This window comes from Diospyros lotus, chromosome 11 (genome assembly GCF_014633365.1).
Source record: "Diospyros lotus cultivar Yz01 chromosome 11, ASM1463336v1, whole genome shotgun sequence".
In the NCBI taxonomy this organism is placed as follows: domain Eukaryota; kingdom Viridiplantae; phylum Streptophyta; class Magnoliopsida; order Ericales; family Ebenaceae; genus Diospyros; species Diospyros lotus.
The window spans coordinates 21,736,639-21,799,871 of NC_068348.1; the positions used below are offsets into that span (position 1 = coordinate 21,736,639).

General features: G+C 35.9%; 1 protein-coding gene across 5 annotated transcripts; it reads left to right on the forward strand.

Moving 5' to 3' along the window:
- Window positions 1-16,272: 16,272 nt before the first annotated feature.
- Window positions 16,273-52,009, forward strand: LOC127813213 (uncharacterized). Of its 5 annotated transcripts, XM_052354062.1 has the most exons (11): window positions 16,276-16,435; window positions 16,539-16,702; window positions 18,041-18,132; window positions 31,453-31,555; window positions 32,076-32,326; window positions 32,613-32,753; window positions 32,989-33,111; window positions 47,624-47,752; window positions 48,659-48,876; window positions 49,577-49,733; window positions 51,721-52,009. In XM_052354062.1, the coding sequence occupies exons 2-11, from the start codon at window positions 16,600-16,602 to the stop codon at window positions 51,937-51,939; spliced, it is 1,536 nt and encodes a 511-aa protein (XP_052210022.1). In that variant the 5' UTR covers window positions 16,276-16,435; window positions 16,539-16,599; the 3' UTR covers window positions 51,940-52,009. The 5 variants fall into 5 exon arrangements, with proteins under 5 accessions (XP_052210021.1, XP_052210024.1, XP_052210025.1 ...); XM_052354061.1 differs by having other exon boundaries at window positions 16,273-16,702; XM_052354064.1 differs by having other exon boundaries at window positions 16,273-16,702; window positions 32,622-32,753.
- The last annotated feature ends 11,224 nt before the right edge of the window (window positions 52,010-63,233 follow it).

Sequence of the window (63,233 nt, forward strand, 5' to 3'; positions counted from 1 at the left end):
TAAAATAGTATTTTATATGGCACTTAATTGTTGTGCCTCATTAAAATTATTGTATTAGGGCACTTTTTTAGATTGTGCCTTAAAATGATATTTTAGAGGACACTTTCTAAAAAATGCCCTAAAAAAGATGCCTCAACAAATCATTTTTGTTGTAGTGTTTAGTTTCAGCACACATTTGACATTTATTCATGCTTGTATTATCAATTTTACTTATTAACCCAAGTTTGTTCATTTTCTCAATATAAGATATGCTCACATAACGTAGTCTATCGTGCCACCGTTCAATCACATTAGTGAAGTAAGCAGAACTAGAAACATTTTCATCATTAGCAACATTAAGTACAAAGAGGTCGTGATTGCAATATCATTTCCCAACAAATACATTGTTCTTAGTCATAACTATCTAGTCAGACTCAAAAGACACCTTTAGTCCAACTTTCCCAATGAGTGTTATAGAAACAAGGTTTGCTCTCATGTTTGGAACATGGAGCATATCACCAAGTGCTAATTAATGTCTTGCCAGAGGTAAGATTGAGAAGAACTTTGCCTTTCCTAAGAACCATTGTAGTCCTTATCTTCCAAATAAACTAATTCTTCACCATCCCCTATAGAAGTATAAGAGGTAAAAATATTTCTATTAGCATAGATATGCCTAGTAACACCTGAGTTTACCAATCATTCATTGACATTAAACACCATGAGAGTTTGGCAAACAACTATAGCAATAATGTCATCTCTCTCAACCAAATGGGCTTTGGCTTTGGGAGGATCATTATTCCTAACTCTCTTCCTACATTGGGGGGCATGATGCCTCGATTTTTCACATACAAAGCAATTCCCTTGCTTTTTGAAGTTATTGGGTTTAGAATTGTAACTAAGCTTGGGAAGCAATTCCCTTGCTTCCCAAGTAAGGTTGCTAAGCTCAATTCAACTCAGCAAATTTGACCTCAAGCTCGAGCTTGAGTTGAGCCTAGAAGTTGGGCTCTAGCTTGAGCTTAGTTAACATAATTCGATTCAAGCTTAGGGTCAGGATGGCCACCATGCTCAAGCTCAGTTTACAGTGAGAACGGAGGATGCAGCCGTCGGCGACGGCTAGAGTGGCGAGAAAGGCGAGGCGACAGGCTTCAATAGTAAGAGGCGACGGTGACAGGCTTCAATGGTGAGGGGCAGCGAGGAAAAGAAAAGAAAGAAGAAGAAAAAGAAAGGAGCAAGCAAGTGGTGAAAAGAATGAGAGAGGAGAGGAAAGCATGAGGGAGAAATAGGGTTTCTTAGAAACCTTTCCAGTATAGAAAATGGGTATCTTGAAACCTCCCTCACTAATTACATATGACATATATTATATATAGATACAATGATGATATGTATATATATAGTTATAGTTATGTTAAATAATATATTTATAAAATATATATCTAATATATACATATATTATTTAATCACGAACTTCTAAACAGGCTAAGGTTAACTTTACCTTGTCTACAAATCGAGCTTCAAAATTAGACTCAAATTTGGTTCATTTACCTTAATGAGCAAACTCAAACTATCTTTTATCAAGTCGATTACCGAATCGAATCCAAACAACTCAGTTAATTTACAACCCTATTCCCAAGCTCCGAGTTGTTATCTAGCTCATTGTCAAGCTCAAATCATTTACAGGTATTTTAGTGGCTCCTCACAAATGTCATCAAATTAATATATAATATAAAAATAATTTTACTTTTAAGACTAATTTTTTTTAAAAAAAACAAAGTAATCATCTTCTAGACGTATTAACTTTAAATACATAGCTAATTAGATACTCTCTTACTTTACTTAGTTTATGCGAAACTAATGGTAATATAATCAGTTTAGCATTCGCTTTATTCAAATAAAAAAGAAAAAGAAGACAACTCAATTGCTCTAAATTTCCAAACTTTTGGCTCCACCAAATCTGGAAGTTGATTTTGGAAAAAAAAAAAAATACTATTGAATTCGGACCAAATAATGAAATTAAAATAATATGTCACGTCGGTCAACTTGCATTCTATTGCTCGCCACCATCATCATCTTCAAATAATTATTAAGATTCATCAAATATAAAATTATATTTACATTTCTCTTGTCGTCGTTGTCCAAATCATATCAAAATTAACAGCCAAATGCCGTGATACAATAGTTACACTGAATATTTTAGGTAATGTGACGTTATAATTAAAAAAAATATTAAAAAATCTCATAAAAAATAATTTTATATAAATCATGTCACCATTAAGACCCTTTATCTGTTCTCATACACAAATCTCTAATTTTTTCCTTGTTTTGGCCCAAAACTTTTAGGGTATTTTATTTAATCGTGTATTTCTATACTCATAAAGTAATGGGTACCCAATGAATAAACTTATAATCTATATATTTATAGTTTAGATAATTTCATAATAATTTAATGATAAAATAATTTGAGATTAATGCAAACAAAAAGCAATAGCTACAATATTGTAGATTGTTTCGATACATTAAATGATATAAAATACTAATTTAATTTGGTGGTGAGGTGAGAGGCAGGAGAGACCATAACTATATTAGGTTTAAGTTTGTAAAAACATCTCTAATTTGAGCTTTAATTTTTTTAAATCTATGAATTATATATAACATACAATTAGATATATTAATATATATATTATTATATTAGGACCCTTCTATAATTGACGAATATTTTAAGTACCTTACTTATACCCTCTCCATATATTTTTTTTTAGTACCGAAACACTCCTCCTTAGGATAATATTTTGGCGACTAATCACAAAGTATGGTACCCATTGGTATGTCAAGTCTTGCTTTCATTCTGAATGTGACCCCCCCTATCTTTGTAAATTTGAAAGGAGATAAAAGAGTTTGAGGTTGTCATTAAATTCTAAGGGGTGGTATTGTTGGCTTTTTTAAGTGACAGTACTCTAAAAGCCAATTTGTGTAAATTAAAATTATTAAACCTAATCATGACACGACGTCTGCCCAATCTATCCATACTCGAGTGTCTCTCGTTTTCAAAGTTAAATCATTATGTTTACTAACCAAAAAGAAAAATATTTCAAGTGGCATTGTCGTAGTCAATATAATGGTATCTTAGATTTAGTATTTGTTTGGATCCCCATCTTACGTTGGCCAATATTTTTGGAAAATGAAAGGATGGATTTGGTTTGCGAACTGTATAGCAGTTCCAAGACGGCATTTTTCTATTGAAGTAAACAGTTTAGCTAAAGATATATCTCGACAGCCCAAAGAAAACCCAAAATTTTGGACCAATCAAGTTTGGTCAGCACCTTTGAGACTCTTATCAACGTCGTCATCTGCAATTAATCTGGCTTTTGTTTTAGTTGGGGGGTGGGTTTGTGATCTTAACATTTGCTAGCCAAAATATGAGCCGAATCCAATTTCATGGATTTGGCACTCTGGATGACGTTGGATAGAGATGTTGTCAAATCTTTACCGTTGGACGTCTCTTTCGTGATGGATTAATGTTATTTTCCTCGAAGAAATCACACAATCTTAGGCAAGTGAGCAAAAATGTCTTTTGTTTTGTTTTGAGATTTGGGACTTCCTGTATTTCTGTTCGCTCGCTCGCTACTTAAATCGTATTATAACTTTCATTTTAAAAAGGTTTTTATGATAATTTTGCTTTTTGGGACTAAAATTTAAAATTTTTAAATAGTGAGTGAGAATCCTTTAAAAATGGGATTGGAGTAATGGTTGAGAACTTGAGAAGTATGGATTTTGAAATGGGATTTGAGTAATGGTCGAGAACTTAACAAGTATGGGTCTTAATGTCCCAAATTTTAGACTAATCTTATAGAAGAAGAGATCATTGGGCCATATTTTGAAAAGGGTCTTTTTGTGAGAAAAAAAAAAAATAGAGAGACATTATTTAATACTTATTTAGTCTCATATTTAAGCGAGCAAGCTCGCTTCAAGATTTGGAGTGTTTTGTTATTTTTCAAGGCTTGAGGGTCTTAAAATGGGATTGGAGTAATGGTTGAGAACTTGACAAATATAGGTCTTGACGTACCAAATTTTAGAGTAATTTTATAGAAGAAGAGATCATTTGAGCCATATCTTAAAAAGAGTCCTTTTTTTTTTTTTTTGAGAAAAAAGATAAAAGAGATCCATCATTTGATACTTATCTAATCTTATATTTAAACAAGCAAGTTTAGGATGACCGTCTTTGTGTGGCTCTCGATATTCATGTATTCAATTACGTCAAGAGAGGTAAATCGCATGTTGGCATTTTGACTTTTGTGTAGAATAAAAATCGAACTCATAACCTATTGGATTGTAATCAATATATTGTTCATCCAATCGCTCGATCTATGTCTTGAGATCATTTAAACAAGCAAACTTGCTTGGATATTTGGAGTGTTTTGTTATTTTTCAAGGTTTGAGTTATGTATTAGGAGGATGTGAAGACAATCATCTAGGCTTAGATGGGTTTATTTTGATATGTAAAGAATTATAGAAGAGATCAAAAGTAGCTCAATTGTACCCCAAAAAGGATAATTATTAACTCATCATATAAGAGTAATTTTTTTATTCGAAAAGGCTGAATTTTCGTAAGAGTCAAATATGTGATATTTTGAGTATTATGTCACATTGAAGATCTTCTTGCAATCTTTGAAGTTATCATCCATCCACGCTTAGGATATTTCAAGACTCAAATCTGTCAACTTCATTAAGATTGTAAAAGATTAGTAAATAACATCATCATCTTCTCCATCTATTTTCCTTTCTTTGATTTTGTTGCTTGAATCTAGATATTAGAAATATCAAAAGTAAATTATTTGGATCAAATACTAAAAGTTTCTACTAAGCCTTCAACCTCTTAGAAAAGAATTCTAGTAAAAATAATGCCTCGATCTCAAGTCTCATAAATCTTCGTTGTTTTTTAACTAAATTTTGAGTGATAAATCTTACTTTCAAAACAAATAAAATTATTTATCTACTCAAATAAGTGTTATTAAAGGCGAGGCACGCGCTTAATAGAACTAGATGCATGCTAACTAAAATATATATATAGTTGAAGAATAAAATATAAAATAAGTCTTAACTCCTAGCATGTTATGAAAAAAATAAAAAAATTCAAAATATACTAATTAAGAAAAATATTAAAATAAGGTACAAACCTGTATATTTCAGAAAAACAAATCCCATCATATTTTAACAACCATCATATGAGCATTACAAAAGTTAAAAATTTTATAAGAAAAGTCTTTAAGTCAACTTAAATTAAATTTTAAACAATTTATAAGTTTTAAATCCTAATTAAGATTAACTAATTATGAATTTTAAATAATCTAAAAATTATCCTTATCTTTAAGATCAAACATTTTCATATTTTAATCATTAGAAGCATCATTCTCTTTGGTTTGAGAATCTCTTTTGATTTATTGTTTATTTAGTATTTAGTTATAATTGAAATTAAAATTTGAAAAGTTTCCTTTTCCTAGATTGGATTCTATTAAAAATCACAACAATAAACAAAATACTAATTTCAATAAGTAAATATCAATTTCAATTAGTATTTAGTTATAATTGAAATTAAAATTTGAAAAGTTTTTTTTTTTTTCCTATTAGCTTTGAATTTTGCTAAAAATCACAATAATAAATAAAATGTCAATTTCAATTAGTATTTAGTTATAATTAGATTGGAATATGAAAAGTTTTATTTTTCTAATAGAATTAGATTCTATTAAAAATCACAACAATAAACAAAATACTAATTCCAATAAGTAAATACTAATTCCAATTAGTATTTAGTTATAATTGAAATTGGAATCTAAAAAATTTTCTTTTCCTATTAGGAGGATTCTATTAAAAATCATAACAATAAATAAAATACCAATTTCAATATATAAATACCAATTTCAATTAGTATTTAGTTATAATTGGAAATAGAATTTGAAAAGTTTCATTTTTCTATTAGGATTCCATTAAGAATTACAGTAATAGATACTTAAATCATATTATAACTTTTATTTTAAAAAGATTTTTATGATAATTTTACTTTTTTGAGATTAAAATTTAAAATTTTTAAATAGTGAGTGAGAATCGTTAAGAAATGGGATTGGAGTAATGGTTGAAAACTTGACAAGTATGGGTCTTGAAATGGGATTGGAGTAATGGTTGAGAACTTGACAAGTATAAGTCTCGACGTCCCGAATTTTAGAGTAATCTTATATAAAAAGAGATATTCGAGCTATATCCTGAAAAGGGTTTTTGTTTTTTTTTTTTTTTTTGAAAAAAAAAGAGAAGAAAGACAACATTTAATACTTATGTAGTCTCATATTTAAGCAACCAATCTTGTTTGGATATTTGGAGTGCTTTGTTATTTTTCAAGGCTTGAGTTATGTATTAGGAGGATGTGAAGACAATCTTCTAGGCTTAGATGGGTTTATTTTGACATGTAAGGGATAATTATTAACTCATCAAATAAGAGTGATTTTTTTTATTAGAAAATGCTGAAATTTCGTAAGAGTCAAATGTGCGATATTTTGAGTATTATGTCACATTGAAGATCTTCTTGCAATCTTTGAAGTTATCGTCCATCCACGCTTAGGATATTTCATGATTCAAATCTGTCAACTTCATTAAGATTGTACAAGATTAGTAAATAACATCATCATCTTCTCCATCTATTTTCCTTTCTTTGATTTTGTTGCTTGAATCTAGATATTAGAAATATCAAAAGTAAATTATTTGGATCAAATACTAGAATCAACCAAGCCTTCAACCTCTTACAAAAGAATTTTAGTAAAAATAATACTTCGATCTCAAGTCTTATGAATTTTCGTTGTTTTTTAACTAAATTTTGAATAATAAATCTTACTTTCAAAATAAATTAATTTATTTATCTGTTAGAATCAGGGTTATTAAAAGCCCACCAAAAGCCCAGGTGAGACGAGCGCCTAGTGGAACGAGGCATATAGTAACTAATATATATATGTATATAAATATCCTAGTTAAAGAATAAAATATAAAATAAGTGCTAACTCCTAGCATGTTATGAAGAAAATAAAAAAAAATTAACATATACTAACTACGAAAAATATTAAAATAAATTACATACATGTATATTTCAGTAATGCAAATCCCATCATATATTTCAACAATCATCATATGAGCATTACAAAAGTTAAAAAAATCTATAAAAAAAGGTTTTAAATCAACTTAAATTAAATTTTAAATAATTTATAAGTCTTAAATCATAATTAAGATTAACTAATTATGAATTTAAAATAATCTAAAAATCATCCTTATTATTAAAATCAAACATTTTCATATTTTCATCATTAAAAATTTATGTCTCTTTGTTTTGAGAATCTCTTTTGATTTATTATTTATTTAGTATTTAGTTATAATTGAAAATAAATACATTTTTAATATTTTGAAAAACTGAAAACTAAAAATAGTGAAGAAAATAGGGCCTTAATTTCCTATTAAGATTGGATTATATTAAAAATTACAACAATAAACAAAATACCAATTTTAATAAGTAAATACCAATTTCAATTAGTATTCAGCTATAATTAAAATTAGAATCTAAAAAATTTTCTTCTCCAATTAAAATTAGATTCTATTAAAAAATACAACAATAAATAAAAATATTAATTCTAATTAGTATTTAGTTATAATTGAAATTGGAATTTGAAAAGTCTTATTTTTCTATTAGAATTTGATTAAAAATTACAGCAATAAACACTTAAAAAATTAAAATAGTAAAAATATTTATAAAAAAAGGTCAAGCGCGCCTTGCTTGCATGCGTCCACTTGGGACCATTTCAGGCTCAACAGGTACGCCTTGTGCCTAGACACGTCTTTATTAACATTGGTTCAAATAATTATTCTCATATTTTATCCAACAAAATAATCGATAAAATTAGATTTACTTCTAAACTACAAAATGAAAATAATTAAAACTATTTGAACAGGAGCTATAGTTCAAATGAAACTCAAGATGAAAGTGACAAAATTTTCTTATCTATTCTATTACAATACAAGGAAACACTTTATTTTGCTATTACAAGGTCTTGTTAATATACTGATTTATCAAAATACTTTTTATATATTTCACTTAAAAGAATTAAGATGTAAGGTATGAGCATTTTATATGTTTAATTGACATAAAAATACGTGAGTACATGGCATAGTGTTATATAGTATGTAATGAAATGTGAAAAATGGTCTTGTATGTGCTAGTCGCTATGTTTGAAAATTTCATGTGAGTACACTATTTGCGATATTTTTGACATTATTATTTTTATATTCATATCATGAATCTTATTGAAAAAAATATTTTTAAAATATAGAACTCACCTTAGGGTGTGTTTGATTGGAATTATTTTTTATAAAAAATGTCACATCAATAAAAAAAATTCCACCCTTGCATGTTTGATTACTTAACATTTTTCAAAGAAAATTTTCATAATACAACACATTGAAACATATTTTGACTTATTTTCCATAGAAAATTGTAACTAGGTGAGGTAGGAATTGTTTTGCATGGAATTGGAAAATATTTTCCTTTTCCATCTTTTTCCAATCAAACCATGAAATTTTCCATGGAAAATGTTAAACAATCAAACATGCAAACATGAAAAATTTTTCATTGACGTGACATTTTATGTGAAAAACAATTCCTAAAGGTGTTATTTTCATTGGAATTATTTTCCTTGGAAAATGTCATATCAAGGAAAAAAAATTTATGCTTGCATGTTTGATTACTTAATATTTTTCATAGAAAAATTTCATGGTATAATACATTGAAGTATATTTTGGCCTATTTTACATAGAAAATTGGAACTATGGGGAGAAGAGAATTGTTTTTCATGAAATTAGAAAATATTTTCCTTTTCCATCATTTTCCAATCAAACACAACCTTATTTCTTCTATAATATATATGTTGATGTGATGTGCAATTTTTTGAATAAGGTATTCGTAACAAACTAGGCATGAAGAGAAAGGACTTTATTTTGTAGAGTTTTGGACTCATGTGCATGTTTAAATTCAATGTTTTAGATTTATATTCTTATTTATTTTGCATATCGACCAAATTTAGACTCTTAGGTGCGTTTGATTATAAGTATGAAATTTGCATGGAAATAAAATATTTTTTTGGCAATTGAATTACCTATAATCAAATTCTAGGGAAAATGTTAATTGAGGGTATTTGATTACTTTAATTTTTTGTTTAAAAATTATTATAATTTTTTAACTTTTGATGTTTGATTGTCATTATTTTTCATAGAAATAATCATATACACATATATAGATAATCAATAATCAAATACATAAATTAATAATCAACTATACAAAATAATTAAAATATCAAAATAATCAAATATATATACACAAAATAATCAAAATAATCTACTTGCCCACAACTTCAGCCAAGGCAACCAACCAAGAAAATCAACCAAAAACCAAGACTTCAAGTACCTGAACGATATCAAAGACCAGAAATCGAAAATCGAAGGTGAATCCAACAAATGTGCAAGACGAAACAACTTTCAGGGGGCAAAAGAGAAGTAGAAAGAGAAATATATATACCGGAGAGCAATGAGCTTGCGAGAGTGTATGAATCGGTAAGAGTGGGAGTCTTTATAGGCGACGAAGAATCAGACCACAATGTCTATAAGGAAAATGATCTGGCTAGTCGCATCAAAGAGGAAAAGGTTCTCCGGTAGGCCTCTGAAGAAGCCAGACTCCAATGTGTGAAGAAAGAGTACACCACTCATAGCAGAATGAATTACATCCAATGCCTTTGCCCATTGCCATCGCCGATGGCCATTGCAACTGCCGATGGTGGAAGATGAATGCCAGCATGGTGAGCGATGGTGGCCAATGTGGGTTTTTCATTTCCATGGAAAATCAAATCTAACTTCCCCTAAGAAAATGAATTCTAGCAAAAGTAGGAAAAGATGGTCATGTGAGCCACAGTGGGGAAATGTTTTTCATGAAAAAATTGGCTAATCAAACACTATAAAAAGTTAGAATTTGGGTGAAAATTGACCATTTTTTATAGAAAAAATGTGCAATCAAACACACCCTTATCGATCAAATTTGTACCCTTATTTTTGTTGCATATTGATCAAATTTTATTCTTATTGAGATTGTTATGTTAAGCGAGTAAAAACGATAAATTTTGAAAAATCATTGGTGTTAAAGTGTAATTGTAAAAAAAAAAAAAAAAAACCTAATTTCCTGTATAACACACTTGAAAAGAAGGGTGTTACACAATACCCTAGAAATCATGAATACTAAATAAGTGAATCAAAAATTGACAAATTTATATAAAAAAATTAATCCTTAATAAATAATGTACACATAACCAACCCAACCAAACTTTAGGATAATCTTGTTTTGTTAGGTAGCGTTTGTTAAAATGAGTAAGATAAGAGAGTATTAAGATAAGATTGTAATATTTTTCAGATCAAGATATATAATAATTAAGATAAGGCTGTGAAGTATTTCAAGATTTATATCAGACTGTTTGTTAAATTTTTCAGAATCCATTAAAAATTATATATTTTTTTTCATATGTTTGTTAAATGTATATGATAAGTATCAAGATAAGGATTTTTTTTACCAAAATATCTCTATTACTAAATTCATTTAAAATTATATGTTAACATCAACAACAAATTTATGATTAAAATAGTGTTTTATGATTAATATGAATTGTCAAAAAAAAAAATTAAAAATAGTGTTTTATTTTCTAAATCCATGTTCAAAAATAGATTCTAAGAATACTAGCAAGTAGAAATAATTATTAGTGAAATTACAATAATTTCACATAGATAATTAAAAATTGTCAAAACATATTTTCATAATACATAATAAAATTTAAAATTAAATAAAATTATTTAAAAAATCAATGAAAGTAATAATTTCATTTAAATTTTAAAAATTATCAAAATATATGGTAATTTAAAAATATATTAAATGATATTAATTATAAGACTTAAATAAATATGTTCTTTTAAAACCAACCTTATTGTAAAAATAAGATTTAATAAATTTAAATTTTAAAAATATATTAAATGACATTAATTATCCTACAAGGGGCATATGAGTAATTTAGATTTATTTGTAAAATATTAGATAAATTTATTTGGAGGGAAGGACTAGATAATTTTTTTTGTAGAAAAATAAGTGAAGAAGTTACGTAAGAATTTTTTCGAAAAACTCAGATAAGTTTAATAAACATGTTAAAATGGATAAATATCCGAAATACTTCTCATATCTGACATTTTTCACGCCATATCTAAGACCGGTTCAAGGGGTTGAAGGGCTCTAGGCCATCATTAATTTAGGGGCTCCAACCCCTTAATAAAAAATAAAAATTTTATTAATTTAAATTTAATAATAAAATTAAAATAATTATTTATTAGGCTTAAGAAATTGGGAGCCCTAGACACATGCCTCACCAGCCTACCCATTGAGTCGGTTTTGTCCATATCTTGATTAACAAATGTTATTTTGACGAACAATATATGCACGAAGATACTCAAGTATTGATTGGTGATGGAATTGACAATTTTGTCTTAAAAATACATATTTCAAAATTAACACATCCTTTTTAGGGGTGTTTAAAAAAATCGGTGCACGGCAGAAACTGGCCAAACCGAACCGAACCAAATCGAACCGATCGATTTTTTTTTTTGCGCTCGAAAACGGTTTGAATTCTGTCCAAACCACGTGGTTTGCGGTTTGGACAGTTGGCAGTTCGGTTTTAAATCGAATCGCCCAAGAAAATTATAAAAAAAATTATTATTATAAAAATCTAATAATTGACATTCCTATCCTATTTATTTTTTACACTATTTTGTCTTTATTTTTTGCTCCTATTTATTTACATTTAATTGTCTTTATTTACCAATATTTGTATCTTTATTTACCATTTTTAAATATATTTTTTAGTGATTTTAAGTAGCATTTCAAACCGCGGTCTGGTTTGGTTGAAAAATCGCACTAACGGTTTGACGTGCTAAAAATGATTCAGACCGGCCAAACCGCACTGCAAACACCCCTAATCCTTCCCATGAAATAACTAGCAAATATGCATTATTATATATATTGTAACGGCCTGCCTCTCAGAGCTCCTACCGCGGATAGAGGATCCGTGAGAAGGTCATTATTTAAATGATATCGAACAATGACGCGTCTACAACTCACACACAATCCCTATTAAAATCATAATTTTTCTTTAATTATACATCTTATAATCGTCTTTACAAACCTTTCATCACTTGGGCCCACCTGGGCTTACATAACATGCCTCCATCTCACAAACATAAAGCATTACTTTCATCCAGACACACGACACCCAAGATCTAGATTTGGGAGAGCTCTGTACTTGCTATCATGACACGCCGGTCTGGACCCAAACCCCGATGAATGTACCTGGAATGATATAAAACAACATGAGTCGCGAGACTCAGCAAGCTCATGAAAGAAAGGCTGAGGGTTTAGGATAGGACTCTTCCCATAACACCCCATGCAATTCATGCCAATGCAATCACGCCATGTCATGAGCTATACGTACCTTACTTCTACATGCATAACATAAAATTAACTGCACATAAGGAACCAGGGGGCCCACATAAGTCAAACATTGGCACCCGAGTCCCACATACAAACCTATTGTAGCCTAACATAGGCTACCATATCATCATTCTCTTAGACTAGCCTTTTCCTGACATGGTCGGCTTTTCCTGACATTCAACATTTGTCTTTTCCTGATACTTGTTACATACTTTTCCTGATACCCATCATATTCTCATGTGTTCATCATGTCATACATCACATAATCATATACTTCCGCGATCTTGGTCTTCCCTCGGGCCAACCCCGAGCTAATATCTAAGCTGAGCCGAAGCTCACATGAGTCGGTACTCCCGACACCTGGCACGGTACTCCCGTCCAGAATAACAGTAACATTAGAACCATGCAATGCAACACATAAGAAATGCAAGGGTTTCTGTAACATAAACGTGACGACAAGACCCCCATAAACCAAGCATCAGGCCCTGCTACGCCCACACATAAGAATTCACACATGCGATATGCTCTAAATGCATATGCTCATCTAGGATACCCAAATTGGCTCTTAGACCAACCGGGTCATGCAAATGTTCACACATCCCGTCACACACAAAACATGATCCCAAGTGAATGCAACCCAGCCCCTTGTAGCACACACATCATGATATGCACAAACCAATGCGGGAATCTGGAGTACCAGCTCTTCTGGCTGTCTAGCGCTTATCGTAACAACCGATGACTGGTGCCCATACATCCAGCCATCAACTGTCACGACCCACGGTCGACAGTCAGTGGCTTTGTACCCATACCCTTAGACACACTTACTGACACTATTAACTTTATATTCTCTAAACTTCACATCACACAACATCTCTCCATAACTTTTCATGTACATAACCATATAGCATCATGATACCATTCTCATTTCCTTCTCATTCGCAGAAAACCATCTCAACTTACATAATAAACTTTTAACATCTTTCCACAATATCATATTATTTTCTAAGAACCTAGCCCCCGTGGGTTTGGCATCATTCCCAAGGAAAGTGGAGCGATACGAAACTTCGTGACGATCGAAATAAAATACGCCATGACATCCTTTACTTAGCTTATCCCATTAACAATAAACTCATTAATAATATAAAAGTCATAAAATGGTTACTACGCAGATTATTATTATTTATGCGTAGAACCGAGTCATGGTGAGGGAGGGTTTAGAGTACAAGAAACCTCAAAGACTTTCACGGGAAATAAATAGCGCGAGGAGAAGGTTAGGAGCTTGCCTGTAAGAGGTTGATTCTTGACTTTTCTACTCTCCCGATACGAAGTAAAACGTTTTGCTGCAATTAATAGAGTTGTGACTTAAATTAATTAAATCTAACTGCGTAATTCACATAATTTAGCTGTGAAAAATTCATGATTTAAATGTATAACACCTTTAGTAATTTAACTCACTTACCAAAATATTTTAAATACCGAATAATCTTAAAAACTCCTTAATTTTCTCACTTCTCTTCCATTTTGTAGCCGCCGTGTGCTTCCCCAATTCTTTTCTCCTTCCTTTCCCTTTGCTACTCGCGAACTCCCTCTTCTCCAAGTTTTCTTTAGCAAATTTGTATCCCTATTTATACTCCTCAGAGCACCTTCACCACTAAGCTTTTCCCCAACCCCAATGGCCATCATTTAAGCTATCAAATCTCATTTAATTCTCTCACAACCTCTTGACTTTTGAACCAATTTCAGCCACATTTAAGCCATTTTGATTGACCATTTTGCATAAAAATAAGGAAAACACAAGTTGGGAAAAGAATTAAAGGCAGCGCATGCTGCTAGCGCGCCACACGTCCCACACACACACACTATACTACATATATATATATATGCTATCTCAAGCATTCCATACTTATATATATTATGTAATATAATATATTAACTTAAGATTATATTTTACTTCACATATAATTACGTGTGCTTCCTTCCAAATTACTTTCATTCCTTTATTTAATTATTTAATTATTTTATATTATATACAAATATATTAATTGCTATAATATTTTATTTATCTTAATCACTTAATAATCTAAATCCTAAAATTCTACAAACTTCCGATCACTTCCCTATTTAAGAATACAATAAATTTAATATCCTCATTTAAATTTCTTTAACTCACAAATATTCCATAAGTCATCAATCACTCTGAAACGTCGAAATTAGTAATTATTATTTATTTCCAAAATTTCGGACGCTACATATATATAGTTTGTATTTACTAAATACTAAAGGAATAAATAAAATAAAATTGGCCAATTATTTCATGGTGACAAACAAGCATTTATTGTATTGTCAAACAAAATATATATATTTTAATTTTTCAAAAAAATTTCAAACGTTGAGCCCGAAAGACTAATCATGTGACCTAATCTACTTGATTGGCTTGAGCCCAACACAAACCCTTCAAGGGTTTGGGTTGACTGATAGTGATATGTAGTTAATAATGGTTGGTTTAAATGATATATTTTGCCAAATATATCAAATGAAAGAGAAAATAGAGTAGATAATAATTCATTACCACACTATGGTAGTAATATTTTAAGACCCCACTATCAATACCCATACCATTATTGGGATTATCGTATTTGTGCGGTCCCTTGCAGCTCGTATTCTTGATTTTGACAAAAAAGATAAATTATAAATAGTAGGTGGAGATTTTGTCTCATTGCGCAGAGTAAGAAATCGAACCCACAATCTACTGATGTGAATTCTAATTTATCACAAGCCAACCACTTGACATATGCCTTGGAGCAATACTCATACAATTCTTAATATTTATCTCAATCGTCAATGAACAACAAATATTTATTGAATGCTTATATCTATTTAATTTATGTTAAAAAATATTTTTATTTCAAATTTTCAAACAAAAGTTGAGATTGTTGTATTTGTATGTTAGGATTTGTTAATGGTACATGTTTTATTTGACTAAATTGAATCTCAATTGTAAGATATTCTATAAGGGTAAGCGTGAATTTAGCCAATAACTAGTAGTCCAAAACTTGGGATTAACCTTATAAGCATGATATGCCATAATTATGCTTAACAAATTAGAAAAAGGATAAATTGTTTCTAAATTTTTTATGATTTGAATAATTTGTTTCTAAAAATATTTGAAGAGATTGAATGCCTCGTTTAGAGATAATTTCAAATCATTATGGTTCAAAAAATATCTTTGAAGGTTACAACATGAGATAAAAAATATGATCCCTATTTATTTGAAACAAGTTGTGATTTTTTTTTTTCATTGTTCACTCATCTTATTTTTTCTTTATCAATTGTGACATATTTTATTTATTTATTCTCATTAATTGCAAATTGTTTGAGTTTTACTAATACACTCTCCTAAGACACTCATTAATATGCATTTAACATATTTTGTTTTTAATATTTAAATATTTTTATAATTAATACAAATATTTAAATAATAAATAAAATACACCTTAACAAGTACAGTCGGCAAAACCCATGACGTATTATAGTTATTTACTGCCAAAAAAAAAAAAAATTCACGGCTTAAATAGTCCAATAGAAGGGAACTTCACGCAGTTTTCAGAATATGAGGGGTGTTATATGGCTTTTTAGCAAATCTTGATACGTTGGAGTAATTTATCGAAAGTAACTGATTGAAGAGGGATTCTGGTTTTGAATTGGGAGAGAGAAACTTTCCTACCCTCCGCTTCCGATCATCAATCTCACATGAAAATTTTGAACTGGGAGAGAGAGACTCACTCTCATCAATAGATTCAGTACGCACACTGCCAGCAATTCTTAATACTTAAAGATTTTAGTCGTTGATTTCATCTTAACAGTGTGAGATTTGAGTTCAACTTCTATAATTCCTCGCATTGCTGCTCTTTCAGACGCTTTTCACTCCCGATTTGTTTCATTCATCTAACTCTCTGTGCTCGAGTAGGCACAGTACAGGCGCATTTCTTCTTCTTCGTCTTCATTCAGAGTCGTTTGGGTTGGAGCCTATGTCACCGGCCAAATCCTCCTCCGTTGTGTCCGAATTGGCGGTGGCTCCACCGGCCGGTCCCTTTTCCGGTCTTGTTATATGCGTTACCGGACTATCCAAAGGTATGAATACTTCCATCCGAACGAAATAGCATCCGCTTTGTTCCTTCATTAGGGTGCAATTTGGATAGGGTGATTTCACTCTTTTATTTAGTTATTTCAACTTTCAAATTCGTTGATTGGATATGTTAATGTTGGAAGAATTTGAATTTGGGTCCAAATCCACCCTAAATTTGGGCCAAAAAAATAGAAGAACTTGTAGATGTCATTTCAAATAACAGAATTTGAAATTCAAGCATTTTAAATGACATCATTTGAAATTTCTTTATCAAAAACAACCTTATAGTCATCTTCAGGACTTCAACTCTATGCTACCCGTTTTACGTATCCTTTTATTTATGGTCAGTCGTTCAAGGGAATATTGCAATACAAGAAACCTAATATCATAGTTCATTTTTGTTTTTGTGAGTTACATATGTTGATCCATAACAACATAGTCCAATTCTACATCTTGCCTTCTTGTTCTAAGAGCACCTAGCCACATCAATCTTGTATGGTTGTAAATTGGTTGATAAGAAGTCATGGGAGAGATTCAACTTCAAACCTGAAGAAAATAATGGAAAACCTTGTAGGTTTGAATAAAATGTCAGATGGGTCGAACACTAGACTCAATGAGACATAGAGAAGGAAAATAAGAATTTTCTTTCTTGTTTCCCCAATGGCTTTGTTCTACCTATATATGCTATATTCTTATGAAAGTAACTCTTCCATGGATCTAGGGTTTGGTTGGGATAAGAAAATATGAAGAAAATAATAGGCTTTTCTTAGTTGGATTATGTGAAATTGTTAACCATTATCCCATCTAAATGCTTAAATTGCTAGATACAGGGTTAACTTTATCTTTTATATTATCATTTTTACTCCCAACATGCCCCCTCATGTGTGGCCAAGGCACTAGGCTTTCACTACATAATTGGTCCAAACAAATGCAACAATTTTAAATATTGGATCAGCAAAGAGATTTGAAATCAGGAGTTTTGTTTGCTTTGATACCATATTAAATTGTTAATCACCATCTTATCTAAAAGCTTAAGCTATTTGATAGAGAGGTAATTTTATATTTTATATTACTATTTTTACTCTCAACAGATTAGCCATGGAATGGATAAACAAGTAGAAGCAATTCCTTTCCCCCCCTTCTTTTCCCTCAACAAATCTTAGATTAAAGTAGCATAGGATAACAACATAAGCTTTTATTGTGGAAAGTTGAGGATGGTGCGATTTAACTCCAATTTCTTGCTTCAACTACTTGTTCTCCTCGTACATATTAATTCTCATTTTTCTATTCAAGTAGTTAACTTTGCAGCTAGTCACACTTCTATTTCCTGCCTTTATTTACAGTGGTAAGGGAACAAATCAAGGATGCAACTGAGAGATTGGGCGGCCGGTACACTCCCAATTTGCATCCCAAATGTACACACTTGGTAGTTCAGATATCCTTTCTTTGTTTTTTGTTCTTGTTTAATAAATTATGATTTATAGTTCTAGGTTTTCACATCTATGGTAATCATAAATAGGATGCTATATATTTATCTCATTATTATTTTTATGTGCCAGGGCATGGCAATGGGGTCTTTTCAGGAATGCAAATGATTCTGAGATATTTAATGCTATCAACTAATATGTTCAGTTTCGTTTTTATTCTGCTATTTGTTTTTCTCTCTCTCTCATAGATCTAGATCTAACTACCATCATCATTCTCTTACCTATTTATCAATGGAAGAACTTCTACCATGTATTGGTTTTAAACTCTATCATGAGCTCATCGAGCAAGCCTGATTGTTGAAACCAAGTGATGGAAATCTGAATTATTTTAATCCTTTGGTATTAGAATTTAGGTTTTCTTTTAATCTTGTGACTTAGATTAAGTAGCTTTTATTTTTTTAATACTTCTGTTTGGATGTTGTAATTTTATCTTTTTGTTTGGACTTTAGCCTATAAATGGACATTGGTGATGTAAACAAGAGGGTTGATTTTGAATAAAAGTTGATTACTCTCTCTACTTCTTCTCCCCATATTTATTCTCTCTCCTCTCCTGATCTTCTTCTTAGATTTTCCTTTCTTTTCTATTCTCTGCAATTCTCTCTGTCCCGCATTAGTTTTGGTATCAAAACAAATTTCATTGAATCCATGTTGCCACTGCAACACTCATCAGCAATCTCAGTTCACAATCGATTTGCAGTAAATTGCATACTTTGATCTACCACAACTAACATAATACCACATCAACACAAAACCATCAAAGACTTATTCATCTCCTTCCAACATCGTAGTATTGTTTTCAACTGATCATCCACCTAGAAGAGTTTCAGCAAAACTAATCCAAGAAAATTCAACAACAGCACACCCATATCAACGAATCTCTTTCCTTCAAAAAAAATCACACTATCTCTTGCATTTTTTGATTTATTGAATTTTATGAAAATATTATGTTGTGACAATTCCCGTCCACACTCACACTCTAATCTCCCTCAAGTCAGATACAACCTCTCACACACGAATAGGACAGAAAGTAGGATACAAGAAACATCACAAACAAAATACCCACACATAGGACAAGCGATTTTATCCTGGTTTGGAACTCCTAATGGAGAACCTACATCCAAATTGGGATGATCTCATTCTTCACTATCTTGAAACTGGAAAACCAAGATTAAATGCACTAATTTCACACACACACAGCCCTATGACCAAGCTACCCTACCCGAAGATTACAAAGCAATGAATACTTTCCTCTCTCGCACATACACAGCATATACTCTTTCTCAAGATAGAAATGAAAACTGATTGGGAGAGAATGAGACCCCTCAGACTCTCTATTTATAGACTATAGAGGGCAAGAATTACAAGGACACTAACCTTGGTAACTGTCTTGTACACGTGGTGATTACTGTTACAATCCCTAACTACCGATCTTCTAGAAGCTTTAATATATTTCTTCTCTTCGACCTTTCTCTCCAGTGACCATAAGTCTAATCCTTAGGCAAAAACTTTAACAAAATCTCCACCATTTGCTTAGGATTTGACTGCTCCAAGATAGCCACCTGCATTCAAACCATTCTTGACCTGATTTTCTTATCTAGCCTCTTCAATCATCTGAAGCAACTTCAAACAATACTTCAGCTTTGCCATAGGAACTGCTTTTGTGAAGATATTTGCAACATTATCATCACCTACAACCTTTATTAGAAAAATTTCCTTTTATCCAATATTTCCCTAATAAAATGGTGACGAATAACTATATGCTTCGTCCTTTCATGGTGAGCCTGGTTCTTGGATAAATGTATGGCACTTTGACTATCACACATCAAAGTGGCATGTGAAGCAAGAGCTTCACAGTCGGAAAGAAGACAAAACCAGAGATAAAAATACCTCAGAAAATGTTATTGAAATGAATGAATAAAATGAAAATCAATATCTCAAGAGAACTAATTGATCCTTATATATATACAAGTTATGACCTGCCTAACCGCCTAACTAACTGATGCGGTCATCAATCAAGACCCGGCCCAAAGCTGACCCGTCCACGCTGGAACAATATTTTAATACTTCTTAAGTTTTAGAATTCTATTTGGTTTAGGATTCTACTTTATGTTATTTTAATACTTCTTAAGTTTTAGAATTCTATTTGGTTTAGGATTCTACTTTATGTTATTTTAATACTTCTTAAGTTTCATGTTTCTACTTGATTTAGGATCCTACTTCATGTTGGATTAGGATTTATTTCTATTAGGATTTTAGTTGGATTTTGTTTACAAATATTAGATGGATTTGGATTAGCCAAATATTATAAATATGCCTAGGATCTAGAGTTTGTAATCAAGTTTTAATCAATCAAATTTCAGCAACCTATTTGGGTTTTCTTAGCAAAACAGTCTTATTTTTGCATTTTCTTGAAAGCCAAGCTTCGACCATTAGAGTTTGTTCTTTCAAGGGTTTATTTTGGTGTGTTTTTTTACACACGTGCTACACGCAGCGTCAGGTGGTATCAGAGCGGTTAATCAACCAATCAGATGGCCAATCTTGAAGGTAATGGTAGCAACTAGCCTCGTGACGGTGATCAGGGGTTGTTCGCAGTTTGGAAAGCAATCGAAGAACAGCGGGAAGTAACTCGTACTATCCAGCAACGATTGGAGCAACTTAGCAACCAACTGGGCACCTTACTACGAGTTGATGATGACAGGAACCTGAATAATGGGGTGAATCAAGCCGGAGCGGGAAGGCCACCCATTAATCATGTCCTTGTTAATCCTAGAAGACCAGTGATTGAAGATAGTGATGAAGATGATGATTTTGGTCGAGCAATAGCTAACCCTAGTGGTAGAGGGGTTAGGAGGAATGCGCATCAGCACAACCATTGGGGCAATGATGAGTATAAACTAAAAGTTGTTATTCCTATCTTTAGTGGAGATCTTGATATTGAGGGATTCCTGGATTGGATCATTGAGGTTGACCGTTTTTTCGAATATATGGAGATCCCAGATGAATGACAAGTAAAGTTAGTGGCTTACAGGTTGAAGGGCGGTGCATCTGTTTGGTGGGAGCGATTAAGAGAAACGAGATTGAAGGAAGGCCGACAGCTAGTTCAGACATGGAGACGAATGAAGCAGCTGTTAAGAGGTAGGTTTTTACCCCCTGACTATGAATAATATATGTTTGAAGCTTATCAAAGATGTGCATAGGGAATGAAGAGTGTGAATGAATATACCTCTGAGTTTCTGCGATTGGCGGAGAGAAACCAATTGTCAGAAAGTGATAATCAACAAGCAGCTCGTTACTTGAATGGATTGAAGCCTGCTATTCGTGATAAAATTGGGGTTCAGATAGTTCTGAGTGTGCAAGAAGCAAGGAACTTAGCTTTAAAGGTTAAGTTAATGTTGAGTGAGAGAGCTTGTAATGACAACTATCGTCGGTATAGTGGGAATGAAAATAAACAAGCAGCTTTTGATAAAGGCAAGTCGGTTCAGGGAGCACAACTCTCCAATGCACCCCATACAGTCAACCTTAATAAGGCTACAACGGGGGGAAACATTCGAGGTACTACTTCTAATCTTCCAAAATCCCCTAATCCTTATGCAAAGCCTATTCTTTTAAAATGTTTCAAGTGCAATGAGGTTGGGCATCGATCTAGTGATTGCCCGAGGAGAAAAACAGTTAACATTGTAGAAAGGGAAGAGGAAGATGTTGCTGAAGAGGAAGTATATTGCGAGCCTGATGGGGAGGATGACGAAGAAGATTATGGACATGGGGAATATACCTGTGTAGTGAGAAAGTTAAAGCTATCTCAAAAGAATGAAGATACTACTCAACGGCATAAGCTTTTTCGCACGAGGTGTACGGTGAAAGGAAAAATCTTTGAGTTGATTATTGATAGTGGAAGTCAGGAGAACATCATAGGAAGAGATGTGGTGGCAAAGATGCAGTTAACTCCTGAAAAACATCCAAGCCCTTACATGATTGGATGGATCAAAGAAGTTGGTGGCATACATGTGGATGAACGCTACAAGGTACCTTTCTCTATTAGTAAGTACTTCGACGAAGTCTATTGTGATATTGTTGATATGGATGCTTGCCATATTTTATTTGGGAGGCCTTGGCAATTTGATGTGGATGCTAAGCACTCGGGTAGGAAGAACACATATCAGCTTGAAAAAGAAGGTGTGCATTATACTTTGTTACCCATAGTGGAAAAGAATCAAACCAAAGCTTCTAAAGTGGAGAGGCGAAATTTTCTTACTATTACACATAAACACACTGAGTTTGTGAGGGAGTGTAAGGATACTCGAGAGGTTCACTTATTGGTTATCAAGGGAGAGAGTGTGAGTGAGCCACTGAAGGTGAATCAAATTCCAGTGGAGGTGCAGGGATTGTTGGAGGAATTTCATGATGTGATTCCTGAGGAGTTGCCTAATGAGCTACCTCCTATGAGAGATATTCAACACCACATTGACTTGGTTCCTGGTGCTAGCTTGCCTAACCTACCACACTACAGGATGAGTCCTAGGGAGAATGAGATTTTGCGTGAGTAGGTAGAGGAATTGTTGAGAAAATGGCACATTCAGACTAGCATGAGTCCATGTGCATTGCCAGCATTATTGACACCAAAGAAAGATGGGAGTTGGATGATGTGTGTTGACAATAGAGCCATCAACAAAATTACTATTGGGTACAAATTTTCAATTCCTAGGCTCGACGACATGCTTGATCAACTTGATGGGGCTGTGATTTTTATCAAAATTGATCTTAGAAGTGGTTATCATCAAATCATAATTCGACCTGGAGATGAGTGGAAGACAGCTTTCAAGACGAGAGATGGGTTGTTTGAGTGGTTAGTCATGCCCTTTGGACTAACCAATGCACCAAGCACTTTCATGAGACTAATGAATCAAGTATTACGCCCTTTCATTGGTAAATTCGTTGTGGTGTATTTCGATGATATTTTGATATACAATCTATTAATGAGCATGAGGGGCATATTCGAGATGTGTTGAGTGTCTTGAGGGAAAACAAACTTTATGCTAATTTGAAGAAGTGTACTTTTATGAGTGAGAGCTTGTTGTTCTTGGGCTTTGTTATAAGCAAATAGGGCGTAAAGGTAGATGAGGAAAAAGTGCGAGCTATAAGAGAGTGGCCAACCCCTAAAAATGTCAGTGATGTGCGAAGTTTCCATGGGTTAGCAACTTTCTATAGGCGGTTTATCAAACACTTTAATAGTATTGTGGCTCCAATTACTGAGTGTTTAAAGAAAGGAAAGTTCCATTGGGGTGAAGAACAAGAGCAAAGTTTCACCTTGATAAAAGAGAAATTATGTACCGCTCTTGTCTTAGCTTTGCCAAGCTTTGACAAATTGTTTGAGGTTGAGTGTGATGCGAGTGGAGTGGGTATAGGTGTTGTGTTGTCCCAAGAGAAGAGACCGATTGCATTTTTCAGTGAGAAGTTGTGTGAAGCCAGAAGAAAGTGGTCTACTTACAATAAGGAGTTTTATGCAGTGGTGAGGGCTCTTAAGACATGGGAACATTACTTGATTGCCAAAGAATTTGTTCTTTACACGGATCACCAAGCTCTTAAGTACTTGAGTAGCCAAAGGCAATTGAGGAGTGATATGCATGCTAGATGGTCTGCTTTTATTGATAAATTTCCATATAAAATTGTGCATAAGTCGGGACAGCATAATTGAGTGGCGGACCCTTTGAGTAGGAGTGTGGATTTGATCAAGAACCTTAGTGTTGAGATTGTTGGGTTTGAGTGCTTGAAAGAATTATATGCGACAGACGAGGATTTCAAACATGTGTGGGAACAATGCATGTCTCAGCAACCGTCAGGAGATTTCTATGTGCATGATGGGTTTCTCATGAAGGGAAATCAATTGTGCATCCCTTGCACATCTTTTCGTGAGAAAATTATTCAGGATTTGCATGGTAGTGGCTTAGCAGGGCATCTTGGCAGAGACAAGACTATTGAAGCTGTTATGGGAAGGTATTATTGGCCAAGAGCAAGGAGAGATGTTTCTATTATTGTGGCGAGGTGTTATATATGTCAAACAGCTAAGGGACACTCTTCTAATGCCAGTTTCTACATGCCATTGCCTGTTCCCAATGCTATTTGGGCAGATTTGTCTATGGACTTTGTGTTGGGTCTACCGCGAACCCAACGAGGTATGGATTCTATTTTTGTAGTGGTTGATAGGTTTTCCAAGATGGTGCACTTTCTCCCATGTAAGAAGACGACAGATGCAGTAGCTACAGCCAAACTGTTTTTCAAGGAGATTGTTAGACTACATGGAGTCCTTAAAACTATTACTTTGGATCGTGATACAAGGTTTTTGAGTCACTTCTGGATTACCTTGTGGAGAATGTTCGATTCATCTTTGAATTTCAGCAGCACAGCACATCCCCAGATTGATGGATAGATAGAGGTGGTGAATCGTACCTTAGGAAATCTGATTCGCAGTGTTTGCAAAGATAAGCCAAGACAATGGGACCTAGTCATAGCTCAAGCGGAATTTGCCTACAACAACGCCGTGCATAGCTCAATAGGAAGATCACCATTCTCTATCGTATACATGAAAGTTCCTAATCATGCATTGGATTTGGTAAAATTGCCAAAGGTACCAGGTTTCAGTGTTGTAGCTAGTGACTTAGCCGAACACGTTCAAGCAGTTAAGGAAGATGTCAAGCAAAAGTTGCACGAGGCGAATAAGAAGTACAAGGCAGCAACTGACAAGCATAGGAAGCACAAAGTATTTGCGGTTGAAGATGAAGACATGATATTCTTGAAGAAGGAACGGATTCCTGCAGGACAACAGAACAAGCTCAAGCCAAAGAAGTATGGTCCTTACAAGATTACAAAGAAGATCAATGATAATGCTTATGTTGTGGATTTGCCAAATCATATGGGTATTTCCAAAACATTCAATGTTGTTGATCTTTCTTTGTATTTATCGGACGTTAAATTGTCATACCCAGATCATAATTCGAGGACGAATTCTTCTCAAGTGGAGGTGAATGATGCGGTCACCAATCAAGACCTGGCCCAAAGCAGACCTGACCACCCCGGAACAATATTTTATTACTTCTTAAGTTTTAGAATTCTACTTGGTTTAGGATTCTACTTTATGTTATTTTAATACTTCTTAAGTTTCATGTTTCTACTTGATTTAGGATCCTACTTTATGTTGGATTAGGATTTATTTCTATTAGGATTTTAGTTGAATTTTGTTTACAAATATTAGATGGATTTGGATTAGCCAAATACTATAAATATGCCTAGGATCTAGAGTTTGTAATCAAGTTTTAATCAATCAAATTTCAGCAATCTATTTGGGTTTTCTTAGCAAAACAGTATTGTTTTTGCGTTTTCTTGAAAGCCAAGCTTTGGCCATTGAAGTTTGTTCTTTCAAGGGTTTATTTTAGTGTGTTTTTTTTACACACACGTTACATGCTGCGTCACTAACATTACAACAATTATAACAAATATAATCAGCTGCAACTAAGAGCACAATTGCAGCTTGCTACCGACAACTTATGTCATCCACAACATGCACTATAGTCCCTAGGAGCTCATTGGCTAGGCCTTTCAGCCACATAGCCTCTTTAATCGCCTTTGATACTATTATATACTCTGCCTCAGTTGTTGATAAAGCCACCACATGTTGGAGGCTTGATTTCCAACTAATAGTAGAGTTCCACAACTGAAATACATACCCAGTTGTGGATCTCCTTTCATTTAAATCAATAGCATAATTAGCATCCGAATATCCTAAGATGCTGGATGATTCTCCTATATTTGCTCCACCATAGGACAAAACCATTTTGCTAGTCCATTTCACATACCTAAACACCCACTTAACTGCATTCCATTGTGTTCTACCTGGATTTGCCATGAATCTGCTCACAATACTCATTGTGTGAGCCAAATCAAGCCTTATGCACACCATGCTATACATTAGACTGCCCGCAACACTAGAGAGAAGGGAATATTATTCATTTCCTTTATATTTTCCTCATCTTTTGGAGATTGATTTGAGGATAGTTTAAAATGTTGGGCAAATGGCACATTCACTGCCTTTGCATCTGCCATTCCAAACCTTTTAATTAGCTTTTCTAGATAGGATTTTTGAGAAAGGTATAATTTTCTTTGCTATTTATTTCTGGAAATTTCTATCCCTAGAATTTTCTTTGCTTCCCCTAGCTCCTTCATCTCAAATTCTGACTTCAATTTCAGCTTCAATTGCTGAATTTCTTGCTCAGATTGACTTGCTGTGAGCATGTCATCCACATAAAGAAGCAAGTAGATTGAAACACCAGGTGATACATGTTTAAAATAAACACAACAATCATAGGAACTTCTTCTATACCCTTGGTTTAACATTATCAAGTCAAATTTCTTATACCATTGTCTTGGTGATTGCTTAAACTCATAAAGTGATTTCTTAAGCAAGCATACCTGCTCCACCTTTCCTCTAGATTTGCTCCATTAATATCCTCTCATCTAGGTCTCCATGGAGAAAGGCTGTGGTAACATCCATTTGTTCTAATTTTAGGTTTAAGTGGGCTGTTATAGCAAGCAACACCCTAATTGAGGTGTGTCTCACAACTGGTGGGAAAACCTCATTGAAGTCTATACCTGGGACTTGGGTGAACCCTTTAGCAACTAACCTAGCCTTGTACCTAGGTTTTGGATTGCTCCCAGCCCCTTCCTTGATCTTATAGAGCCATTTACAACTTACTACTCGCTGTCCTTGAGGCCTATCAACCAGTATCCATGTTTGGTTCTTCCTCAAAGATTCAATTTCAGACTTCATGGCTTCTATCCACATTTTTGCATCTTTTGATGATACTACCTCCTCAAAAGTGAGAGGCTCCTCCCCTACCACTTTGGATGCATTAGTTAGTGCATATGACACTAGATTTGAAAATCCATATCTAAGAGGTGGCCTTTTACTTCTTTGTTGTCTATCCCTAGCCACACTATACCTAGAGGTATCGGGCTGGTCACCTATACTAGAATCGACATCACTCTCTTCATATTGAGCAAAATCTTGCTCGTGAGAGTCTTTCTGGACATTTTCAAATACTGTTTCTTGGACTTCTATATCTATAGACTTAGACTTTTCTCCTAAGGTTGGATGGACCTTTGCATTTAATAATTCCATGGTTGCCCCTTCATCAAATGTCACATCTTTAGTGGCAATAGTCCTAGGCCCCTCTGACTCAAGGTTCCACAACTTATAACCTTTAACTCCAGTGGGATATCCTATGAATAGGCATTTCTTAGCCCTAGGTTCCAACTTGCCTTGCTTCACATGAGCTTAGGCAAGGCACCCGAATACTCTAAGGTGGTCTAAGGATGGCTTATGGCCTGACCATCTTTCATAAAGATTCTTAAACTCAATTGCAGCAAATGATGATCTATTTATCACATGTGTTGCAGTTGATATTGCCTCCCCCCAAAAAGATTTAGGAAATTTTGCATGAAATAACATGCATCTCCCTCTTTCCAATAGAGTTCTGTTCATCCTTTCAATCAATCCATTTTGTTTTGGGTTTCCTGGGGCTGTTAAGTGCCTAACTATCCCACTTTCATTACACATTTGTGTAAATTCTTTGTTATAGAATTCTAACCCATTATTGATCCTAAAGGTTTTGATAGACCTCCCCATTTGGTATTCTACCATCTTATTCCATGTCTTAAAAGCTTCAAAGGTATGATCCTTTGACTTCAAGACATATACCCACACCATTCTAGAATAGTCATCAATGATAGATAAGAAATACCTAGAGCCTCCATGCGTTTGGGCTTGAGATGGTCCCCAAAGATCCAAGTGGATATAATCTAATGGAGATTTGGAAGAATGGATTGCTTTCTTGCTAAATTTGACTTTGGCAGCCTTTCCATAAATGTAGGACTCACATTTGTTGAGTCCTGCAATCTGCCCTTGACTTAAAATGCCTTGTTTGGCTAGCTCCTTGAGCCCTCGATCACTGATATGTGACATTCTTAAATGCCACAATCTAGCTTGCATATGGGCACTATTGCTGGCCACTGCAACCTCCCCACTTAAAGTGGTTGCTTGCAGAATGTAAATACCATTTTGAAGCACTACTTTCATACATATTAGGGAACTCTTGGTGACTTTCAAGACTCCACCATCATCCCTAAAGTTAAGTCCATTTTTGTCTAGTTCACTAAGAGAAATTAAGGCTGCGTTCTCTTTGCTTTTCAATTTTCAGTTTTGAATTCATTTTCAGTTTTCTGTTTTGGTAGTCTATTTTTAGAAAATTGAAAACACGTTCTCTTTGTCATTTTGAAAAAATATTTCTCAAAATAGAAAATTAGAAAACGCGATCTTTTTGAAATTTTTTAATGATATTTTATTCAATAAATTTGATTATTCAGTAAATTAGAAATATTTAATGTTAATATATTATTAAAAAAATATACATTTTAAAGTTAATGAATTTTGTAATATTTTTTCCCATTATAATAATAAAATATGAATAAATAAATAAATAAATGTGTTTGGAGTTTAGAGTTTGTTTTGAATGAAAACTCTCCAAACAACTTTTTGTTGTTTTGAGTTTTCTTTACAATTTTTTTTTTTTGTTTTCAAAAATCCATTTTTAAAAATAGTAAAGAGAACGCGTTTTCATTATTTTAGAAAATCAAAAACTAAAAATGACTTGAAAACAGTAAAGAGAACGCAACCTAAATTTCTCTTAAGTTCTAGAATATGCCTTATTGCTTTTAGGGTTCTAAATGATCCATCATACATTTTAAGTCTTACATCACCAATCCCCAATACCTTGCATTTATGATTATTACCTAGCAAGACCTTCCCCCATTAATTTCTTGATAATTCTGGAACCAATGCCTTTTAGAGGTCATATGATATGAACAACTGAAGTCCATGAGCCAATTAAAACTCTCGGTTTTTTTAGAGACAACTAGTGCATCAGCATTGTCATACCCGAATTCACAAACACTAATTTCATCATTAGATTTCTCTTGATGATCTTTTCTTTTTTGGGACAATTTCTTTTAATGTGGCCCTCCTCATGACAATAATAACATTTAATAGGCCTTTTTCCAGATTTTGATCTAGACCTTGACCTATCTCTTCCCCTAGTGTCTCTTCTATCAATTTTGATTTTGGCAGTGAGGGCATCTCCTGGGGATGTTTTTCCTTTTACCTTAATTCTATAATTCTTTTGAATTTAGGGCCCTTATGACATCATCTAAGGACAATGTATCTCTACCATGCTTTAAGATATCAACAAAGATCTCATAAGTCCTAGGGAGGGAATGAAGCAGGACTAATGCCTTGTCTTCATCCTCATATTTTACATCTATATTCTCAAGATCAAGATAGAGTTTATTAAACTCATCAATATGATCTTGCAATTTCTGACCATCATGCATTTTAAATGTAAAGAACCCGGCCTTGAGATATAACCGGCTGGATAAGGACTTGGTCATGTAGAGGCTCTCCAATTTGAGCCATATCTCTGAAGTCGTCTTCATCTTGGACACCTCCCTTAGTACCTTGTCACTGAGGCTTAGAATCAACGTGTTATATGCCTTCTTGAGTATCTCCTTCTTTTGTTTTTCCATGTAAGACTTTGGCATTTTTGCTTCTCCCTCCAGTGCCTTCTCAAGGCCAAGATTGCCAAGGAGTGCACTCATCTTCATCTTCCAGAGAGCAAAATCATTTTGCCCGTCGAGTTTCTCTATATCGTGTCTAGAAGAGGATGAAGTGGAAGCCATGATCGCCTACTAGATTGCGTCTCCTTCTTGAGTCTTTCTTGAAATCTTGGATGTGGGAAGAACGGATGCTCTAATACCAGATTGTTCTGACAATTCCCGTCCACACTCGCACTCTAATCTCCCTTAAGTCGGATACAACATCTCACACATGAATAAGACAGAAAGTAGGATACAAGAAACAACACAAACAAAGCACTCACACATAAGACAAGCAATTTTATCCTAGTTCGGAACTCCTAATGGAGAACCTACATCCAGATTGGGATGATCTCGTTCTTCACTACCTTGAAATTGGAAAACCAAGATTACATGCACTGATTTAACACACAGACAACCCTATTACCAAGCTGCCCTACCCGGAGATTATAAAGTAATGAATACTTTCCTCTCTCGCACATACACACAACACATACTCTTTCTCAAGATAGAAATGAAAACTGATTGGGAGAGAATGAGACCCCTCGGACCCTCTATTTATAGACTATAGAGGGCAGGAATTACAAGGACATTAACCTTGGTAACTGCCTTATACACGTGGTGGTTATCGTTACAATCCCTAACTACTGGTCTCCTAGAAGCTTTAATATATTTATTCTCTTCGACCTTCCACTCTTGTGACCATAAGTCTAATCCTTAGGCAAAAACTTCAACATATTATTTACCTTGATTGTCAATTGGTCTCACTATATTTGGTTGGAGTGTCCTATGCAGTTGCGAAGTGATCATTTTACTCGATCTAGTACACCTATTGGACCAAATGAGTCAAACGAGTTAGCGTTTTCAATGCACACAAGCCCTGTTGGACCAAATGTTTACCTCTCAACAAGATCCACAAGCCCAAGTTGTGGTTTTAACCACTAGAGTAGGCTCACTTGAAATGAACCATCATTCATCTAAAGTTGATGATAGGGATGCATTTTGTAATAGGAAACATCACAATAGAAGAGAAGGTATCATACTTCATGGGGTTATATTACACCTAGGGGTTCATATAGGGAATAGTGAAACTACCATTGAGATATTAATAATTTTCCAAGTCATCAAGATGAGGTATTTGTGTTAAAATTAGAAGCCATTACCTTAAAATGAGAAGGTAGGAAGGTTAGATTTACCCATTTAAAAATATTTGCTACTGTTAAACTTAATTGAGAAAGTATAGAAGCCTGCTCGGCAAGGCATTCTCAACCTCAAGTCGTGAATTGGGAAGAAATGAAACGACTCCAAGAAAGTATCTTCCCTCATCTTATAAGAGTAATTTACTGGAGCAGTGGAATGATTTTAGACAATGCAATAGACCTGTCTGATTAAGGCTTGTGCTATTGTTGTGATTTGATAGTGTCTCTCTTGAATGGTGGTGCTTTGATTGTAATTATTCATGCATATCAACTTATCTCAAGATGTGTTCTCATTATGCCTTTATGCTTGTTCTATGAATGCAAGATTGATGTACTTCCAAGTTAATTTTGTGAACACTTAACAACTTTTACAGCTTACATGGACGTAAGTTTGAGCATGCTTTGAAGCATGGATTGAGAAATGGTCTCTTTGTTGTCACAGTGGGATGGTTTACAGATAGTGTCAGAAGAAAGGGTAAGAGTTGGCAATTTCTATGATTGGAATTAAATAGTTACTATACTTTAGGTAAGCACGAAAATTTGATCCTGTTTTATAAGTGAATGCCTTGCATTTGAGATTGCTGTTGCAGAGAAAATTTGGTTTCAACTGTTTAAGATTGCTGCTCATAAACAATTTTCTACATCTATTGTCGTCCTTCTTCTACTGCTTAATATTCTGGTCATTCTCTAATCATTGTCTGATTATGGTAATATGCTCTCTATATTATCCTCTTGGAGTATTTGACTTGCACCTTTGTGTTTTGCTAGTAACCTATTGTTCTCTTATAATGTGGCTGAAGCCAAAGCCCTTTCTTGTTTGCCCGTTATAGAAAGAAACAGTTTGTTTTTTTTTTTTCTCGTAAAGTCCAAAACCAAATATCATCTTTATAGAACTTCCAATAGAATACGGCAAGAAGTAGTCCATCTAATTTTCCTTCAAGTAAATTGCAGCTTGTTGCTTTACTATTTATTTTATTACATTATTTCTGCTGCAGCCAGGTTGAGTGAATCACTTTACAGTATTAAAAACATTGGAGAAAATAGTGTGCCTATGGATGGTCTAAACCAGCCCTCTAAGCTTACTGGTTATGAGACTTCTTGTCTTCCAGTTGCAATGCACGAACATGCCAGGCAATCCAACATGGTAATGCGATTTCCAGGGGAGTACAAAAGAAGGGCGGAGTCAACTCTGTCTGGTCACTCCTTATATATTGATTTGGACATTTCCCCTGAATTGCAGCACAAGGTAGACTTGAATTAGTTTCAAAACATCATCTTTGTTAGGTTTGAGAAATGATGCAAGACTGCAATTCATGCTGCTTTCCTGTAGTCAAGTTACAAGAAGTGTTCTAATTTTCTGCATATACCCTGGGAAAGTTGATATAGAACATGATGCATGCATTATTGTTTTGTGAGATGTGGACAAATAAATCATTTGGTTTTTAATGTCAGATTAAATTGTCCTGATTTAGATGAAATAGAATAATACAGATTCCTGTAGGAACTGACTGATGTGCGTTTGAGACTTTGAGTTATGGCAGGTAGTCAAGGCAGCTGCTTCAGAAGGTGCTTTGTTTGTGGATAATTGGTTTATTGGTTGCAATGCAAGCCATGTAGTGTGTGAAGCACCTTCTGCACGAAAATATATGGGTCATGCTAATAATCTTGTTACGGTGCGTGCTACTTTGTGCATTTCCATTTTTCTTATGAATGAGCATGATGCATTTGATTTTTGGAGAAAAGATTAATTTGGATTCATTACCATAATTTGGTGTTTTCCAAAGGTACTATTATCCACTTTAGCATATTTTCCTATCTTTATCCTTGAGATTTGCTCAATGTTTTGGAGGCTGTATTGTGTTGTCTTGTGCCATGTGAATGACTGACATGTTTTATGGTCTTCCTCAGCCACTCTGGGTTCTAAAAACTTCAAAAGAAAAATGTATGCAGAGGCTAGTTCACATGTCTGTTGATATGGCTCAGCAGGTTGGGATGAGGCTAGACGATGCTCAAAATGGAACATATGGAGAAGTATGTTCTATTACTCATTGTCTCCTTTTTTCCTTTTTGCGATCTTTATATGCCATGATATTCTGACTCACGTTTGGGTGCATTCTTTTACATTGAGCTTGGTTATGGTTGAGTTAGTGTGTTACTCAGTAAGGAAGCTAGGGATAACTATTTTTGGTTTCTTCATCTAAAAACCATAACTAAAATACCTTAATGGTTTTGAAGTTCCATGGGCACATGTTACAAAAAGCATGCTTAGACTCTTGTAGAGATTGGAACATGATATTTTCAATTTCTTGTTTATGAACAGAAGTGTGTTATAATTATTTTTTTGCACTGTGTATTTTGATGAGGCAAACAGAAGAGAATCTTTGTGTAGAAATTTGAAAATGTAACATAATGCATGTTAGAAAAACTAAATATGAGGTTTCTTGTTGTATAAGTTTAAAGCATATAGAAACCCAAGAAGTCATCAAGTTGGTGTTAGAAAGTTGGCTAAAGCTAGTGGGCGATATTAGTAGGGATATTAGAAAATTGGCTAAAACTAGGAAACAACACTTTAGCACAATCAGTAGGGTTAGCAAGTCACATCATTAGTCAATGTCACGTCATCTAGAGGGTTTGACTTTGACCACAATTGAACTCTATCTAAAAATAAGTCAAAATAGGCTCCATTAGGAAAACGTTTTGACGCTCCATTAGGAAAACGACACCAGCCAAGGTTATTTGGAAAGAGACCAAAACAAGAAGGGATAGGGAGACCCAACCAAGGTAGGATAAATCATTTGAAGCACACTCCACTCAAGTAAAGCAAGTCAAAAAGGACATGATATCCAATTACAATTCCAAATAAATAAGATTACTAAGAGCAATTGAGATAAGTCCTCATTTGAGGCTGTCCCTAACATTTAGGGAAATGATAGACTCATGCCTAATCATATAGAGCTAAAGAGTGGTTTCTAGGTCGTATCCTCCATGATCTAAGGCCAAGATAACAATGAATTGAGAGTTAGAGAGAATTTGGAGGGAGAGTTTAGATAGAAGGGAGGGAAACAACAAGGAGGGAGAATGTTCGAGAGAGCGAGGATTCACTTCATTCACATGATGATCCCCATCCTATAGCTGTGGCCTATATATAGCCTAGCAATATAGCTATTTAGAATGTACAATCTAGTAAAGCACAACTCTTATAATAGCTAAGTACAAGCAAGAAGCACAAGAAAGAAATACAATTACTCTCTTGTCCCTAGGTATGTGACAATTACGGTACCACCTCTGAAACATTTCTTCTCCCTAAGAAATTACAAAAGTTGGGCAACTTGAGGAAATTGCTTGAGGAGGTCGGGCAGGTACTCCCATGTTGTGTGATCAGGGTGTAAGTGGGTCAACTGCACCAGAACTTGGGTTAAGGGTAGAGAATTTTGGTAGATCACCCTCTTCTCTAGTACCACAAGGGGCTCCACACTCATTATTAAGTCTTCTATTGTATGAGGAAGATCCAAACTAGTGAGGTTAGTAGGTCTCACAGATTTCTTCAACAGAGAGACGTGAAAAACTGGGTGAATCAATACTCCCTCCTGTAGTTGCAACATGTATGCAACCTTTCCTACCTTAGCCACTATAAGGAATGGACTGTAGTACTTTGGGCTTAATTTGGTCGCAGGGGTTATTGAGAACATTTGTTGCTGAAACCTTTTAACCTTCAGATAAACCATGTCATCCACCTCAAACAATCTCTCACTCCTCCTATCTGCCATCTGTTTCATCATGTTTTGTGCCACAGTTAGGTCCTTTTTGATCACTTGTAGTGCCTCTTGCGTTTGTTGTAAGTACTATTGATCCATTCCCACTTCAACACTTGAATATCGCATGACAATAGGTAATAGGGGTGGTTTATAACCAAAAAGGGCCTCAAATGGGGTTCTCTTCAAGGAGTTGTGAAAATTAGAGTTATACCACCATTGGGTTAGTGTTAGCCACTTGTACCAACTTTTTGGTCTAGAAAAACAAATGCACCAGAGGAAAGTTTATAGGCATTGGTTTACTCATTCGGTCTGCCCATCAGTTTCTAGGTGGTAGCCTGTTGACATATGTAATCCCACCCCCAAATTCTTGAACAACTCATTTAAAAAATTACTAGTGAATATTTTGTCCATGTCCGAGATAATGGACAGTGGCAGCCCATGCATCTTAACAACTGAATCTAGCAAAGTCTAGCTACCTCAGGGGCTGTGAAAGGACGGGCCAAACTTAAGGAATGGCCAAATTTCGTCAATTTGTCCACCACTACCAGCATAACGCTCCCTCTATCTTAGGTAACCCTTTAATGACGTCTATAGAAATTTGCTCCCAGGCTTGATTTGGTATGTCCAATAGCTGCAGTAAGCAAGCTAGAGTGAGGAACCTACTCATGTTTGTAGCGCTGACAAATAAGGGACTCTAGCACATATGCAGTCACATCACGTTTGAGTACGGACCAAAAGAACAATTGCCTCACTTTGTGGTAAGTGACATTTAAACAGGAATGTCCTCCTACTGGTGAACTGTGTAATAATTGCAAGATTCTCTTCTTAAGCTGGTCGTCTTCCCCTATCACCTGCCTTCCTTTGTACCTGAGTAACCTTGCTGACAAGGTGACCAAGTCATGAGATCTTTTGCCCAAGTAGTCTGCTCATAGCTTGCTGTAATTTCCTTTACCTAGTCAGACACTACTGCTGAAATGGCTTGATAGTTACCCTTTTCCTCTTTCGTTGACAGTGCATCTACCACTGAATTTTCTTGCCCTTTCCAATATTATATCGTATAGCCAAGCCCCAGCAACTTAGTTACTCCTTTCCTTTGTAGATGGGTGCGTAGTCTCTGTTGCATCAAGAATTTGAGGCTTTCATGGTCAGTTTTGATCACGAATTGGTTTCCTTCTAGGTAATACCTCCATTTGTCCATAGCCATCAATACTGCTAATAGCTCTTTGTCATATATGCTTAGTCCCAAGTGTTTTAGGGCTAATGCTTGGCTAAGAAAAGCCAAGGGTTTACCTTCTTGTACCAACACAACACCTACCCCCATCTCACATGCATCTATTTCCAAAATGAAATGCTTCGAAAAGTTAGGTAAGGCTAGTATAGGGGCCTGTGTTATATCCTTCTTTAATGTTATAAATGCTGCCTCTGCTTCTAAATTCTAGCCAAAGCTATTCTTCGTAAGTAACTCAGTCAATGGCTTGCTTATGATGCCATAATTCTTGATGAACCTCTTGTAATATCCTGTTAGGCTTAGAAAACCCCTCAACTCCTTAACAATTTGTGGCTTCAGCCACGGCACCATAGTAGCAATTTTCTTAGATCTATGCTTACACTTTCTCTAGTAATTATGTGGCCTAAGTATTCCACTTTCTCTCATCGAAGGTACATTTGGACCTCTTCACAAATAGTTGATTAGATCTGAGGATTTCGAAGGTTGTCCTTGAGTGGATCGAGTGTTGATAAAGAGAAGGGCTGTATACAAGGATATTATCGAAAAAGACAAGGATGAATTTCCTCAAATAAGGGTTAAAGATGTGGTTTATCAAGGTTTGAAATGTGGTAGGGGTGTTAGTTAAACCAAACGGCATAACTAAGAATTCATAGAGGCCTTGATGAGTCCTAAAAGCAGTCTTGGGAATATTAGTTGGACTCATTTTGATTTGGTGGTATCCGGCTCTTAGGTTAAGCTTTGAAAAGATAGTGGCTTCGGTTAGTTCATCTAATAGGTCCTCTACGATTGGGATGGGAAATTTGTTCTTAATAGTGAGGGAGTTCAACTGGTGTAATCAACACAAAACTGCCGGTTCCATCCTTCTTTTTAACTAGGAGGATGGGCCAAAAGAACTTTGGTTTGGTTGGATTATTGATTTGGTCAGCATTTCCTTAACCAGTTTTTCTATTTCAGCTTTCTATAGGAGAGAATACCTGTAGGATTGGATGTTAACAGGTTTTGCATTGGGTTTTAAGTGGATAGTGTGGTCAAGGAATCGAGTTGGGGCTAGGGTAGATGGTTTAGCAAACAAATCCTGAAACTCAATCAACAATGAGTGTAAGGGGTCACAAGGGTGTACCTTAGTGAGAGAATGCAGAGTGGAAGTAGGTGCAGGCCATGAGTGGTCCTTCTTTCCTGTTGCTTCACTACCTCCTGCCTCTCCTACCTCGGCTTCCAACTCCATTGCATATAGGAAATGTAGTTGGTAGCTTCTTCATGCTGAAAAAGTTTCTGCAACCTTTGGCTGTCACCACTTTGCCGTCACTGGCCTCTAAACCCCCTGTCAATGTTAACTTCTTCCCTACCATTTCAAAGGTTACTTCAAGTATATTGAAATAAAAAATCTGGGGACTCGTCTTCATCTAATCCACATCTAGAACAATGTGGCAGCCTCTTAATTTTAAGATCCACAGATCTGTTGTAAATTCTTGACCTTATGTCACCCATTTGAAACCTTGGCATCTGAATTTGCTTATCATTTTACTGCCATTGGCAACTGTAACAGATAGAGGAAGAGTTGCTTGTATTGGACACTGCAAGTCCATGGTAGTATCCTCATCCAGGAAGCTGTGCGTACTTTCACTATCAATGAGGACCATCACTCTCGTCTTCACTCTCTTCTTCCCTACTGAGCCTTTCACCTTAGTTATCTTTTCAGAAAGGCAGCCTTGCAAGGCATGCAGTGATATCTCCCCATCTTCTTCCCTTGTAGTTCCGTTTCCCGTAGCCTCCATTTCCACAACCTCCTCTGCTCCTTTTTCCTCTTCTTCTTGTCCCTCCATGTGTAATAATTGTCTCCTACATTGGTATCCGGGGGTGTACTTCTCCCCACATCGGAAGTAGTCCGAGCTGCCATTTTTGTTCCACTGAAAGGGACTTCACCAAGACTAGGTTGGGTGCTGTCTTGGGTAACAGGTTCCCCTTTTACACCACCAGATTGCTAAGCTTAGACATTCCTCCCCTACTGCCTTATAAATTGGTCTTGGTATAACCCTTAGAAATTATCATGTACTTCCTAAAAATCGCCTCCAAGGCTAACTCTTGGAGCCGGGCTTTCTTTGCAGCATGTTTGATATTGGCTGGCTAACATCTTAATAGTTGGTTTAAGTTCATAATTCAAATTGCTGATGAAACTAGATGCAAAGTATGGTTTGTCCAAGGTCGGATGAGAAAGAATTAACAGGGATTTCAACTCCTTAAACCTGGTTTGGTAGTCCTCGACTGAACTTTCATGCTTTAATTTGTTGAATTCCTCTACTATGTCTGTCATGGTTCTTTCCCGAAAATGAGCACAAAAAGCCTCCACGAATTCATGCCAATTCAATTTTATTCTCCTTCTGCTCCAACCTTGAAACCATGGATCCGCCACATCGTTAACGTACGCGGCGGCCAGATTCACCTTTTGGCCGTCTCCCACCTGATAATGATGGAAGAACTGCTGACAATGTCGGATCCACAATTGTGGTTTATCACCTTCGAATGTCGAGATTTCCAGCCTCTACATTAGAGCGTCATTCTAGTTCGTATAAACTCCCCTTGTGGACATCTCTGACATAAACTTCGATTGCTCCTCTGTTTCCAGAGGACTAGGGGCACGCTGTCAGATCCTTGATTTGGTTAAGATCGGGGCCATGGTGGACCTTGGAGGGAAGTCCATCTGTAAGCTTGCATAAGGTAGCTAGGAAAACATACTCAAGACAATACTCAATTGTTGGCCAAATTTGGCAAATTCTTCTTTAAGGCTCGATACATCTTCGGTCTGCTCGGACACTCTTCCCCAACGATGGTATCGCCTCTCGAGTGGCCAAATTTTTTGCCCCTGCCCCAACTCACCTCTTTCTGAGTCTGGCGAAAGCCTAGCTCCATCGTCTCCAATTAATCCTCCAGCTGCTCTCGATTTTGGCAAAGCCCAATCTCCATCGCATCCAATCAGGTTTCCAATTGGTTCTAGTTCCCTCAGCCATCCTCTTAACCTATCGATTCGCCTTAGATCAAAGTGAAAAATAAACTTGTTGGAAGTTTTAATGAGAGGAATAAACTTCCATAATCTCATTGATCTAAGGGATGCCAAATATATAACAATTCCTAAGAGAACTCTTAACATTTAGGACTAGATTACAACAATATATTTCAGATTAGGATTAGATTAAATTCAAGATTTCCTTATCTGATTTTAAGGAGTGTCCTTATCCTTCCATCTTGAATTCTTTTTCATCTTTTTCCATCTTTATCATTATAATCTTCTCTTTTTATCCTCTCGTGTATAACTTGAATTTTTCTCCTTTATCTTCTCCAACATTCCTCCTTAAGCTGGTGAATAGATATCCATCATTCCCAGTTTGCCTCGAATAGATTCAAATCCTTGCTTTTGCATTACTTTAGTAAGGATATATTTACCTCTTGAAACTCGGTATGGATATAGGTAAGACTTATATCTCCTCTTTTAATCTCTTGCTTGACAAAGTGTCGGTCAATTCTCACGTGTTTCATCTGGTCATGTTGTATCAGATCATTCACAATCTTAATTGCCGATTTACTATCACTATAAAGAATTTTTGGAGAGGACACTGGTAGGTGTAGGTCTTCCATCATTTTCTCCACCCAAATTACTTCACATAGCCCTTGTGCAATAGCCCTATACTCTATTTCTGCACTACTTCTTGCCACCATTGGTTGCTTCTTGCTTCTCTAAGTTACCAAATTCCCCCATAATTTTGTGTAAAATCCGGATGTAAATCTACTGTTTTTAATAACCAGCCCAATCAGCATCTATAAATGCACTTATTCCTTTATTTTCACTCTTCTTAAACAAGAGTCCTTTCCCAGGGGTTCCTTTGAGGTACTTGAGAATGTAATATGCTGCCTCAAGATGTCTTCTTGTAGTTGAATGCTTGAACTAACTTACTATGCTTACGGCATATGCAATGTTAGGTTGTGTGAGTGATAGATTGATCAACTTACCCACCAATCACTGATATCTTCCTTTGTCTACTTGGTACTCTCTTCTGTTGTTTTCTTTATTATACCAGTTAGGTTCTAAGGGAGTAATAGTAGGTTTACACCCAAGTTTACCAGTTTTCTTCAGCAAATCAATTGTGTATTTCCTTTGAGATATAAAAATCCCTTCCTTGGCTACTTCCATCCCTAGGAAGTATTTTAGTTCTCCCAAATCTTTCACTTCAAATGCAGTCCTTAGTTGCCCTTTTAGATTTTCAATTTCCAGAATGTTATCCCCTATGATGATAATGTCATCCATATAGACAATAAGGATTGTCCTCCTGCCATTTGCTTCGATTTTTGTGAATAGGGTATGGTATGCCTGCCTTTGTTTGTATCCTAGTTGAATAAGGGTGTCACTAAACCGCTTGAACAAGGCCATTGGAGACTACTTGAGATCATATAGTGTCTTCTTTAACTTGCATACCTTTCCTCTTGTGTTTTCTGTCTCAAAAATCAGGGATATCCTCATATAAATTTCTTCTAGCTCCCCATTTAAGAATGCATTCTTGTTGTCCAACTGATACAACTTCCAATCTAGATTGGCAGCCAATGAGAGCAAAACTCGAATAGAATTAGGCTTGGCCATTGGAGCAAAAGTTTCCTCATAATCAAGTCCTTGGGTTTAGGTAAACCCTTAGGCTACTAATCTTGCCTTGCACCCATCAATGCTTTCATTTGACTTGTACTTTACTGTAAAAACCCATTTGCTGCCAACAATTTTCTTCCCATTTGGTAGATTGACAATATCCCAAGTTTCATTACCTTCTAAGGCCTGCATCTCATCCATTACTGTTGCTTTCCATTTCTCATCTTGCAATGCATGATATATATCCTTAGGGATCACTATATCATCAATGCTGACTGTGAAGGCCTTGAATTGCGGAGATAGCTTTGAATATCCAACATAATTTGAAATAAGGTGTTTGGTAGTCGATCTCACCCCTTTCTTTAGTGCTATTGGGATATCTAGATCATCAAACTTGTTAGATGTCACCCTTTCCATACTGCCATTGTCATCAGTTTCTAGACATATCTCTGGATCATACACTGGGTTTGGTTGAGGGTCATGAGGCCTTCTAGAATATACCAAAGTTGGTTTATTAGAGGCTGGATTTTCTTGAATCCAGTCTTCTTGATCTCCCCCTAAATTAGGCATTGAGGTTTGAGTAGAAAAAGAAGGTTCAAGAACTAATTTAGTAGCAAGAGGTCAGGAACTGAGATCATAGGTAAAGGCAAAGTGGAGTCCCACTGTTCCTTTGCACTAGGTATGTGTCCTTGTAGAGGAATGGTGTGAAAAAATGGTTACATCACAAGATACAATGAGACGTCGTGTAGAAGGGTGGTAGCATTTGTATCTTTGTTGAGTGGGTGAATAGCCAACAAATATGCATTTGAGAGCCTTAGGTTCAAGTTTAGATTGAGAGGGTTGATACTTATGTACAAATACAGTTCACTCAAAACATTTTTAGTTATAGAGAGTTTAGAACACTAGTGTGATGGGGATAAAAATGAAGGATACTCACAGGGGTTCTAAATGCAACGACCTTAGAGGAAAGCCGATTTATAAGGTAGGAAGATGTAAGAATAGCTTCTCCCCAATATGCATTAGGTACTGAGTTTGTGAACATAATTTCCCTTGCAGTCTCAAGAAGGTGGCGATTTTTCCTCTTTGCCACCCCATTTTGTTGGGGATTGTAAGAGCATGAACTTTGGTGAATAATGCTATGTATAGTTAGATAATGATTGAAATCATTGGAAAAATATTCTTGGTCATTATCTGATTGTAAAACATGGATTGAAAATTGAAAGAAATTGTTTATCATTTGATAAAACCTTTTAAACACATCATAGGCTTCAGATTTGTCTTTCATTAAGAACACCCAACTAACCTTGTATGGTCCTACTGAGTGTTAGTCAAATTAGAAGTCCTTGCTGGTCCCCAAATATCATTATGAATCAAATCGAAAGGCTTTGTAGGTTTATATCCATGAGATGGATGAGAACTTTTGGTTTGTTTAGCAAGGATACATTATTCACAATGAAATGAATGGCTTCTTTTATTAATGAAAAGATAGGGATACAAAACTTTGAGATAATTAAAACTAGGGTGCACTAAACGCTAGTGTCATAACATAAGTTCAGAATCTGAAATTGTAGACAAGGAAGATTGGATTTGTGACCTAGAGCCAAGAGACCGACCAAGCTTTGAAATATAATAAAGGCCTCATTTTTCCTCAGCACTGCTAATCATCTTCCTCAAAGATAGGTCTTGAATTCACAATATGAAGGGAAAAATGTCACCAAACACTTCTTTTCTTTGGTTAATTTACTCACTGATAGCAGGTTACACTTTAGATCAGGAACATATAACATTGATTGCAGACTTAGACCTGCTACACTAGTTGTACCTTTCCCTCGGGCCATGGTTGTAGTACTATCAGCCATTGAGATGATTAAACCTTAATCGCAAGGTTTATAGGCTGACAACACTTTAAGTGATCCAGTTATGTGATCTAAAGCACCTGTGTCGATTATCCAACAATCTATAGGGAATTTGAAAGAGATTAAAGAGTGTCTAGGTGTACCTTGTTTAGCAAGAGACACTACCGGGTTAGGGGCTTCTGTTGTCTCAGGTTTGGTCACCTTAGTTCGACTCAATAGTTATTGTAAAACCTCCAACTGATCTGTAGATAGAATCTGGTTGGTTGATTTTCTAGTCTCCACTTCTCCCCCATAAGATGCTTGATTTCCTTTCCTCTCATTCTTAGGCTTCCAATTTGCTAGTTTTCCATGAATTTTTCAGCAAGTTTCCTTTGTGTGATACAGTTTATTGTAGTGGTCACACCATGGTTTGTCTTTTTGGGGCTCTCATTTGGATGAATTAGATGTTTTTCTCCTTGAGGAGACCAATGCTGATGTTTGTGAGTTTAGATTAGAATTGGACACCCCTGAAGGATTTAACATCACCCTTTTTTTGCTCTCTTCTTTCTTGACTTATGCAAAGACTTCCCTTATTGATGGAAAGGGTTTGGTTCCAAGTAACTGCCCTCTTACTTCATCAAGATCAGAATTAAGGCCATGCAAAATATTGAACTCTCTCTTTTTTCCTACCATCTTATCATATTTCTTTCCATCTTTAGCACACTTCTATTTAATCTCATGGAATAGATCCATCTTCTACCACAACTTGGTTAAAGCATTGTAATATTCAGTAATTGAACTATTACCTTGCCTTGTTGTCTAAATGGTAGAATGGATTTGGAAGCTTTGGGCAGTGTTTTCCATGTTCGAGTAGATTTCTTGCCCAACTTCCCAAATCTCATGGGTTGTCTTATAGAAGAGGTAGGTGTCAAGCCCCTTGAATTAGGGCTAGCAATTCGGTAATTTCGATTGTAAGAACGAGAGAAAGAAAGAAAGAGACGGAGAGAATTAGAGAGAACGGGAGAGAGAGAAATTGAGAGGGAAGGATTATTATTCATTCATTCAATAGGTAATCTTTCCCTAATGCTATAGGTCGCTATTATAGAGAACCTCTAGCCCACTCAATAGATCTCCTAACCACTTAATAATAGCCTAACTGTTACAACCAACCGATTCTCGCCTTCTAACCACTCAACCCTTACAGTTAACCCCCAATAGTTTACAAGAAGTCAGTAATTACAATATTACCCCAAGATCGTGACAATCCCCACCCCTTCAAGCAATTCTTATCCCCAAGAATTGATAGCGAAGGCTATGGTTCAACCAATCCCTACCTTCAATACTTGCTGCCTCCTCCTCTTCTTCTCACTGTTTTTCTTTTCCCCTTTGAGTAGTAGAAGTGTAGCAACGCTCATAGCCTCTAGTTGTTCGATCGTTGCCTCAGCCTTTCCTTCAAACACTTTAGTCGGTATAGAATGCAATTGTGATTCCTCCTCGATGATCACCTTGCATTCACCTATTTCTTCATGGGAAACATCGTCCTCTTCTTCTTCCTTTTCCCCATCATAACATTCCATATTCATCAGTTGCCTCTTACATTGATGGTAGAGGCTATATTTGTCTCCGCACCTAAAGCATAGCCCTAGTTGTCTCCTCTGCCCTATCAGATTACCCCTAGTGCCATTATTATAGGAAGGTGCTTTGGCTGCCTCTTGATTAGGCCCTATAACCAAAAGCCTAGAATTATCACCCTCATACTGCTAGGCTAATATACTTGGCTTGTAGGGAACATTATGCTTCTTAAAAATGGCCTCTAAGGTCATTTCTTGTAGCTTGGCCTTTTTTTGCAGCCTGCCTCACCGTCGTAGGTGTCATCATCTTAACCATGGGCTGCAATTCCTCCCTCAATCCGCCAATAAAGTTGGATACCAAATACTGTTTGGTGAGTCCTGGTTGCATAGTGCACACCATGGATCTTAACTCCTTAAATCAGGTTTGGTACTCAACTAGAGTCCCTTGCTTTAATTTGCTGAATTCTTCCACTACATCTGCCATGCTTTTCTCCTCGAAACGCTCACATAAACTTTCAGCAAATTTTGCCCAACTCCCCTGCATCTCTTCATCTTGGACCCACCCTTGATACCAAGAGTCTGCCCCTGCATTCAAGTAGGCCGCCGCTAGATTTATCTTCTGATCTTCAGAGATCCAATAAAATTGGAAGAACGTTCGCACCTCCTTATCCACCAATGTGGTTTCTTCCCTTCAAACATCGGAATCTCTAATCTTGGCATTGGGGCATGGGTCTAAGTCCACTGTTGCTGATTCCTCACCTGGTTTTCTTGGGCTGGAGGCTGATCTACTTCTTCAAGACTTCCCTGCGTGTCCGAACGGTTGCCCTAATGTGGCAAGATCAGGTCAGAGGTCTGTCTTGGCGGATATTTCGGCGGCAACTGGAATTGGGGCAGGGAGGACAACATGCTTAGCATGCTGTCGATCCTCCGTCCCTGCTGCTCCACCGTTTCTTGACACTGATTCATTGCTTGTTGCTTCTCCATGGCCGTTTGCATGGCTTCCTTCCATTCCACCAATTCCTCCCTAGTTTGGCGCATGGTATCTGGGGTATTAGATATTCCGAATTCCACTGCCTCCAATTGAATCTCCAATTGCCTCAATCTTGTTCCTTCTGCCATTCCCCTTTGACCCTCAATCACGTTGGCTTCCGCAATTGACTGTTCTTCCCGGTCCGCGTCAGAACAGTAGTTACCCGCTTCTTCTGCACCCTTCCTTGCCGTCAATTTCGATCCAAGATTGTCGAAATTTGCTTCAGAAATGACTGAACTTCTCAGCCAAGGAGCATCAGTCTTGAACTTCAATCAAGACCGATTCTTGAACCTTCGCCCACTTCAAGATTTAACCAAGAGTCATTGCCCGTGCTCGCCTACCCAAGCCCAGGCTCTTTGCTTCCGAATTTCAATCAAGACTGCTTCTGCTCGTGTCCGTAAGCCTAATCTGCCTTGCTTTCGTCCTTCATTTCTGCCTCGTTTGGGTCGTCTTAGCGTTCGTCAGTTTCGCATCCTCTTGGGTCGTGTCTTGCAGCTGCCATGAGTCCGACTACCCCTTTGATCGCTTGCGACTACCACTTTGCCGTCAACTTTCGACGACTTAATCGATCTTGTTGAATTGACAGCACCGACTCGTTGGAATTGTCTGAGCTACCATGACCGCGTCGCAGTTGCTATTGCTAGCAAGTTCGATTCCGACCCTCACCGTGATGGCTTCCGCCGATTACCCCATAACCGGTTCATCCAGCTCTGATACCACTTTGTCAAGCCCTTGAATTAGGGCTAGCAATTCGGTAATTCCGATTGTAAGAATGAGAGAAAGAAAGAAAGAGAGGGAGAGAATTAGAGAGAACAGGAGAGAGAAACTGAGAGGGAAGGATTATTATTCATTCATTTAATCGGTAATCTTTCCCTAATGCTGTAGGTCCCTATCTCTAGCCCATTCAACAGATTTCCTAACCACTTAATAACAGCCTAACTGTTACAACCAACCGATTCCCGCCTTCTAACCACCTGACCCTTGCTAACACCCCCAACAGTTTACAAGAAGTCTGTAATTACAATATTACCCTAGGGTCATGACAGTAAGTCCTTTCAATCTTTGACTCTATAGAATTGATCAACCATGCCATCACAATAGTGTTTTCAGCCTCCCACACACCATAAGTTGTTGAGTTTGTATTTGGCTTAGAAGTTGTCCCTATTAGGTATTCAACCTTGCCCTTTTCTCGGATTATCAGCAAAACTGACTGGAACCATTATCTAAAGTTGGTTCCATTCAGCTTATGCTGAGTGATCTGGAGGAAATGACTTGAGAGTGATTGGAGATGGGGGGACTTGAGTATTCCTAGTTGAAGGAAGGTTAGTTGGTAGATGCATCACTTGCTGATTGAGTTTCAGCCATAACATAAGCTTAAAGAAGTCTACCAACTGTAGGAGGAGAAGAATAAGTAGGATAACGGAACTATGACTCTGATACCATGAAAAATTAAATTATTGGAAATTTTAATAAGAGGAATAAACTTCCATAATCTCATTAATCCGAGGGATGCAAAATATATACACAAAATTCCTAAGAAAACTCCTAACATTTAGGACTGGATTACAACAACATATTTCAGATTAGGATTAGATTAAATTCAGGATTTCCTTATCTGATTTTAAGGAGCATCCTTATCCATCCAGCTTGAATTCTTCATCATCTTTTTACATCTTTATCTTTATCATCTTCTCTTCTTATCCTCTCGTGTATAACTTGAATTTTTTCTCCTTTATCTTCTCCAACACAAACCAATTGCTAGGGATCGAAATTTGATCTGCAGATTGCTACCCTGAATCACCAATCGCTGATCACCCAAAATCTGATAGTGATGGGGATAAGTCCTGATCGCACAGAATTGCTTCACACCAGCGTCGTGATCTCCGTCGACAAGGCTGGAATCGCCTTGCTCTAATACCAATTGTCAGATGCTCAGATCTGGCAAAGGGGTCGTTTAGGTAGAATTGAGAGTTAGAGAGAATTTGGAGAGAGAGTTCAGATAGAAGGGAGGGAAACAACAAGGAGGGAGAATGTTCAAGAGAGAGAGAGAGAGAAATAACAGAAAAGTGGAGGGAAAGGGTTCACTTCATTCACATGAGGATCGCCATCCTCTAGCTGTATATATAGCCCAACAATACAGCTATCCCCGAATGTACAATCCGATAAAGCACAATTGCTATAACAGCTAAGTACAAGCAACAAGCATAAGAAAGAAATACAATTACTCTCCTGCCCTAGGAATGTAACAATAGTTAGAGCGAAAGGTGCTAAAATGACAAAAAAATAGTGAAATATTTAATATGAAAAGTCCAATGAAATAATGTATATAATAATAAAACATCTAAAAATAATTTGGTTTGAACAGCTTGGAAATTCTGTTTCTTTATGTCCTAGTGTCAGATGAAAGGCTTCCAAGGACGCACTAACTAGCAGTTCTTTGATTATTGCTGCTCTGTTATTTGCTAATGTCTTGCCCTTTCTTTCTATGCAATTTTAGGAAATTAATGAAGACGACCTTACTCAAGATGCTTCAACTTCCATGAGTAAAGCAAGCCTTGAAGAAAGAGAGGAGATTGTGAATCTGGCCAAAAATGGGATTCGAAAGCGGCGGCGGAGGTGTATGCAGGTAACTAGTTAGGCAGTTGAAGATATTTGTGTACCAATGACTGGAATTTAATGTTTTAAGGTTTCTATATGCTTGCTAGCAATTCATATTAAGATGAATTTTGAGAATCCCGACTGTAAGCCATTGTCATTATTTTCTCATCAACCATGATGATTTAACAACATAGTCTTATGTGATGAAATATTAAATTTTAGTCATTTATCATAGTAGCTTTAAACTCGTGTAGGCTTCAGGGACCACTGAATGAGCTGCAAAGTATGTGGTAGAACTCTTAGTAGCAAGAGAGTCACAACGCATGCACAGGGCTTTGCATCCTTTGGTTGCTTGTTCTTATCACTCAAGGGCATGGAAGAATGGGAGCTGTATTACCTAGAATGTGGATTGTTCTGGTACATAGGACCAGAACATAATATGGGGCATATTCTGAATTGTGGTAAGATAGGGTAAACTCATAGCTACTATCATTAGAATTCAAGACACTATCAAACTCATTTTTCTTTTTAACAATTAAACATCAAACAAAATAATATAATCTATTACATTTCTTCAAATTAAATATACAAAGAACATATTTCTCAAAATGTGGCAAACAATTTTTTATGTTATAGCTATAGATATTAGTTTCTACATGTTTCCAATCTAAATTGATAAAATTCATAATTTTTTCATTATTATTTATGCCTCTGTGTACTGCCTTCCTTTGATGGTTAAGAATAGGCAGCAAAGCATTTTTCACTGCCTGCGATGGTCAAGGAGCATCAAGGAAGAATTTTCTGACCTGCCTTCCATTCACATTGTGCAAATTATGCATGCTATTATATTCTTGTTAACTTGTGCTTGTATGAATTGAATATTAATTTTAATGTGGAATTGGCTTTTAATTTCTCTTTTTAATGTAATTTGCAGGCATGTCAAACCCCATTACGTCCAATAACCCCAAGCAGCCTACTTGATTCAATCTGCTGGACAGTGTCTGAGCCAATATCAACTGCTTCTATTTACACAGACTCTTCAAGTGTTGAGAATGCCAATGAACATTGTGGACATGCATATTTTGGTGCAAAGGGGGATGGCAATGAAATGGAATCTTCATTCATAAACTTTTCTAGGCCACTTACAGACAGGTTGTTGAATTATTTTGTGTTTCAGTTAATTGATAGGAACCCGATTGAATTCCAAAAAAAACAATCCACTATCAATAGTTCCAATTCTTTACATCAGCAAAACAAGAATGAAACAGGGCATTCGAGAGGCCCTAACTCTCCCAAATCACTATCAAAATTCAGCTCCCTCACTCTCCCTCCTCCCTTCCTACTTATACCACTCCCAGACCCCACTCTAACTGAATTCCCCATTCACATGCTGATTATTCCCTCAGCAGTGTGAATTACAACTCTACCCCCATGCGCACATGCTGGTTGTTACACCTGCATGTGCGGACCGCTCCCTACTCCCATCTTCATGCCTTCGGCTGCTTGATGCGTCTTTGATAGGTTCGGTGCACCGGCGGCCTATCATTAATATACAAGGAATGATGAGTCTACCCTCTGTAACTTCAACAAATACTATCCAACTTGAGTTGCAAACTTGCAACTTCTCTGTTGCACTAAAATATAGAATAGCTAAAGAGTATTGCAGAAATTTTATTTACAAAAATCACTTTATTTGGATCTTGTCTCCTTTCTCTTGTACAGTTTTTATTTTTATTTTTCTAAGTTTTCTTTTTCCTCGTAATGTTTGATATTGTGCTTTTATCAACTTGCAACTCACTATGCTCTTTGCTTGTTCTCTAATTGCTTTTCTTTGTAAATTTGGTTCTGTTAGCAGTGAGAAAACTGAGTTGATATTCAAATATCACTTCCTTACCATATTGTTCCCAGTTGATCGATTTGGTGAGGTGGGCCCTTCTTCAAGGACATTTTTCAGCGATAAGGGCTTTACTTGTTTGCAGGTGCTGGATAATATCTATACATTTTATCAGGTATGTCTGTTTTCTTTTGTGACATTTTTAGGTCTACTAATAGGACTTGTTTGTTCTTCATTTTCATTTCCTTTAATTAAGGAGCAGCTGAAGTTAATCATGAAAAAAGGGGGTACTTGATATCATTTCTTGATGATGACATGGCTGGTGGTCAGTGTCTATTGATTCTTAATATCATTACAGGTGCTTGATGTGTGGGATTTTCCTACTTGTATTATTTTATCTGCATAATGCATTAATATTTGAACATGAGAGTGTGGAATAATTGAATTTTGAAAGTAGTGATTATCTGTACTTTATTGGGCGAAAAAAAACTCCTTGTTTAGCTATGCTAAGAAGATAGCCGTGTTTGGCTTGTTTTAGTTAATTGTTTAAATTTTCTGTTCACCATTCACAATCAATCAGATGTAAAAATAAGAAATCAACTACATAAAAGACATGATAGTTATGAGAAAAGCACTGGAGGAAATCATTTGAAAGGCCAATCATGAGATTTAATCTTTTTTTTTTTGCCTGATTCATGAGAGTTGATCTAATCAAACAATTTATAAAGAACTGAATGCAAACAGATAACTTCCACCTAACTGCGATTGAATTCTCTCTTGTGGCTCAGGTGTTGAATTTATGTTCTTGTGAGTTTTGTCTTCCTGTACCAATTGAATCCCTCTAGTTATATATCTCACAATGTGATTCTTTTGAACTTGCTTGAGGGTTGAGACTCACAACAAATTTGGAGCCCACCAAGAAGTTATCTAAAACTATCACCCATCAACCTCTCAATGTAAAATGAGAAGGCAAAATACCTCAGGGAAATTTCAACATGAAATTCTCAAGATGAAATGATCAAAAAGAGTGGAATTACTACAGGAGAAAGGAGAAGGAAACAAGGAATCTACTAAAAAATTAGTATATTTTTTGAGTTTAAATCTAATTGGGAGTTTAGTGGTCTTAGAATTTTGATTTTCTTAAATTTCTTTTCTTTTTTCCCAGTTGGAGTATGCTAGTCTTGGAATTTTGATTTTCTTTAATTTCTTTGTTCGTAGTTGGATTATACTATCCCTTGTATTCATAAGAGAAGGATGCTTGAGATTGACTTAAGTTGTTAATAGAATCCAAATGAATTGTGAATATTTTCCTCTCTTCCCTATTATTCTACTTTTTTGGCTGTACATTACAAAAGCTTAGTATGGATTATCTGAATCTAGTTTCAAGACTATGAGGAATTCTTTGGACTTGTATCTTGGTTGAAGTCAAATTGAATTAGAAACCAATTTTGACTAAAGTCTGAACTGACCTTATTTTAGAAAAGAAAAGCATTCATGTTTCTTGAGCAGGAACAAAATTTGGCTCAAGCCATTTTGTAAGCCATTCAAATGGTGCCTCATCAGTTTGTGGTTTCTCTTTTTCATTTTACCTTAAAAATGTGCAATTACATAATTTGCATGAGATGATTTTTTCCTTTTTAAGTTGTCTTTACTAGGTCATAAAAGTCAGCTTAACTGGGTATTGGAAATAAAAAAGAAAACAAAAAAGAAAGTACAAGTGGACAGACATTCACTATTTTGGTCATAACTAGAATCTTTATCTGCTTGTGCAGTTGTAGATTTTGTATCCTGAATTTGACAATTCCAGTTCGTACTAAAATAGAAGTTGAAGATTATAACTCTTAACAGTTTTATATGTAGAAATTGCTAACACTAAATTTCCCAACATTTTTTGGAGCGTTTAAACTGCAATTGATATGGTACAACCACCCTTGTGATGGTAACCAAATCTTATTCCACTCAAACACCGTCCTTATGAAATTTTGACCATTATCATGGTGGTAACACTTGTCGAGAGTTCAAAACTTGCACTTTCCTAAATCTTAGGTTACAGGTGCAGTGAATGAAAATGGTGCTCATAGTGGGTTAAGACTTGTGATTGTTGTTGTACACAATTCCATATATTGTCGTTAACTGAGTTCTTTCTTTATGCTCCCCTGTAGGAGAACATGTCAGCTCAAGAAGTAGAGGTGGCAATTCATATCGACTCAAGGCAGGCTGACCAGCTTCGATCAGTGTACTCCAGCAAAGAAACCGCAGAACAAGGTTGTGTGGCGTTCAAGCGCATTCATTTGTTAGGGAATCGTATATATTTTGAAATGTTGAAACGAGTTAACGGGGATAACAACAGTAATGTCTATGAGCTGTTGATTAGAGCATGAGATTTGAAATTGGTGATCCATTTGACAATGGTGCCAAAGAATTGAATAACACATGGTTGACCTTACTGGACGAATTGGGCCTTCTCTCAGAGCTTCACTTGTAATCGGTTTTTGATTTGCATGGCAGGTATAGAAATACTCTCAGTAAGAATTTCTATTGTTGGGCTAAGAAACATTTTTAGGAGCATTTTTTAGCTTAGTATAATTTTTGTATTGGAAGTATAGAAACGCTCAAAGGAAGAGATTTTCTATACTTAACCATTACCACAACTATGGGAAAGCATAGAAACACCACAGAAAACCATTAGGTAGATAGAAAATGCTGTCGTCTTCATTTACAATGATCTGCCAAGAATTCAAGGGCTCCACAAGTAGTGTGTACTGACTTGCACTCGACCCCATGCCTGCTTTCTCTACATGGTCAAGCGTATGATCTACTCCCAAATTCACATCATCATGAACCAACTCATTGTCATTATCTAAGGCATCTAACACACCATCTATATCCTCATCTACGTCACTGGGTCATCGTAAAAAATGTTGTCTTGAGACAAGCGTAACGTGTCAAATAAAGTATTGTCATTTGTCATTGCAGCATACCATATTCTCCATATTATGGCATGCATCAATGTCTTCATGACACTCTCCACTAATCTCCATTGCAATGCCACCCGGCATGTGCAAACTGCATTCACCATGAGTCTCATACGATGTAGACTCCCCAAAACTTAAGGTATGTGATATATTGTCGTATGACTTTGTGGGTCCAATATTTGAGGTACAAGCAGCACATCAATTGCGATATGCGCTACTAGACAACTCTTTGTTTGGGTAACCTTTAAGTTTTTTGTAGATTATTTTGTTTTTTCAGTCAAAGTAGATGCGTAGAAACTTTGAATACATCTTGTGGCAAACATTAAAAGCCAACTCCAATGAATTATCATTCTTTATAGTCATATCCTAAAAAATTCCATCACCTCGAGTCAAGAGTGACACCACCGAAACTTCTTCCAACTCCAAGTCAACCCCCCTACTTTGTCACATTTTAGTTGTAGTTCTTCATATGTTCCTCTATTTATTTTGAACACTTTCTAGTTTCCTCCCCATATACATCATGCTAGGGTGGGTAAAATGCTCCTAGTGTCTATTCCAATAACTCGCAACACCTTGCTATTTTAACATCCATTCTATACAAGAATTAAAAATGTTCAAAATACATGATATGTGAATAAATGAACACACATATATATATGTGTGTATAATTGAAAACTATATATATCATCTAAGTGTGCAATATGCATATATATATATATATGTGTGTGTGTGTGTTTATATATTTAGATTTTAATATAAATATATATAAATATGTATATATATGTGAACATATGTATATATATGACCGCATATATAGTCATATATGTGGTCATGTGTATATAATTTGTTATACTAAAGGAATGTACCTATGTATATTATATAAATATACATGTGAACATATATATCTTCAAGACAATATGCATATATACATTTATACACACACATATGCACATGACATATATGCATTCCTTTCATATACACATATATAAACTCAATAACTTACATATACATATATACACATATACATAAGAACATTTCTTTCATATATAATAAATTAACATATGTATCATCCAAACATGTATAGATTAATATATAGACAAAAGGCATAAAAATATCCTTAAAATTTGTCATTTTTGCCGTGGTATCCTCAACTTAAATTTAGACCTATTGTACTTAACTTTTAATTTTGTAATAATTATACACCTCTGGTCCAAAATGCAACTGTGACTGCATGTGGTCTGTGTATATATAAATATATATATATATGCATGATATTATATCCAGGCGGTCTGTGGTGGGTTGGCTGATGAAAGAGATGTCGATTGGGGTTGAGCAGAGGTATACGTGGAAGTTTCTGTGTGTGAGCTTCTTCGCAAGCTCGTGGCCCACGGGGATGTGAGGTTGAAATAAGGAGATCAGTGAGGGATTGTAGGGAGATGGAAAAAGTGGGTTTCTTTGTGACAGTGGAAATAGGGAGATCAGTGAGGATGGATAACGGATGAGGCAGAGGCGGTGTCGGTGGTTCAGTGGAGAATAGAGAAAGGGTCAGTCTGTGGGTGACGGTGGTGCTTATTGCGACGCTTCTGGTAGAGAGGAAACAGAGAGTTCAAAGGGTTGATTGATGGGGGAGATGTTAATGGGTCTACGGTAAATCTTGCGACGGTGAACCACCCTACCTGTTGACTAGACAACAAGAGTGTAATTGTTGCCCAAGGGTATAGGTAGAGTGATTAAATGAGTAATATGTTGATATTAATTTAGTAGACATAAGTTGGGTGATTAAATGAGTAATATGTCGATGTTAATCAGTAGATTGCGAGTTCGATCATCGCCCTGCACAAGGGTCAAAGATCCAACCTATGATTTACCTCTCCTAACATAATTGGGAGCCATGCAAGTACGGTCATCTCAAGACGTATAATTGTTATAAAATTAAAAGTTAAAAGACACAATAGCTCTAAATCTAGCAAAATTTAGGGGTAATTTTATGCCCTCTGCCTTACCATATATATAGAGATGCAAAATGGGCTTGGCCCGACGGGCTGGCCCGTTGGGGCCCGGCCCGGCACCGAGCTAGGGCCAGCATTTTGCTGGCCCATTTAAGGTCGGGTCGATTTGGCCCGGCCCGCTTGGCCCGGCAGGCCAAATGGTGGCGGGCAGGGCTGGCCCGCTTGGCCCCGCTAATCGGCCACACAACCCCCCCCCCCCAAACAGCCCTCGTCCTCACCTTCTGTCCCGCCCTCGCTCACCGGTCGCCGCCCTCGCTCATCCTCGCTCGCCCTCTGTCTCGCCTTTGCCCTCTGTCTCGCCTTTGCCCTCTGTCTCGCCCTCGCCCTCGCTCGCCCTCTGTCTCGCCCTCGCCCTCGTCCTCGTCTCGCCCTCCCTGGCCAGTCATCGCCCTCGCCCTCGCTCGCCCTCTGTTTCGCCCTCGCCCTCGCCCGCACCCCTCGCTCTTCCTCGCTTGCCCTCTGTTTCGCCCTCGCCCTCGCCCTCACCCGCGCCTCTCGCTCTCGCCCTCACGGGTTGGGCTGGCCCTTTTGGCCCGCGGGCCCGTGTAAGGCCGGGCTAGGGCCAGCAATCTGCTAGCCCGTTTTTAAGCGGGCCGATTTGGCCCGGCCCGCGGGCCACTTGGTGGCGGGCCGAGCCGGCCCGTTTGCCATCTCTACATATATACATTGTAAATTAACATGCATACGCATATATACTTATTGTTGGTTTCATGAAGGATAGAGATTAGGAACAGATGGCAGAACATATAGAGGTAAAGGAATTTCAGCTAAAACTTGAAAACATAGAACGGAAGAAGAACACCACACTTATTGAGTTCAATGGATTGTTTAAATCCACACGTCATCTTTATCTAATAATCTATTCAAATACTTCCTCAACTATAAGAGATAACTTATCACAAAAAAACTACAGTTAAGACTAATCAAATAATTCAAAAACATAGCCTAAACTTTAGGAATTTTAAATTAATCTTTATTTGTTAAATTTTCTCTAACAAACCAACTAAGAGATAGCTTTGAACGTTATTTATTTGAACCTGTTTCAACAGCTTATTAGCTGTCGAGGCATTCTTTCACAACACTCCTCCTTGCATCAGCTGCTAAACATACTCCCAATCTCGATTTTAGCTGTTCAAACTTAACCTTAGGTAGAGTCTTGGTGAATAAATCAGCCAGTTGATCCTCTGTTTTGCAATATAATAGCTTGACTTCACCTTTCTGCTGCACTTCTCTGAGAAAGAATAATTTAATGTTGAAGTGCTTAGTTTTATTGTGAAATATCGGGTTATTCAAGATAACTATGGCTGCTTGATTGTCCACAAACACCTTTATACTCCTTTCTTGCTCAAGGTTTAAGTCGATTAGCAATTTCTTTAGCCACAATGCTTGATTCACTGCTGCTGTAGCAACACTGAACTCTGCTTCTATCATGGATTGAGCCACAATTTCTTGTTTTTTAGAGCTCCAAGAGAATATCCCCAAGCCAATTGTAAAACAATAGCCTGAAGTACTCGTTATATCATACAATGATCCAACCCAATCACGGTCAAAAAAATCATAAAGTCTGCATTCCTCTATCTTATAGAATAGAACACCATAATCAAGTGTTCCTTTAATATACCTTAGCACATTTTTTGCAAACTTATAGTGTTCTAAAGAAGCACAATGTAGAAATATTGAAAGCATACTTACAGTTTGAAGAATGTCAAGTCTTGTAGCTGTAAGGTACTGATTAGTGGTTAATTTTATAAAAATTTTGTTATAATTATATCTTTCTTTTGATCTTAAAAATAGTTTAAATTAGATATTAATATATATTTTATGGTTATATGCAAGTTTAAATTGAAAAATGAATGAAATGAAATTTTAAAGTAAAATTTAATAATAATAATAATAATATATAAAATTATATATAATACATATACATCATTATATGTATTCATGTAATATATATAATATAATATAATATATATATATGTGCCATGTGTAATACATATATATAATATATAATTTATTAATAATATTAAATTATTTTTATTTTTTTTAGGCATGAAGAATTAAAGCCCATGAAGACTTAAAGTCCATGAAGAATTCAAGTCCATGAAGAAATCAAACCCATGGAGAAATCAAGCCCATGAAGAATTCAAGTCCATGAAGAAATCAAGCACATGAAAAATTAAAGTCCATGAAGAATTTAAGTCCATGAAGAATTAAGGCCCAATTTGAGCAACCCATGGAAGATATTATTTGGAGAAGGCCCAAGGATTATTTTTAATCCTAATGAAGATTAAAAATCAATTTATAGAAATCTATTTTTATTTTTTATGTGAGAGCTTTATTAGGTGTGTTTTTTAGCTAAAATCCACTTAACTATTAGGTGGATATTATAGCTAAAATCCATTTAACTTTATGAATGCTTTATTAGGTATGTATTTTAGCTAAAATCCATTTAATATTAGGTGTGTATTATAGCTAAAATCCATTTAACTTTAAGTGTGTGAGTGCCCATTAGATATAATTATGTCTAATTGAATAATTGAAATTGTGTGGTTTGTATTGCATCTTGTGGCCTATAAATAGCTCACTTGATTGCATTTGTAAGTGTGATTATTATTCTTGAATCAAAGTTTAGTTGTTTCCTTATAATTCTCTCTTTGAGAATTGTTCTTGTTCTTTCCCCTTTTCTTTAGTATTCTCTCTTGTGATCTTACTTCCTTCCTTTCTTCTTTTAAATTCTTATGTCATTTATTATTACTTTATTATTCACCGCCTAAATGGCCGGTTAATTTGTGCCTTTAAATTTCTGCAATTTTCATTCTTGTCATTTAATTGTTCACCGCCTAAATGGACGGTTAGTTTCTTGCCTTTAAATTCTTGCAATTTTAATTCTTGTATTTTAATTATCTATCGCCTAAATGGCCGGTTAGTTTCTTCTATTTTAATTCCTGTCATTTAAATTCTGTTATTTAAATTATGTCATTTAAATTGTTGTCAATTAATTTAATAGAGATGAGTAGCTAAATCTAATCTTGGGTTAAGGCAAGGACAGTGTCTAACGCCAATGATTCCCAAAGAAAGCTACGCTTTAAATGAGTAACATTGGTTTAAACTTCAATATGAGTGTGTTTTGATTATTGAAAAATCACTAGGTTTGGATTGGAGCGTAAGCCTAACTTAGAGCTTTCATGTCACGCATGAGAGTTACTAGAACTGGAAACGCTATCATACCCAAACCCGGATGATTAATTTAGTTGTTTTGTGTATTAATTGTAATTGAATTTATGGTAGTTTCTTAAATTAGAATCCTGCATATCATGTATGGGGATTGCTTAAACTAGAGCTATCATTATCTTTAATTGCATTTAATAACAAATCCTCATATCTGAAATTAAATTAATGTTGCTAATCTTTTATGCTAATATTTGGGAATCAACGGGTTGGCACTGAAATTGTCTTAACTCAAGTACTTTCCAATTTCATATTCTCACGTTTAGTATTTATTTCAACTTCTGTCTTGCTTTATTTTCTAGTATTTGTTATCTAAAAAAATCATAAAAAATCATGTTATCAATCCATCTAAATGCGTGTGCATGTGTGTGACATTCTTTTTTTTCTTTTGCCATAAATAAATCTCTCAGTGGACGACCTGGACTTATCCAGAAAGTATAAATTTAAATTTGAACTACAACTGCACTCGTACACTGACGAGTATAAACCTCTCGCCTAAATAAATAAATAAAATATAAAATTTTTATTGTGTTTTGTTTTGTGTTTTAATTGCAGGGTGAGAGTGCAGTCAGGTACATGAGACAACCCACAAGACTCCTGTAAACCGCTTCATCAGCTTTTTCAGTCCCATCTTCTTTGCATAATCTAGCCTTTTGCTCCATAGGCTTATAGGTTTGCATTTCTCCATCTGAATATTTTAAGGATCTCCTTGGCATATTTCAGCTGATGAATAAAGATACCATGTTGGAATTGCTGGATTTCCATGCCAAGGAAATAAGACATCTATGGAAATATAGGAGTTGTCAGTTTGCTGAAGATAAGGAAGGAGAAATTATAGAAAGGATAAAGAGATAAAAATGAGAAGAAGATAAGTCAATTTGAATATGATTAAGTTTAAATTAAAATAAGAGATAGTTTGTATTTTAAATAGTTTAAGTATCTTGTAAATAGAGTAGAGTTCTATAGAGAGTAGGTATCTTGTATTTATGTATTTAAACACCCTTGTTGAGTGAATGAAGTTAAGTTCTTCTTTTTTTCCAAATATTTTCTACATGGTATTAGAGCAAGATTATTTTTCTTCTGATTACCAAACCCTAAAGAAGTAACAGCCCATCAGCCATGACCCAACCACCCTCTACTCGGAACTGCAAACTCGTTGGTACTCACAATGGCTAGCAGAAACAACAGCCAAACCTCTAGTCAATCCTCCGAGATTATACCCCCTACCAAACAATAATCTTGTAACCATGGACAACAACATGTTCGTTATTACAGGACACAAACTTAATGGTCAGAACTATCTCTAATGGTTACAATCAATGTTGATGTTCATATGCGGCAAGGGTAAGGATGACTACTTGATTGGAAGCACAACAAAACCAAGAGAAACAAAACCAAGGTTCAAGGCTTGGAAGTCTGAAAATAACATGGTGATGTCTTCGCTCATAAACCCTATGACAACCGAAATAAGTGAGAATTTCCTCATTTATAACTTTACACAAGAAATTTGGGAGGCTGCTAAGGAAGCATACTCTCATATTGAGAATACTTTTGAATTATTTGAGACAAAGAGCATGCTTGATGATCTAAAACAAGGAGATTCTCATGTTACACAGTACTTAAATTCCTTAAACAAGTTTTGGCTTCATTTGGATAAGTGTGATACTATCTAATGGAGGTGTACAAATAATTCAACAAGATACAAGCAGATTGTGGAAGAGAAAAGACTATACAAGTTTCTTATAGGTTTGAATAAAAACCTAGATGGAGTGAGAGGAAGAATTCTTAGTACAAAGCCCTTGCCTAGTCTTAGAGAGGTGTTTGCAAAAGTACGAAGGGTGGAAAGCCGAATGACGGTCATGCTGAAACCTACCAACCCAGTCTTGGAGCTGTCAACCTTAATCACCCGATAGAGCCATCAAACTTCATCTAAACAAAAAAAAAGGGAGTCCTTGGTGTGATCATTGTCACAAGACATGACACACCAAAGAAATGTGCTAGGAAATTCATGGGAAGCCACTTGATTGGAAGCCGACACATGAAAGAATGAGTAAAGGATCCTTAGTTTCCACCAAAGAAACCACAACAACTTCATCAACTAGTGTTTTCAGCAAAGAACAAATGGAGTGGCTTCAAAAATTTGTTTGTCAGATCTCAAATTACTCAGTCTCCTATTTTGGCATTCGATTCTATCGCTCATAAAGGTAACTCCCTCCATGCCTTGACTGCTAAAGGTAATTTTTCTACTATTTGGGTTGTTGATTCAGGGGCTTCGGATCATATGACTGGAAATAACAATCTCCTAACTGGATTTCAACCATACCAACAAGATTGGGTGATGAAAATTGTTGATGAATCACTATCACAGGTTGTTGGAGTAGGTTTAGTGGTTATTTCTACAAATTTAACTTTACATTGAGTACTTTTGGTGCCAAATTTAGATTGCAACCTATTATCAGTTAGTAAACTGTCAGCTGATCATAATTGTGTGGTTAAATTCTCACAAAATCAGTGTGTATTTCATAATCAAATTTCAGGGAAGACGATTGGCAGTGTTAAGGCATGTTCAGGACTATATATCCTTCAAGAGACTACTTCCAGCAATAAACTTGCTCTGATCAGCAAGTGTTCCTCCTCTAGACCCTCTGGTTATCTCTTTAATTTTCATTCTAGCAATAATAGTGCAATTATGTTATGGCACTATAGACTTGGACATCCAAATTTTGTTTATCCTCGAATGTTATTTCCCTCATTATTTAAGAATCAAGATCCACATATGTTGCAATGTGAAGTTTGTCAATTCTCTAAACATATTCGAAATACTTATCCTAGACAATCCTATACTCCATCTTACCCTTTTTCTTTGATTCATAGTGATGTGTGGGGCCTTTTAGGGTTAAAAACATTATTGGGGCTCGGTAGTTCATCTCATTTGTTAACGATCATACCCGTCTTACTTTGGTATTTCTCATGAAAGATAAATCTAGACTTGGTTCTATCTTCCAAATGTTTCATTCAATGGTGCAAAGACAATTTAATGGCAAAATTCAGATTCTAAGAACTGATAATGGAAAAGAATATTTCAACTCTATTCTTGGTTATTATCTCTCCCAAGTCATTATACATCAAAGCTCATGCGTTGATACCCTACAACAAAATGGGGTCGCTGAATGAAAGAACCGTCACCTTTTAGAAGTGGCAAGATCCCTATCGTTCTCTACCAATGTTCCTAAACAATTTTGGGGTGAAGCAATTCTTACAACCAACTACCTTATTAATAGAATACCCTTATGCATCCTCAAGCATCAAACTCCTAGCCAACTTCTCTTAACTGCCTTTTCTCACATTCGTGTTCTTTCCCAACTCCCATTAAAAATCTTTGGTTGTTGTGCATTTGTCCATGTCCACAACCACCTTCGGAGCAAGCTTGATCCTAGGTCTATCAAATGCATCTTCCTAGGCTACCCTCCTCATAAAAAAGGTTACAAATGCTACTCTTCCAAACTTTAAAAATTCTTCACTTCTATGAATGTAACATTTATTGAAAATCAGTCCTATTAACCCAAACCTGATATTCAGGGGGAGAATACTCAAAATAACTCCTTGGAATATCAGTTTTGGGATATCCCATTCTCACCTACTAAAAATTAGCAACCTGCCAGTAACCAGCAGCCCCAAGAACTAGTTCAATTAACCCCTAATTCCTCTCCCACCAAGGAATTTCAAGTTTATTCTCGTAGACAGTCTAACCGAAAAGAGAGTAAGGAATAACCATGCCCTAAACCTGATCAAAAGGCTGACCTAAATTCAAATCCTGTAATTTGTGAGAATTCAGACACTACTTCTCTTGATGATGAGGATTTACATTGGCCTATTGCTTTGAGAAAAGGTGTAAGATCATGCACACAACATCCTATACAAAATTATATTTCATACAATGGTCTCTCACCCAAATTCACTGCATTTGTTTCAAATATGGATAAAGTGCAGGTTCCACACACTGTTCAAGAGGCTTTTCAACACCCTAAATGAAGGAATGTTGTTCTTGAGGAAATCAAGGTATTGGAGAAGAATAATGTAAGACCCCGTTTCGGCATAAGGTTGCCATGTAATTTAAGTAAGGTTTGAATACCGAAAAATGGGCTTGATAGTAGTTATAAGTACTGAAGTGACTGCATGGAGCATCTCGAAATGAAATTATCTAAGGAAAATGATATGGTCTCGATGAGCGTTCCGAGATAAGACTTATGGTATCAAAAGAAATAGGATCGAGAATAGTTTTTGGTACAACTAAAATGCAACTACTATTTAGGCTACAAAACTGAATTGTCGTAGGGGACTTTCGAAAAGTCAATGGAAGCCTGAGGGGACTCTTATTTTTCATAATGAGCAACCCTTTAGTGGTTTCGAGATCAAACAATAGCCCGATGAGGACACTGGGGCGAAATCATCATTATCGAGTAATCTTTGATTATTAATTTTGCGTTTTCGGTATTGTAATGCAACTTAATTTAGTGTTTAATGATGTAATTGCTATTAGTGAATTTCACAAGTGATATTATGAGAAAATTGGGATTTAATGCATAATTTTATATATATATATATTAATGTAATATATGATATATAAATATATATATAGGTTGCGTGTTGTGTGTGCGTGGTCGCCATGCTCTGCAACCAAAAACCACGCCTCTGCATTTCAACCCATGCTCTGCAACTCCAAATCCCATGCCCTACAAGATTGTAGCCACGCCTCTCTGCAAGATTTGGAAGGTTTTGCACGCAAAGGGAGATGGCTTAGGCAGGGGAGTCGGTGGATTCTTCGACTATATAAAGGAAGGAAGAAGAGAAATGGAAGCAAGGGCCGTAGCAAGTTTGGCTGAGGAAAGAAGATTGAGAGAAGTGAGAGATCGCGAGAGAGAGATCAGAGAAGAGAGTAACCTGAAGCAACTGAAGCTGGGCGCATTAGGCACAACAACCATGGCCGTAAGCCGCGGCCATGGCAGCCAAGTAGAAACTAGCGCGGCCATGGTAGTCGCGGCAGCAAGCGCCTGAGCGGAGCAGGGTGATGGGCGAGGTGGTGTGACGATGGCCGAGTTCGGCCGGCAACAACAATGGCCGCGACGACCGACGATGGCATAACTAGCCGCGGTGGTGACGTGCGGAGGAGGGCTGACAGAGTGTTGTTCGTGTTGCAGGAGGCGCGAAGAAGATGAAGTGGGGAAGAAGAGGAAAAGAAAAGAATGAAAAGAAAAGAGAATGAGAAAAATAAATAAAGAAGAAAGAAAGAAAGAAAGGAAGGAAGTTGGGCATGGAGGTGGTTCGCGCAGGAAGGAGCAAGGAAGAAGATAGAGGAATAGGAGAAGAAGAGAAAAAGAAAAAGAAAAAGAAAAGAAAGGAAAAGAAAAAAATATGAAAAAATATAAAAAAATTCTAGGAAAATGGGTAAAGGAGATTTATTAA

Excerpts from the sequence above, each read along its gene's own strand:
- LOC127813213 (XM_052354061.1), top strand. The coding sequence starts at position 16,600 with ATGTCACCGGCCAAATCCTCCTCCGTTGTGTCCGAATTGGCGGTGGCT. Across the intron at positions 47,753-48,658 it reads GGCGGCGGAGGTGTATGCAG|GCATGTCAAACCCCATTACG; the intron begins GTAACTAGTTAG and ends TGTAATTTGCAG. Across the intron at positions 49,734-51,720 it reads ATATCTATACATTTTATCAG|GAGAACATGTCAGCTCAAGA; the intron begins GTATGTCTGTTT and ends GCTCCCCTGTAG.